The sequence below is a fragment of the Zonotrichia leucophrys genome, chromosome 4 (assembly GCF_028769735.1).
Source record: "Zonotrichia leucophrys gambelii isolate GWCS_2022_RI chromosome 4, RI_Zleu_2.0, whole genome shotgun sequence".
NCBI lineage: Eukaryota > Metazoa > Chordata > Aves > Passeriformes > Passerellidae > Zonotrichia > Zonotrichia leucophrys.
This window is the reverse complement of record NC_088173.1, coordinates 25,479,421-25,534,780: the sequence shown is the minus strand read 5'-3', so window position 1 is coordinate 25,534,780 and position 55,360 is coordinate 25,479,421. Positions and strand designations below refer to the sequence as shown.

The window sequence follows — 55,360 nt, the reverse complement described above, 5'->3', positions numbered from 1 at the left end:
CTTTAGGCCTTTGACTCTTGACAGTGAGGTTTTCCAGCAACTGTGTTGGGAATATGGCTCTACCTTTTACTGCAGGATGCCTTGGAAGATGACAAGTACCTTGCTGTATGCACATGGCAGCTGCTCCCTTGCTCCAAACTACATGTATTAGGACTTGCCAGCCCTGAAATATTTTTGTCCTGCGGCTGCTTATCTTGTACCCCCACATCTATATGTCCTGAATCTGGCCAGGAGCTGGAAGAAACCAGGTGTTTTGTCAAGACTACAACATTGTGCAGAGTCCCTTGATTCCTGAGGACCTAGGAGAGGTCTTTTCCCCTAGGAGGGCAGTGCAGCCCTGAGACAGGGCTCAGAGATGTGGTGGCATCTCCAACATTGAGTTCATCCACATGAATAAGGCCTTGAGTGACCACAGTTAGCTGTGAGAGTGATTTGCTTGGAGCAGACATCCCAGAGACCTCCTCCACTTGAGCTTGTCAAGGATTCGCTAGGTAGAAGGCATCACCATGGTCACAACAAAATCCCCACACCAGAAATAGTGGAAGCTATAAAAGCATTTATGCATGTTTCACCCTCTTCTTATGCCTTTTAAACATATTTCTCCTGAGTTATGGAGTTGGAGCCTTCCCTCCTCCTGAGACTGCATAGCAGCATCAGAGGGGAGAAGAGATCAGTGACTAATGAATCAGCTGGAAGGGCTTGCCCAAAACCCATTCCAGGAGCCAAAGTACTTAAACTGGTGACTGGTCTGACTTATCTGTGCCAAAGGAACAGGCCAGCTGCAGTTATTTTTCCACAAAGACACCTTTTTTCTTTCTTTAAGCCTTGTGTAAATGTCAATAACCAGTCTTTAGAAACAGCTAACTGTTTGGCAGGGCACCCCTCCAAGGGGGAGGATAAAGACAGGCTGGGCAGCTTCTCTGGCTGCAGAGCAGCAGAATCTTGCTGGGCCAGAGAAGCTGGTTTGGAGCTTAGTTCCATCAAAAAAACCCCAAGGACATAAATATGGTTTATTGTAATAATTTAAAGCCAGCTGAACTGCCCAGTAGGAACAAGTCTGTGGAAACACCAGGGGAGTTTGGGAGCATCACAACCCAGCCCCATGCTGCCAGCTTTTTGGCAAAGCTCTGTGCTGTTCCCAGGAGTACAGAGTGCTCTTGGTGCTGCTGAGAGCAGTGTCCTCAGCACAGCCTCCTCCCACCACACACAAGTGCCCTTCCTGCCCCTGTGACCACACAAGCTTGTGGAAGACATTGTGAAATCAAGCTGATGCTTCAGTCTGGTGATGGCTACACTGGAAACAGCATCATGGTGTGTAAGAGAGACAAGGGCAGTGCCCAAGCAAGGAAGACACTACAAAGCAGCAGGGAACTCCATGGGCCATGCTGAAACATGCTGGTCCTGTTTACCCCTTGCCTTGTGGTCAAGAGACTTTCCCCCAAAGACCCAGTCTTAGAGAGTCTCATTTGCTGCTGCTTTGTGGAGAGAAACCTGAAGAACAGCTGACTGCTGTTGGGAAATAACCTGCTCTGTGCTGCTCACTGGTTGCAAGGCAGACACGTCTTCCACACATCACTCTCCGCTGCAAGTGCCTCTAAGAGCTACATTTAAAACCAAGGAAAAGTTTGGTCCAGCAGCAAAGTACTGCCTGGACACATTACACTCCCTTGATTTGGAAGAGACATGTTCCTCTGCATATTCTCTCATTCTGGGCAGTTTTCCCTAGAGCATTCCCACATGGGTCCTCCTGGCAAACATCTGAAGCAAGAATGTGGGGTGCTCATAAATTGACATTTACACAACATTTGGGACTCTGCTTTGCCAGGATGCAGGTGCAGGGAGCCCACATCCTGCCTTTGTCACTGTAGCCAGGCCCTGCAATCAACCCAGTGTGCTCTAGAGGCTGCTGTGACAGCAGTGGCACAGCAGAGCTGCCCCCCTGTAGGACAGCATCCCCAGGCCAATGGAAGGTGGACATGAGGGCAAATACTCCCCTGCTCCCTCTCCCTAACCAAACTGTCCCTGGAACACAAACTCTGGAAAGCAGAACCTCCAAACACATCCAAGATCAACATGATACCGCAGCTTAGTTATCTCTACCCAGGGTGGCATCAAAATCCCTCAGGATACAGACAGAAAAGTGGTTGGGGGAGGGGGTGCAATGGCATGAGCATTCTAAGAAATCTTTGTATATTAACCAGCAAGTACACAATCACACCTGCCACCAAGGGCTTTATAAATGCAGCAATTGCAATATCTGTATCATCTAGCATATAACACACCTGGGCATTAGGGAGAAACCCCAGAGCTGAGCTCTCTTGGCCCTTCTAATGTTACACCATCTCCTCAGCTACCCTAGATGGCTTGGACTTCCCTTATGTCCTAAACTGAAACTGTCCTCAGATGGGGTTTTCAGCCACAAAGCTGTTACAGGAAATGTCTGGCTGCAGTTGTCTCATTCATGAGCTTGGGCCAGCATTCAGATGTGAAAACAGCCCTGGCCAAGCCACCCCAAGCACCTGAGGCAGGGACACGAATACCTTTTAATTTTTTTTTCTTTTATGCCGCCAGAAAAACCATCCCATTACCTTTTAAAAGAGCCCTGTGTTGTATGCTTGATTAAAAGAACCACAGTGGTTAAAAAAGTACTTTTATGACAGCAAGGGACTTGGGCAAAGCCACAGACAGGAGGTGCTCAGTTTTATCACTGTATAGAGCAAAGGCCAAGCTCACTCTGCAAGGCTCTGCAGTAAGATGGGAAGCACAGCCTAGAGCTGCTCAAACCAGCACACACCAAGGCAAACACACCTCCCTCCCCTTCCCCCACCGCTTTCCATCTTACCTTATCTGCAAGCAGCAAATCCCACCCAGCTCAGGAGCCGACTGAAATACAACACCTTCAGAGCATCACCGAGGCTCAGTCTTTGTGGTGAGAGCCAGGCCGAATGCCAAAGCTGGCCCTGGCTGGCATTTACACCAGCTGTTCCCTTTCTGCAAAGGGGCACGATTGCTCCTCGTGCTTCTTATTGTAGTGACAACAGGGATAATGACTCAGACATAAGGAAGGGCTAACTTTCACTTGATCCTGGTATTAGAAAAGAGCCTGCCCCCCTTCTGCAACACCTCTCCGAGCATCCATCAGAGCCCAGCACACAGAGCAAAGCCCTGATCCCAGATCAAGCCGAGGTGGGGGAAGGGGAGAAGAGGGAGATTGACTCAAAACAAAAGCAGAGAAACCCGAAAAGGCTGTTCCTGGCACTGCAAGCAGGGGAAGAGTGAAGAGCACATCGGGACCACAGTGATTAGTGGGGAAACCTGGGAGCAGAGAGAAGGCTCAGGGCTCCTCCCATCCCCGGGCTGCAGAGGCAAGGGAAGCATTCGTGTTGGCAGGAAGGCAGCAGGAATAGGCAGCTCTTTCCTGTAGCAGAATTCAGGGCGGATGTGCGCTCCTCCCTGCCAATGGCCACTTGCAGGAAGCTGGACCCGTGTCCAAACTGCCTCCCCAGCCCCATGGGTGCTTAAATAAGGTACACAGCCAAGATTTTGTTCCACCTTTATTTTAACAATCAGATAAAAACAGCCATATTTTTAAAAGAGTCATTACATGGCAATTATAAAGTGCATTTTCCACTTGAATGTTGTGTACAAAAATATCTTTTAAAAACAAACATGCAAAACATCCTACAAGGCACTTCCAGGCATAGAGCAAGGAGAGCAACCTCCTCACTTCTATGTTCACATTGGCAATGGAAAAAGGGAAAAGGGGAAAGGCCACAAGTAGCATTTTTAAACTGCTATTGATCAGATAGTCAGTTCCCAACCTAGCTTTTACTTATGGCACTGCTCTTCTAGCTTATCTTCCATGTTCCTCCCTAAGCACACCCAAGGCACAGCCTGAAAACAAGCCCATGAGGGGACACCACCATCCACAGCACCCCAGACCCACATGCCTTGTTCAGGCTCACAAACAGCTCTCCATGGGCACAAGAAGGTGCCAGGAGAACATAACTTTTCTACAGCCAAGTGTCTTACAACATCAACACCATACACTAAATAAATAAAAACTATCACTGTCACACAAACTTGCCTCAAGTTTAAAACCAAGCCAAGCTAGGCAACAGTCCCCTCCAGAGAGATGAGATGCAGGCTCTAAGGGCTGACCTGGGGAGCTGTTTGAACAGAGGAACCAAACCTGATGAGTTCTAGGCTAGCAAGGAGATTCACCACCTCAGCTAAGTGATCAGGCACACTGAGGACACATACTGATTCTGTATTTTGAAAAAGCAGCAGTTGAAGGCCAGCTATTCTTCCTGCAAGCTCCTGTCCCTTTTGATATCCAACAGTGATCCAAATATCCCTTCTAGGTTAGAGTAAAACAGCTTCTATGTATTTGTACAGTAGTCTCCAGAATTAAAAGCTATGTTAACAAAGTTAAGTAGTCTAGCCTGTTGCTTCTCTCCAGCACATCCACAGGCTACTAGAGGCACCCAAAATTATGTAAAGCTTATGCACTAGAAAAAGCAGCATTTCCTTGACCTTTATTTGTAAGACTCTTCAGCACTCTCTCTCTCTGAGCTGAAGGATTAAGTTATTCTGCTAGGTTAGCACCCAAGAAGCTCTGTGAGGCTGCTTGGCACTGCTGAGCTCACCAGCCCAACACACAGCCAGAAGCCAAGCCACCTCTTTAATGACAGAGATGGCTCACATCTGTGATTTGTCTCACATGCAGGGGTGCTGTCAGGATAACCCCACATATCTCACTCTCCTCATGGCTAGTTCTTTGCATAGCTGGGGTGAGCCACTTTTATGGCCAGCGATGCAGTCTGGGCATTTGCAGGTTAAACTGGCAGATACTGCTTCAGCAGAGAGGGAAGCCCAGCACGTTCATCCAGGACAGCCACAGCACCCTGACATATGAGCAGTGCTGTGCCTGTATCTGCCAAGCAGTCCATGGCACAGAGTAACACCATTACCAGATCTTAAAAGCAACACCAGCTCCAAAGCCTGCTCATCCCAAAGTGTTGCTGGGATTGCACATACCACCCCTTTCTCATCCAAGGCACTTCCATGACACAGCAGGTACCCAACAGTCACCTTCCTTTACAGGACATAGCATAGACAGCCACAGGCTCCAGCTGTGTTTGGCTCCTATAGCACCTGAGCAGAGCCTCCTGCACAGGACCCTGGGCCCCAGCTGGACAAAACTCTGGTTTACAGTCCACAGGAGGAAGAAATGCATTTTCAGGGTCCAGCACAGCCAATTTCAGATGTCCATCAAGGGGAAAAAGCATCATTGGTCACTTGTGATTAAACCAACAAGAAGGTTTTGAAGAAGGTAGTCAAGGATGTCAACCCTTGTTGTGGCTGTGTCACAAGCACCACACAGCCACAGCTAATCTCTATTTTTGGTAACACCAACGGTATGAGAGATTTTCAAGATCATCTGATATAACAACCAGTGACTAAGCATATCAGATCCTCTGCCACAGGCACATCTCCTAATACGGCAGGCTGTAGGGCTACACTTCTTGTCATCACATTGCATTTTCACTTCCAAAACATGCTTTCTGCCTCCAGTAGGATGGGCCTCACTACAAGGATATGTGCAAAGAGAGGACTCCATTCCTAGCAATCCAACCACACTATTTCCTGACAGGCACAGGCTGGCTTTGCAAAGAGAACCCAGCAGCTGTAGTAGAGCCCACTAACAATGTAATAAAAGGATATATTTTGAAAGAGCCTTTTAATACTAGACAGGCAGTACAAAGCAGCCACTACTACACAGCTTGAACAGAAAATATAAGCACGGTAGTGTTTCCCTGGACACTGGCATCTTTACTGAAGAGGAAGAAGAAGTGCTGAAGAGACATGAGCAGTCCTTGGTCCTCTGATCATCTGGAGAGCCAGATTTGCTGCTCTGGCTATAAGCCCCCTTCTAGCAGAGCACCGCACATCCGGTTTTGCTGGGAGGCTTATGCTAATCTACACAGAGCCATACTTCTTCCACCTATTCATACACCTGTGTTCAGGCCAGCCCCAAGGCCTGCAGACACACCAGCAGCAGTCAGTCAGCCTGGCCTTTGTCCTCGGGTCAGTAGTAGGGCCCGAGCTTCTCGTAGCCTGAATAACTGGGCCACTCAGGAAAGAGGCCATAGGAGCACCGAGGGCTCCCAAACCGGTCAAATGCACTGCTGAAGTCAGGAGCCTGTGGGGGACGGACAGCTTCCTGGGCAGACTTCAGTTCTGACCGGATGACCCTGTAATTTGTGCCCCTGTTGTTGTCCCAGTACACCTTCCCATCACACTCAAAGGAAATGGCAAACTCAACTCTTTCGTGCGACTGAATCCCCTCAGGCAAGCTGATGTCAAAGGAAAACGTGTCCTGGTCCGACCCTCCGTATGTATCCTTGACATACTGGCACGGGTGATCTACAAAGCTTTTCCACGTGTCAAATGTCATCCGGATCTTCACTGTCTTCTCAAAAGCGAGGTTCTTCACCTTCACTGTTCCCACAATAGATTTCTCCTTTAGCATGCAGTTTTCCAGACAGACACAATCTGCCTGGAGGCGGTTTCTGAAGTCCAGGTAGTCTACGGAGGGCTGAACAAAATCCAGGACGAAGCTGTCCTTCTCCACGGTTGTCAGGCCCACAATGTTGTCTATCAGCTCTGTGATGTTGAAAGGAATATCTAGCGGATCCTCAAACTCTGAGAACACCTTCACCATGGTCAGAGCGAAGCCTCTGCTATCTGCAAAGGACACCCTCTTCTTCGCCTTGCTGTGTGGGAAGGAGTTTGCTGCCTCTCCTGGGCCCTTCAGGGCAGCCTTGCTGCTCAGCTGGATGCAGGGCCGCAGCGGCTTGCTGGCCTTTGGAGCAATTTTGCAGGCGCACTTCTCTCTGCGCAAGGGTGAGGAGCACAGGTACAGCTGCATGGCCACGTCCACAGCCATTGCTTGCTTGTGAGGGAAATAGTCTAACACTCTGGAAGATGAGAAGAAGGGTCAGTTGATGCCAGAAAAGCACTTTAATACAAATTTTGTCGGACAGTTGATATATCACTTCCTCCCCCAAGCCATCCCAAATAAGCTTGCTTCTTAATTAAAGGCAAGTATCTGCATGGTGTGATTTACCGACACTGTGACAAAAACACTACAGAAGTGGCAGGACCAGAGCCTGTTGTGCCCTTGAACAGCTCTTCCAACTGCTACAGGGACAAAGTCACCCTTTGAAGGCACACACACAGGCACTGTCCTACTAGGCTAGCAATAGCAGGCTCCAGAGCATTTGCAACCCAAAGCAAAGCCCGTGGTTCAGTCCTGCCAATGCTCACAAAATCCCCAGATTATCAAATTTCAGCACTACTCCTGCTGTGCTTGCCTCCCTTCGGGAGAGATTCTCTCCAGGGCTTCACAAGCTTTTGTAGGAGTAGGAATTCAGTTTGTCACAACTGACTTCACCTCTCATAAAACCCCAGATGTCAGCCAAAAGCACTCATTTCAGCTGAGCTACACACTCTGCTCATCACTGTCCCCCAGAACTGCTCCATCCAAAGTGCCTCCAAGTAGTGTTGCAAAGATAGCAACAGTCTGACACAGCAGCAGGGCACAGGCTTGGCCAACACTGCTCTGGAGCTTTCTTCCCTCTATCCATTTTAAAATAACATCAGCTCAGAAGGCACATCAGCCAGTTTTACCTCCAGCACAGAGTCTGCACCTCAAGCCTCCACGGGGATTGTGCTAAACCCCTGGGAAACATCCATACAGCCACAGGGTTCTGCCAAACACAACTCACCTACTCGAGGCTCACCAAAGCTTTGGAAGCAATTCCTTCTCCCAGAAGGCACAGGCCATGTACCCCTCCACTAGAGCCTCCCCCCAGCACCCAGCCTCTTCCCCCAGGGAGGCAGCACCCTCTCTCTCTCTCCCCATGCACCCACAGAAGGGCAATTTGCCAGATGTACCCTGGAGATGCCTCTGCAGCCAGGCAGCTCCCAGAACACTGCATCCATCGCTCCTGCCCTTACACTGACATTCTGATGGATGCTTTTGGCAGACTCTCTCTTTGGCCTGGCTCTGGATAAACTGCTGGATTCATTTATCACACACATCCCCCTTAAGTCAACTGTATTAGAGTTGACTTTAAACACAGAGTATTCCTTTAATAAAATTCCCGCTTGGCAGCAGGCCAGGTTCCAAAGCTGCTCCCACCACACAGAGAGGGATGAGGCAGCAACAGTAGCAGTGACCACTGGCCTTGTGATGCAGCAGAGTTCTGGCTGCCAAAGCCACGCACAGCCAGCTCTAGTACTTGATTGCTGCTCCCGTGCCAAGAAAAAGAAGAGCCACACTCTCCAATTCAGTGCTTTAAGTCCCCACCCTGTAACACCAACACCGCAGCTATGAGCAGGCTTTCACAGCATCCACTCCGCAAGGGTATCTGTTTATTCAGAGCACATGTGCCAAGGTTTGCATCCCAACACACCCACCAGCCAACTCCTTCTGCAGTGCCTCCTTTCAGCTGCACAAAACAGACACCTCAGATCCACCTGTCTGCTAGCCCTACTCTGCTCATCTCTACCTGGTTTTGCCAAGTTTTTGTTCACACATGCTTTATATAGGTCATTTCCTCCTTGAAATTAATGCAGCTCCCAATCCTTCTTCTCTTGGGTCAGTTTCATCTGCATTGCATCTTTTCCCAGGGAAATTTATTCAGCTGAATTCCTGTAACTTCTGAGAAGCCAGGTTTCTTAGGAAGCCTTGGTTATTCACAGTTTTAGAATGACAAGGCAAAGAATGCCCAGCTGCATAACCTGGAGCTTTTTTCCAAGCCAAAAACTATAGTAAGAGCCTGTCATAACCAACTATGAGCATGAGCTCTGTGCTTTTATGAAGCACATTTGTAGGAGCAGGAATGAACTCCGAGTTCATTTGATAATCCAGACAACTACTTCTGCTCTGGAGAGTCTACTAGTGCCCAGCTCTCAGCCAGACGCAGGTTTCCCCTTTGGGGCTGAGGAGGCTTGTCTTGAACTCCAGATGCTTTGGAGGTGGGCACAGGAATATAGTTTTGAGAGCTCGAAATTTTTCAGGAACTAAAGCTCCAGGAAGCAAAAAGTGCAGGCAGGGAGCCCAATGCAGGTACAGGGACCAAATCCTTTCCATAGCCCATCAAAAGGAGAGCAAACTTGACTGTGCCCGAGACTTCTTCCTGTAGCTTTACCCTCTCCAGAGAAGAATATCTGTCACCACTCATTCTTCCCTCCTGCCATTCTACGAAGGAGAATTAAGCCAGAGCCAAGGAATTACTTACACCTCCCTTATCGAGCCCCTCCGATTGCCTCCCACCTGCTACCTGGGGACAGGTGAGCCCTCGCCCAGGGCTGGTCGTGCAGCACTTGCAGAGCCAAAGTTCGCAGCCGTGGCAGGGCCGAAGCAGCGCTCGGTGGCTCCGCACCCCCTCCTCCTCCCTGATCCGTGGGGCCGGACCACCCCCGGGGCACAGCCCGCTTCCCGCAGGCGTCTGCCCGGCGGCGCTCCCTCGCTACAGCCCGCCCCCTCCGCGACAGCAGCCAAGCCAAGCCGCCCAGAGCCGGGAGAGGCGGCAGCAGCAGCAGCGGAGCCCCGCGGAGGGGCAGCCCCGGGGCTCCGCTCCCGCCTCAGCCGGGGGGCTGCAGGAGCCAAGCCGCAGGATCCCGCTTTCCCCCCGGAGCAGCAGCGCCGCGGCGGGGAGCGCCAGAGCCGCTCCCGCACACACGAGGAGGCTGCGGAGCCGAGCAGGCGGGGAAGGCAGAGGGGAGGATGAGGGGCAGAGCAGCGCCGGGGGAGTGGCGGTGCGCCCGTACCTGGTGCAGTGCATGGAGCCGCTCCGACACCACCGCCTCGCGCCGCGCCCGCTAGCGCGACGGCCTCTTAAGGGCGCCCGGCCCCGCCCCACTGGGCGGCAGCCAATCAGCGCACTCCGAGAGCAAGAGCCCGGCACGCGAGGGGGCGGGGTCGAGCCGGTGGGCGGGGCCGCGGCGGGCCCTGAGGGGCCGCGCAGGGATGGCTGCCTGCCCGTCGGGGGAGCTCCCGGGGCAGCGGCGGGGCTGCCGGGCGGGGGGAGCTCGCCGAGCAGCCCCGATGCTCCCCCCGCGGCACGGCAAGCTCCTTGTGGTAAAGTGACAAGCTCTATGTCCAGCGTCGGCTGCCCCCAGTCCCTCACTCTCCGTTGGTTCTTGCGCCAGGTTGCTGTCCCTGCGTGTGCATAATCACAGAATCAGTTTGGCTGGAAAATCATCTGAGATGATTGAGTCCAACCTATGACCGAACACCAGAATGTCGACTAAACCGCAGGACTAAGTACTAGGTCCAGTATTTCCTTAAACACCTCGGGAAGGGTGACTCCACCAAATCCCTGGGCAGCCCATTCCAATGTCTAACCACCTTTTTTCTGTGAAGAAATTCCTCCTAATGTCCAACCTAAAGCTCTCCTGCTGCAGCTTAAGACGATGTGCGCTTGTACTGTCACGGGTTACCTGCGAGGAGAGGCTCCTTTCAGGTACTTGTAGACAGTGATTAAGATCTCTCCTGAGCCTGCTTTTGTCCGGATTAAACACTCCCAGCTCCCTCAGGTGCTCCTCTAAGAATTTATGTTCCAGACCCATCACCTTCTTGTTGCCCTTCTCTGGACCTGCTCCAGCATCTCAGTGTCCTTCCTGAACTGAGGAGCCAAAACTGGGGAGAGCAGAGTAGGCTTTCCAGGTGCCACAGGTAAGCAGCTAAACCCTCGGGAATGTGCTCTTGAGACAGCAGAGCCTTTTGGGGGCACCAGTCTTCGGTCTGAGCCGGCCCAGGGTGTTTGGGTGCTCAGGGCCAGCTGGGGAGGAGGGTGACTCTCACACTCCTGTCTTGCAGCCACAGCGCCGGAGCAAAAACACCAACAGGGCCTGGCTGGCAAGGAGATCAGCTCCATGGGAGTCCCTATCCAGCCCATGTGCAGAGCTGGAAGCATCTGCCAGGTGAGTCAATGCTCTGTCATAGACTGGTTTGCAGGGCCAGCTGGGCCAAGGGGTCTTCCCAATTGTCCTCCTGCCTCCAGTTCCCATTTCTGCTCCTTTCTTTGGGCTGCTCCCAAGTCCATGTCAGCACAGAGCCCAGTGTCCTCAATAATTTGGAAAGCATGCATGGAGCTGGCCTCCCTGTCAGGGGAGTGGTTCTGTGGACAAATGCCACCCCCACTGGGAGGCCTGCTGGGAGGTAGGGATGGTGCATTTGCCTTCTCCCCATGGTAGCAGTGAGGATACTTTTTGTGCCACATCAGGCCTCTAACTGCACAGCTGCAAGCAATTCTCTCTCTCACCTTCCTTACAGAGCAGAAAGAAGGACTGAAGTGTCAACATTTGTTTTCCATTAACTTGTGGAAACATAGACAGCTATTGTTAAAGCTGGAGACTTCCTGCTGTAAGTTGCCATTTAAAAAACTTATTACTCTGCAAGGCAAAAGGGTTTTGTTGGGGAAAAAAACCCACACTTTTTTGTTTCATAAATTCTTTTTTGATAAAACCAATGGTAGGATTTAAAGCTGGGGAGAGAGAGCTGAAAGATGTACCCATTGCAGGAGTTCTGCAGATTTACAGTAATATTTCACGTGCTGAGGGTATGGTGGGGTTTTAGCATGTGTTACTTAATGACAGGGTTTACAGCAGAGATGAAGGGACCCATGTTCAGATTTCCCCAGGAGACAGACATGGGATAAGGTGAACATGTCCTGTGGAACCCCTGCAGTGCTACCTCCCCTTCTCCAGGCAGAGCCACTACACCCTGGCTCGGCGTCACTGGTGCAGAGAGGTTTGGCTGGAAGTGCTGGACTTAATGGGATGAGCCCCAAAAGAGGTGGAAGTTCCAGCCTGACTGACACTTGTCACAGTGGTCCAGCACAAGTTTCTCCTGCACATTGCTGGCAGCTGGGCACCATTGAGGTGATGAGGGAGATGCAGGATTGCTCTGGGCTGTGCAGGCTTTGCCCAGCCAGCCCACAGTGCCAGGCACAGAATGCACATGAGCTGGCTCAGGTGCATTTCTGCCCCTGTTTGCTGTGATCAGGCAGGGTGTTGCACAACTGTGGCTGTGTTTGCCCCTGAAGCAAAGGTAGGTGGATGTCTGGGCAGGGCAATGTGGCAGACTGTGGACACAGGCTCTTATCTCTGGGAAGCGAAGATAGTGGCTATATTTAGCTGGGTGCTAGGGCCTTGGGCAGTGATCTTTGTGATTTCCCCACAGCTTTCCCCACACCCCTCCTGCTTTGCAGGGGGGTGAGACAAGCTTGTTCCCTGGCATGAGGAATAGGCTGCACGTTGCTTTTCTTTGGGGGAGTGTTGTAAGAACTAGTCCCATCCATGACAGACAGCTCTGGAAGGAGGGTCCCACTTTCCCATCACGTCTCCCTTGGCTTTTCTTCCTCATTCAACGGATATTTACCCCAGCACATCCTGGTCTCCTGCACCGGACTCCTGCACCTCTTGGATGCAGCCCTGCTGGTTTGCTGCCTGAGGGGAGGCTGAGCTTCTCCAACCCTCCAGAGGGGCCCTCCTTCCCTTGCCATGCTCCCTTAAGAGCTACTCTACCAGCAGGCTTGAACAGGTCCTCAGGGACCCTTCCTGATCCTGCCACCTCCTCAGTGCTCTGCTGGAGACATGGGTGCATGGAGCATCTTCTCCTCCATGTTGGGAATCTGCAGGCTGCAGCAACAGCTCAACTTCCCAGCAGCCGGCCTGTGCACAGCCCCTGCAGGAAAGGGGCTTTGCCACTCATTGCCAAGAGTGTTGTGCAATGTGTCCACACCACATCAGGCTGCAGGGCCAAGGCTCAAGGGCAAGGGCTGTAAACCAGCGGAGTGCTTGATGAAATAGGGAACTGTGAAGGGGCTGCTGCCATGGGGCACCCCTTCCCATATCTCATGCTGTCTCCCAAGTCAGCAGTCCCCTCCCACCCCTTTTAGGTTTCCTGAGACTCAAAAGCTGATGAGTAGAGATGCAGTGAGCATCCTTGCTGGCCAAAAGCAGAGCAGGGCTTGGCTGCAGAGGCCAGCTGGCCAGCAGCCACTGATCAATGTGTGTGCTTGCTGGCCAGCCAGCACTGACAGCCCCTTGGCCAGCTATGGCTAACGTGACAGAAAGCTGTAGGAAACATGGGTTCCCATCAGCTTGGTAACTGCAGTCAACTTGGTGACTCTCACCATCATCTGTGTGTGCTGAAGCCTGATGTATTGCTTGGGAGCTCCTTCCCAGTCCGGCTTCTCTAGTGTCATAGAAAACACACCTTCACCAAAGGACAGACCTGGGAAGGCCTGTTGGGTGATGGGATTTCCCCTTTTTTTTACCATAGGTCTCCAACTCCTGTGTCTGTCCCAGGCAATTAAGCAAAAAGCATTCAATGTGCCCCATTGAATCAAAGGCAGTATCAAAGGAAGCCCCAGTCTTGGCTAAGGCTCTTGACTGTGCTTTGGGGAGCTGTGCTCCAGGGCAGAGGCCCCACTGCTTCTCCTATCCAGAAATGAGGAGTTGCTTCAATATATTCTGGCTGCAGGCCTGAGGAGGGGTATTTATCTTGGCATGGCTCCCTTTGGATCTCGTGTGCACCCATGGTCAAACACGCCGAGGAATGTGCACTCTGCCCACTGAAGACCATGGCACTTGCCCTTGCAGGCCAACATGCACAGCAGAAATGGTTTGGGGCCAGATACAAAGCCTGGCCTGGTATCAGTGTGTGTGATGGAGAAAGACTGGGTATTACAAAACTGTGGTTCTTAATATCAAAAATGCCCAACAAAAGAGACCTTTAAAATTGTTGCAAAGAAAGGGAAAATATGGGGGAATGAATGAAGGCAAATTAGCCACAACAAAGGCTGCTACTTAGAGAGAAAAAGGGGAATGGGCTTTCAGCAAAGGAAGAGCTCAAAGGACAGCACAAGGAGACAGATGACAGTACAGAAACCAAATGACAGGCAGACAGGAACAACAAAGAGAGGAGTCCTTGGCCTGACATAAAATGTGCTTGTTGAAAATGTTGTATCAGTGCTAAGGTGGGGATGGGTACCAAGTTAAAAAAATCTTTTCTCCAGAGACTGGGACCCAAGAGGGGTGAGTCCCTGCAGGAAGAGAAAGGTGCTGCTTTTTCAACACATCTAATATTCTTTTCAGAAAGCTGCTCAAGGACATTGCCTCCCTGCAGTCTACAGAATTCATTCTCGTCAGCGTCGCTCTGGAAAAATCATAGCAATAGAAAGGAGGTTGGTTGTCTGTCCCAAGATTGCATAAAGCAGTGCAGCAACTTTTTTTTTTTCTTGAGAGCCTCCCTTCCTCTATGAGCATGCACTGTGGAAATGTCTGGTTTGACCTCCCAGAAAGTTTTCTTTGTTATGCTTCAGCTGTTTTAGAGAAACATGGTGGTTTCCCATCCCTTCTGCTGTTTGTTTGAACCCAGGAGTACCTGGTTGGGCAGATATTATGTGTAAAAAACCCACAAAAGCTGTAAACAGGAAGGAAGAAAGAAAGGAGCATAAAGACACAGCTTGGACTAAACCTCAAATCCTCCAAATTCCCCATGTGCAGGAGATAGACAGCAAGGGCTGGGCTGGAGTGGCAAGAGTATGAAAAGGAATTTGGGCTGTTTCAGTGGATACACTGGTGTGATTGCAAATCCAGAGAGATGCTCAGCTCCTCTCAGGCAGGCTGAATCAGCCCAGCTGCATTGACAGCTTGCCTTTTTTATACCATACAGGTATCCAACTGGCTGAACTTGAACCTGTCCTAGATGCATAACTTACGGTGAAGCAATATATATTTTAACTTTGGTGCCCTGCAAAGTTTGCAAACCTTATTTGGTGGAGCAGTTGTCTTGGGAACTTGTATGTATCCAGGCTTGGGGACTCAGAGGGCTTATCTTTGTGCAAGAGGCTGAGCTTTGCCTGAAAGCCACTTGTATGCAGAGGAAGGCTGGGGAGAAAAAGCCAGACTGACGAGTGCATGTAGTTCTTGATGATAAATATGATCCTAAGCTCCTTTCAGGGGTTCATGCCCTTCAGCTGAGCCTCTCTGAAGATCCAGGCTCTCTGCTGGTCCATCTCTCCATGAAGCATTTTGTCTCATCTGAAGATTAGTGTCAATGAAAGATGGGATCTGTTGCTTTCTGGACCTGCCTGCCTTTGTGCATTCACTATAGAGAGTCTGAAAATCAACAGGGACAAGATGCCTGACTTTTAAACAGTATCCTGAGCAAGTGCCAAAGGCGATGTCTGCGATAAAAGCTTACGGTACTGGGAAATGTCAGCTGAAGCTACTCCAGTTATCACCCTTTGCATTTTTTGAAAATGTTTTTCAAGTGTAACCTGCCTTTTTATTTGGAAGTTTTAATTTAATCCCGTGTGGGCAAGACTTATTCAAGGATTTTTATCCAATTAACCAGAATCTTGAAGTTTCTTTCTTGCAGAAACTTACTCCTAGCAAAAATTACCCCTATCTGGGGATCATGTACTTCTGAAATTGCACAATAAATGCTACTCAGTAGGTCACTTGAGATCCCAGTTTTGGAGCATACAAATGCCTCCAGTGTCTGCAGGTGCCCTGGCATTGCCTTGTCTCCTGAGAACTTAGGGTCCTGCAGAGACAGCTCTCTCCCTGCCTGATCTTACATGATCCAGCTAATCTCATCTGCACCTCACAGTGACTTTGCACCACAGACAGGGCTTCTAAACTTGGATTGGATGAAGCAGAATTTAGGAAATTTGCCTGCAAACAAGAGGCACACCCAGGGCAGGAATAACTCTAATGGGCTCTGGAAAGCAGGCCTGCTGTTCATAGGAAGGCTGCCTCTGTCTCTGGCTGGGTAGCAGGGAGTCAGGCCATTGAATGGTACAGTAAGCATTGTCCCAGTGCTGATGGCTGGGAATAGCTCATGTCCCAAGCCCACGGAGCCTGTGAGCATTTTTATCTGTCTCTTTCAGCTCTCCTCCTCCTCTAGTCTTTGCTCATCTCATGTTACTGATCTACTCAGCTTCCCTTCATCAGCAGCTACTGGGACCCTGCTGTGGCTGAAAACCCGAGTAAAGAAAGTGCAACCTCCTCCCAAAAGTAAGACAAACAGCGTGGTGTCCCTCAAGTTTCCCTGAATGCTACTGATTCCTGAGCAGAAGTTAAAGTGTTGGAAAGCAAGTCAAGATGGTGCAGACACAGCAGTTGGTGAAAAAGAAGGTCTTTGGCTTGTAAATAGAAGACCAGCTTATAGTGGTTTGAATCCAGTGGCACCAGCAAAACTGTAAAAAACCAGCAATAGCTGGGGGCTGCAGGAAAATCACCAAGTTGAAATAAATATTATGGTTCTGAAAGTCACCACAAATAGCCTAGGAATTGAATTTGCAGACTTATCTACTCCTAATGGAGGAGAAAGAAATCTAGAAGAGGTGAAGCAGTAGCAGCTAAACACTTTGGGTTTTGGTTTTTTTACCTCCAGAACTGCCATGATAACTTTAGTGTTTTTGCCCAAAAGCTAAGGGCCACAATAGGCCATTTTGAGTAGTACTACTCCATCAAAACTCATAGTGCAGTGCTGAAAAACTGCAGACACTACCAAATACTCTGGTCTAATTATTTCCATTCATCTAAGGGTTACTTCAGAACATACTCTTCTGTGATATTCAGGCTCCCAGTGAGGCAACAACCCAGAAAAGACCAAACACTTTTCTGAGGCTGGTTGCTGCAACCTTATCATCTGAGACTCACAGAGCACTTTGGATCTCCTCAAGTGCACGTCCCAGAGACAGGAAGTTGCTGTCACATCCTGGAGATGGGCTGTATAGCTAAGCTGGCTGACCCACAGAGCAATGATTGCTTAGTCTTGAAATTACTCAAGTCCAGTCTTCTGACTGCCTCCTACAAGGTCTGGTTGGTTCCCCTCCCTCTGCTGGGTGGATTTTCCTTGTGAGTCTTTACAATGCCTAATGAACCTCAGGTTGTGACTGATGTGAGCTGGTTTTGAGCTGTTTGACAGCTTTGGAACAGCCTTTAAAGCCCTTGGTCCCACAGCTTCTAGGTTGTGCCTGTAGTGGGGTTTGCTCCATTAAGGAGTTTGCTTAGGTCCTCCAAGAGGTAGGCAGAGTCAGCTCAATCAAATTAAATAACCAAGTACTGTTTGATTAACAGCTTAACCCAAGCTGCTTGTGGCTTCCCTGGCGGCCAGGGCTGACCCAGCCTGTGCAACAGCACGGCTGGGGCTTTGCACCGTTCCTGTCCAGGGAACCATGTGCAGGACACAGTTACCCTGGCACTCAACCGCCTCCAAGATTTTTCAAGCCTCTGCTTAAACGTGAGCTAGAGCAGCTATAAATAGCAACCAGTGGCCCCTGGTTAACCCAGGGGCTTTGATGTGGAACTGGCTCAATGTGAGTCACTGGCAGCTCACAACCTCAGCTCTCACATTGACTGGGGGCCAAGTTCATCACTACTCCTGGATTATTGCTGCCTTGTAGTCTGGGTAATGGAGGGGTGGGAATATGTTCCATTTGACACCTCCAAATATGAAAATACTTATTTATCTATTATATGGCAATAAAAATGCTTGTACGTAATTACAATGCACAATTCATAATTGAAAATATAAAGCATAAATTTCAAATTAGGACTTAAGTGCAAAGCAATCTGTAATATCGAAAGTTGAATAATATAATTACAACAAATGTCTTGATAAAGGGTTGGAAGCAGCTGCCTCGGGGAAGGGAGGACATTTGACACCAACTTTGCAAAGGCAGCAATGTCCCCATCTGGTATGGATGCTGCAGTGCATAGTCTGTCACGGGTTTGACCACTGCCTACCACAGTGCTGCTGGCCCCCAGCATTTCTTATCTGCATGAGCACACATCCTATTTATTGAGTGGACTTCCTTTGTTTTGCATCTCACTCTCCCTTAAGGGTGTGTTATTGTCTTATGATCAGACATTGTGGTTGCAATATGCACAGCACTCCTGGTTTAATTGCTTTCTCCATGTCATTCCAAAGTGTGAGTCTCTTAAATCATTGTCAGGGCTGTGTTCCTTGCTGCCAGGCACTGCCAAGGCTGTATGTGGAGCACTGTGCCCAGTTTGTGTCCCCAGTGTGAGATAAATGGTGACAGGCTTCAGCCCAGGGGCTGCCACCAGACCAGAGCATGTGGCGTGTAAGGAGACACCAAGGGAGATGGGCTTCTTCAGCCCAGAGGAGAAACAACAAAGAGTACCCCACTCTGTGTGAGAGACAGACAGTGAACGCAGAGCCAAACCTTCTCAGAGGTGCCCAGTGAAAGGACAAGAGCCAACAGGCACTTCTGCAACACAGGGAACTCTGATGAGACAGATGGAAACCACTGCTCCAGAACAATGGGATGGCAGTACATGGCCCAGAGAGGGGGTCACACCTGCATCCTTGGGAACCAAGCCTTCCTTGGCCCAAACATCCTGAGCTGACTGTGAGTGTCCCTCACACAAGGAGTGAGGATGGGACACACACCTCCAGAGCACCGTTCTGCACGGATCCATCCATGATTGTGTGATTATATTTCCCCGTTTGAAACTGTTGCCCCCTGAAAGCATTGATGGCTACTGAGGCCCCTGATGCAGTCTGTGGTAGTTCACAGACCTCTCTCAGTGGAGCAATGCTCTCACAGGAGCAGGCAAACCCCACACTGCTTAAAATTAAGATTATTTACTACAGTGAGCAAATACAGAATGATGAGAGGCAGACAAGACATGGAGAACTCATGTATCAGCGTGGCGTTTAGTGTAACATTTAATATCCGGCAAGATATCCTAGTCTAGGTAAACACATGCATCCCTCACTAATACAGAGAAATCTTATTCTGCATGAAGCAATTAAGCCTCTTTGCAGGCTGTGCACAAGGGAAGTGGCTCACAGACCTTTGCCCACAGTGTGACTCTTGCACCTCTGGAGATTCCTGCCTGCCTTAGCTCCTGCTGCAGACCAGATGGGCTCCTGCTGGGCACCAATGTTCCCCATAACATGCTCATCTGCTATCTGCACTGCAGTCTTAAGTAAGCTTGGCTGGTTTGTTTCACTACTCACTCTGAATGAAGTGAATTCTACATGAATGAAGATCATATCAGGGATCCTGTCAACCCATCAGCTGCTATCAAGAGGCCACTCTTATTTTTTCCACTTGTAAAGGAGGTGTACATAAAATATGCCACTACCTGTCACAGGACTTTGTGGATACTAAAAACTGATGTGATTCAAAAAGGGACCAGATATATTCACAGAATCAAAAATGCCACTGTTGTCTGCAAAGACACTCCCACCTTTCCAGGAAATCCTTGATCTGCAAATCAACCTGGCTGGGAAAGTAATCAGAAGAGAAACTACTACAGGCTTGCCCAGCCTTTCTTTTCAAGTATCTGCCATAGCTCTCTCCCAGACAGGGTGAGGGGAGAGATGGACAACACTTGAGCTTAAGGTTTCACAAACCATCTTACTCAGTGTCACGAGTGTATTGGAATTTCTCCCTAAAAATCTTCACAGAAGGCAAAACTCTATGGGGAGAGAGGATCAGATACAGAGCAGAGAGCAAGACAGCCCAACTCCTCCCTACCTGAGGGCTCCTGTGTAGAATCACAGAATTGTAGAGGTTGGAAAAGATCTTTAAGATTGTCAAGTCCACCCCTTAAGCCAGCAGTGCCAAATCCAGGACTACACCATGTCCCTAAGCACCACATCTATGTGTCTTTTAATACCCTCTAAATGTTACACTCAGCAGGTGAAAGCCATATTCTCTGATTTTGGTGATCAGGCAATCACAAACAAGAATATTTGGTGTTAAAAGTACCAAGGCTGCTAGGGAGCCAAAAAATTAACAGCACCACTCTGGTAAGTCTGGCCATAAGCTGAACTGGCAGTTTTTTGGGGGTTTCCAAATAGCTTGAAATCACCTGTGGAGACAAGTAGTGACAGCCATCCTGATGCTTCCCCACCTACATGCTTTAGTTGGGGAACCCAGGAAGCTCTGGTAACTCCAACCATGCTGTACTGGAAGCGCTGGGACCAGCAGCCAATGCACTGGTGATCAGCAATGACATAAAACTCAAAGATGCCTACCCTGTGGCAGGTGAAATGATAATACACAGGACCATGAGAAGACACAGCCTAAGAGTCTGTGATTTCTGTGATTCTCTGAGCAAAAAACCAAATTATCATCCAAAAGCTTCCCTTTTGTCAACACTGGCACCCCAGCTTCTGTGCAGCTGGCTCAGTGCCTGGACAGGGAAGGGCCCAGATGTGGGCTAGTGGCATTTGAGCTCGGGGGCTCACGTGTCTAGAAAAAGCCTGATAAGAGCCAGGAATGCAAGTGGTCCTGAAATAGGAATAAGGGCAGCTGGGAAAGCCTCATATGGATACATGGGCTGGGGCAGTGGGGCTTGGTATGCAAGGAGATGACACCTGCCCAGCACACTCAGTGTCACATTTCACTCCCAAGGAGACTCACATGGGGCAAGTGACATGTGCTGTGTCTCAAAGGCATTGTGGAGACTGCCCTTGGCCTGTCCTACACAGAGCTGCAGGAGCAGGGGGTCATTTTCCCCAGCAGTTCCCAGAGCTTGAGCAGGCTCCATGGAACTTCGAGTGATGAAGAGTGGCCCTGCCTGCCCAGCCATGCACACCACACAGCCCTTTGAATTGTGTGGCATATGCCCCATGTGTCAAATGCAAACACATTGCTGTCAGTGTCATCTAAGAGGTCTCCAAGCCTGGCCACCTTGATAGGCCCCCAGAAGGTGCACAGCCCTCCCTGGCCTCCCTCTGGGATGTCCCAGGACTCTGATGAGGCACAGCCCACCCTGCTGCCCTTCCAAGTTCCCCAGCCTCAGTCTTTGCCTCCTTGGGTGAGGTGTTGGAGATACAGCCAGCCATAGCATTCTCATCATGAGTTGCTATTCTGTTGGCCTAGTTTGGGGATCATCACAGGGAGAGGGAAAAGATGGTTTTTTCTACATTTCCGTGTCTCACAGGTCTCTGTGGTGCTGTTTATAGTCGTCCTGTCCACAGGCAATTTGGAATTTGGGCAGAAGTGTCTGACCCAAAGCCAGTCCAGACATTGCCATCAGAGCAAGGTGTAAATTCAGGGGCAGATCAAAGTCAGATTTTAGCTCCAAAGCATAGAGCAGTGCCTGGAGGCTCCCTCATGGTTTGCCTTTCCTATGCTGGATGGGGTTTTGCTTTTACCAAAGGTTGTGACCCAGTTTCTGTTTCAGTGACCGGGTCTGACAGTGACCAAAGATCATCCAGAAGAAGCTCCTGAGCTTTCCTGAGTTCTTTTATTTGCTTGTCTGAGATATCACAGCACAAGGTAAGGCAAACTCCTTTCTTGAGCACGCTAGAGACTGCAAGAGACAGGCATGGGCTGGCATCTGGGAGCAGCGTGTTAGATAAGGCCAGCACCAAGCAATGTGGCAGCCAGCCACTGTGCCATATCAGTATTGGAGACTATTATTTAACCTATAAGTAAACATTGGCCTTATCTTGCTCCTCCTTTCATCTTATGAAAAAGGATATTCAAACTCTCTCTTTTTTTTTTTCTAGATTTGGCTTGGAGGAAAAAGCAAGTGGGTGCTCATGCTGAGCAGTTGTAGCCAACAAAGTTGTGCTCCATGGACATTGTTGCCAAGTCCCCTGTGCTGGTGGTGGGTGCTCTTTCGAGTGCACAGGGCTCATATCTTATTAGTTCAGTCTTAGCTCCAGGCTTCAAACAAACATGGTGATCAGATGCCTTCCAGAAGGTGCCTCCAGCAAGCAGCACTGTGGCCTGCCTGTCGTCCCTCTGGGCACTGCAAGATTTCCTTTTCCTTGGCTGTCTGGATTTCCTGGGAGGTCTCTGCTGATCCGCCTGAGGCACAAGCAGCTGTACCTTAAGCAAGTGCCTCTGTGCAGCCCTTTCCTCAGGCCCTCTGTCACCACAGAGTTTAATCTAATGCAGACTTTTCCTCTAGGCAGGCCAGGAGGATAGCAGCAGAAACCCAAATTTCCCTTCTTGCAAATGCAAGAGGAATGTGGGAGCCCCAGCTCGGCGGAGGCTGAAAGGCTGGCTAAGATCCAATTGAGTAAAGTGCCCATTTCATATCCAGTGGAGATGCAATGTAAACATGCTGAAAATTCTCGGCCATCAATCCTATCCACAAACTCAAATTTTTGGGAAACCAACTGCAAACAGTATCCCAGCATATATATCTGCTCTTGGCCTGCTTTGCTTCCATTCTCTCTTCCCCATGTAGTGGTGTCCAAGAGCAAAGTGAAACAAGGGCTGAATGAAGCAGTAGAAAGCTTTGCTATCTCCACAGAGTGCAGGAAAGGAGTGTGGCCAAAAGCCAGAAATGAAGCATTCAGGAATTTCTGACTAAATCACCTTAACTCTGCCCAGTGCTGAGCTGATGGGAGAAGTCCCTCTGCTTTGCCCAGAGGTAGGATTGAGACAGTGAAACAGAGGATCTACAGAAGGGTCTTGAGGCTCCCCTGGGGTGGGTGGTACAGGACCCAGTGGGGCCTTTCCCTGCCTGGTTTGGAGCATCCCCTTCCCTCATTGCATGGGGAGCAGGAAGTTTGTGCTGGCTGCTGATCACATAGAAATGGTGAGTATGTGACTGTGCTCTTTAGCAGCTCTGGCCCTACGTGACTCATATTCCTTTCCAGAACTTAGTATTTTCTTGTATTCTATAATGTTCAATGATAATTTTCACATGATTTTAAAGTACTGAATTGTTAGGCAGTGCATTAAACTTCTAATAAATTCCACTAATTCCAACACTCACAGAAATACCATATATTACAATGTTTTAATCCAGTCCATACTGCACTAATAAGTTATTTGCCAATGTTTTGAAGTCAGGCAGAGTGATTGGGAAGAGCCTCTACACTTTCCAAATTTATATCTAGGCCTCAGATGGAAACAAGTACCAGATTTATGCTGAGCAGGGCTGCTGAAGAGTGTGGTGAGCTCTGTACCTGTTCAGCCCTGGAGCACAAAGTAAGCACAGACCCCTACCAGACCTTCAGCTGCAGCTGGAGAGAGGAGGCACTGGGATCCCATGTCCCTCTTGGGTGGCTGAGGTCAGACACCCCTCTGTGAAGAAGGTTTTCCCTGGCATCCTGCTGGGATCCAGGCCTTGGCTGGTGCTTGATTGTCTCTCAGGTACCATCAGTGAAATGTTTGTGCCCTGCTGGGCTGGTATGGCTCAGCAGCAGCTAGGTAACACCAACCCCCGAGTGTCTGAGCTGAGACTGAGCATCTTGCTTCATCCCTTCCTCCAGAGGCAGGCAGATACACCCAAGGAAACACCTGGCAACTGGTTTCATGGTAGTGCTGCAAGACCAAAGTCTCACTCCTGCTGCTTTACTCTTTGCTGCCAGGCTGGGGCTGTTTTAATAAGGCACAGTTATTTACCATGGCCTCTGGAATGCCTGCTGGGCTGTGCTGTGCTCTGCTCTGCTCTGCTCTGCTCTGGAGGCTGCCTGGCTTTGGGGCTTCCACTGAGGCTGGGAGGTGCTGGCAGCCTCAAACAGACTGAGCTCCTGAGTGTGTAACCCCAGGGTTATCTCTGAAAGACCAAAAAGCCTGGCAGGTTGTATTCAAGTGCAGCTAATAGGGGGGAGGTTTTACAGCCCTTGAGCTTTTCCCAATTATTTTCTACCTCCTTTATTGCTTTTATCATCTGGGAATGCCTTAATTTGAGATGGGGGCCCTGATGGTGGGTGCAAAGTTAAATATGTGGTTTTTCTTCATGAATAAGGCAATTTATATTCTGGCATAAAATCACAGAGTCATAGAATATACTGAGTTGGACGGCAATGACAAAGGATTATCCAGTCTATCTCCTTGCCCTGCATGGGACAGAATCACACCCTGTGCCTGAGAGTGTTGTCCAAATGCTTCCTGAACTCCATCAGGCTTGGTGCTGTGACCACTTCACTGGGAAGCCCGTTCCAGTGCCCAGCCACCCTGTGGGTGAAGAACCTTTTCCTGATATCCAACCTAAACCTCCCCTCAGATACTGTTCCCTCAGATTCTGTCCATTGGTCACCACAGAGAAGAGATCAGTGCCAGCTCCTCCTCTTCCACATGTAAGGAAGCTGTAGACTGTGGTGAGGCATACATTAGATGTGTGGACAGCTCACACATGCTGAAATTTTGGGCTGCCCTCTCTTTATCCTGGTACATCCATACCACAGCCTACTCAGGACAGATTCTCACCCCAGCCATGAGGGATGCAATGACAATCACAGCCAGCATCTCCTGTATGACAGCATCCCATGTGCTATCTCCATCTCCCTCCCAGCCACCTCAGGAAGTGCTGTTTGCTCGTGGTGGTGTCATCTGCCCCTTGGTAGTTGCCAAAAAGCCACAAGGCCACAGGGAACATATTTAGCTGGATCAGCACAGCTACACCCCTATGAAGCTACAGCCTGATAGTAATAGTCCTAAGGCTCACACATCTTTGTTTCCCAGAAAAGAAATGTAGCTGGGCCATGTATTTGTGCTAGGTGCTGCAATCTGTGGCTGCCCAGAGCTCTAGTTTGCAGTAGATACATTGCTGCAGCCAACCCCAGGGCTTTCCAAAGGGACTGGCAGCATCCACTGACTGCAGGAGAGGCGTGCTGAAGGTCTCAATCCTACTGTTCCCTGCAAAGCTCTTCCTTTGCTAAGGTAAGAGCACATCCCAGGGGTGCTCAGGGCAAGAGAAAAGCAAGTGGTCCCGTGGAAAGCAGAGCCAGTAGCCCATTGCCTTGATGCTCCAGGCTTTGTTTGATAGCACTACAGAGATGGGGTGAGGTGCTGCCAGGCGGTCTGCTTGCTCTGCTGGGCTTGATCTTCCTGGAACCAGGATATTTTGGAGACCCTGAGCTTGGGTCTAACTCTGGCTTGTGGCTGGCTCTTGACCTGTGGGTTTAAAAGGTTTTGAGAAAGGGACTTAGACTGACTGACCAGTATCAAACACCCTGTGCTTGTAGGAAAAGGGGTTAAACCAGAGTGAGCTGGACAGGGTAGAAAATGGTGCCACCCTGAAAGGAGAAAATGAGCAAAGTGCTTTATGTGCCAGGATTTAGCAGCACAGTCCCTGAAAGGAACAAACAAATGTTCAATGCTGACACTCCTACATTGCTCTGAAGGAAAAATGCAGAGACAGACTGCTTCCAGAAAGGTGGCTGTGCCCTAGAGTGTGGATGTCAGCACTTCCCCATGCATTTGGGCACCTCCTGGGAGACTGCCAGTCTCTGAGAAAAGCCTTGCACACTTTAAAAATCAGGACCTTGGTAGCTTCTGGGCATCCCACTGGAAAAGACAGATTACAGGAGATTTAAAAATCTTCCCTCAGGTTTTCCTGGGAGAGCTGGTGGGGCATCTTACCAACAGCCACCCGCGACAAGGTAAAGTTACAGTGAGCAGTAGTGTAGGCAAAATCATTTGCATTTATTCATTAGAAGTTGATTAAATTGAAAATCTGGCAGTTAAATGAAAGAAAGCCTACGTCTTGGAAATGAAAACCCTGCCCTGGGATGGGAATTAGCCTCTAAAGCAGAAAGCCCGTTTGAATACTTCTTATGAGAAATTGAGGCAGTGTCAGAGTCATGGCTACAGGGCTCTCTCCTCCACTTGTTTTCCAGTCTCATCCCAGTGAGTTTGACATGGCAGTGGCAGAGTTGTCCCAGATGTTAAGCTCTGGAGACTTTAGGATTGTTTTAAATAATGTGGGCTGCTTGCTTAGCTGAACCAGTCTCTCTGCCAACATACTTGCTATGTATGGAAAACACACTGCATTTTTTGGCTTCAAAGACATTTTCCATGTCATCAATGCAAAAAATTAAGTGGGCACAGTATGTCATAAAGGTAAGAAGATAATCCAAACCTCCTACCTCACCAAAACACAAAAGAAGTCCCTTATTTATTTAACATTACAGGAAAGAAACAATTTGCCAGCCACGAAGATAATACTAATTTAACTTGGTTGCTGCGAGCACTAGGAACTTGATACAGCAAGCTCCTCTATGAGATGGCAATTGTTTCTATTTTTGTAGGGACTGGTATTCATGAGATTAAGCCAGATGCTCTGCATGCAGCCCCAGCCCCCTGGTGCCTGATTTTGGACAGTACTGCAGCAGCAGTGTTTTCCATGGGGCTAAAAGCTGAGTCAGTGTGAAGCTCTGTGTGGTGCAGTTTGATCTGGCAAAGAGCAAAGCTGCTGTGAATCAGGAAATAAAGCCAAAGTGCCTGTCCTGCATAAGGCTTTTGGAATCTTGTTAGAAGGATTTATGCAGTGTTTTTCCAGGGAGGAATACAAACCCTGTCTATTTATGTCTCTCGCTCCCATCAAATTTTAATGGAGTGCTCCTCCCCTTTGCTTGAACATTGGGATTTCTCTGCTGGTTCCAGGCTCAAGGCAGACACTCAACAATAAAGACTAAATGCAGCACATACCAAAGCCCATGACAAAATGTCAACCCTTCAGCAGCTAACAGCTGCAGTTGCCTGAGCTGGTGCTCTTCTTTCTCCAACTGCCCACCTTCCTGCCATCCGCAGGCAAGGAACACACAGGTAGGGATGTAAGGAGTACTCCTACACACAAAATCCTGCATCTGGGATTTGCATTGGGCTTGGGCTCAGACCCAGGCTGATGGTGCAAGGTGGGAAGCACCACTTCTGGCTGAAGAGTGAGGGTTGGCCACACCATGCCCCAGCAGGACGCCCAGAGGAAGCTGTGCAAGCACATGCCAGCTGCAGCAGGGCTGCCCTATTTCACAAACTCCTGGCTGCTGGCTGCAGCTCTCGGGGTGTCAAGGCATGGAATAACCCCTGTCCTGTCTGAGATGGGACTTTGGAATGTCTAGGAAAGGGACAAAATGGAAATGCTGCAGTTTATCTGCAGTCAGTATGTGCCCATGTCTCAGATGCTCTGCACAGCAAGGGTCTCCCCACAGCCAGAGAGCACCAAGGATTTTTAAAGGTCTGGGATGGTTTCTACACCGTGAACAGGGTAGGTATATTGAGCCTTGAGAGGGCAGATGTGAGAGGGAAAGGAGGAACTGTCTTTCACCCAGTTAAGCTCCTGGGTGTCCTGTTATAAGGAAGCAGGGGGAGCTGGTTTCTTTCCACAGTGCAGAACTGAGAGGAGGAAGTCTCCACTGCAGGATATTGAAGTTTGCAAGAGTTCAAAAAGGAATACCTTGAAGAAAAAGCCATCAAGGGCTATTAGATGGAGACACCATGTCTGGCTCAAGAAATGCTGATCACTGAAACTTGGGTGAGGTTTCAGAGAGAACTGCACCTTTTCCCAGTTCTCTCTTCCTTAAGCATAATTTCTTCTTCATTGTGGCTTTATTTTTTTCCCTTAATTTTGTTCAAAGCTTCTCAGGAAACAAGAAAGGGGATAATATGTGGAGCACAGGCTGTCCCTGGGTTATAATGCTTCACTGGCAGTAAGTGAGACCATTGGTGATAGCCTGAGAGGAGGGCAGATTGGCCTGGTTTATAGCCTCCTTTGTCTCCCTGCAGCTCTCAGTACTGCTCAGTCATTAAAGAAGTGACCCTGAAAAGTGCTGGCTGAAGATGAGATTTGCTGTTGCTTCCTTCAAGAGTGGATTCAGCATGTGCTTCACATCACAGTGGGCTGCACTGTCACCCCAGGCCTGGAGCAACCAAAGTAGGTGAGGCTTTAGTGCGAACACTGAGAGCAGGAATCAGTGGCTCCAGGGCAATGTTGTGAGACAAGGGGGACATCCTGGTCCATGACACCAACTGGGAGTGAGAACCAATGCACCTAGATCCCAACCTGCACCATGATGTTCACGGAGGGAGCACACATGGGTGGGTTGAAGAAGCCAAGATGTACCTGCTGCCTGCTCCAGCTGAGCCTCATGTTAGTGGCCAAGTGCTGATGCAGCCTTCATTATACAGAGAATGAGGAAATATCTGCAGGCAAGTGGAAATCAGAAAGCCAAACTCCCTTCTAAAAAAAGTGAAATAATCTGATCAAAGGTGGGTGGGAAGGAACTGTTCTGGGGGTATGTTAAAGCCAGGCTAGTTTTCCAAGCAATGATGAATCAGATGTTTTCTTGTGAAGTTAAATGCATCTAGAGAGAGATGACAAAAACAATTCTTTTTCTTGGTATGCCTTACTAAGCAGCTAAAAACAGTGATGTGATGCTAACAGGGATGTGTGATGACAGACCAATTTTGGCTTGGCTGCTTCTGGAAGACAAAGGCCTTTTCTCATTATTTGAGTTTTTACTCTGCTAGACAATGAGGTCAGCCAGGGGATACAGTGAGAAAGCATCTTTACCTGGGCTGTTCATCTTGTGTTGAAGGGATGTGTGCAGCACCAGAGGCAGGCTATGGACAAGGAAAAACTTGGACTTATGAAATAGAGGATGGAAAACAGAACAGGAAGGAAAAGTGCTGCTTTTTGTTTTGTTTTGTTTTTCCTTTTGTTTCTGAAGAGTTTTACTTTCTTTCAAATAGCGCAAGATGTGTCCAGCTGTTTGTTTCCTTGGAAAAAGGAAAAAACTGCCAGACCCTGGTCACAAAAGTTAGAAACATGTCGGTCCAAAGTGGCATCTTGACTGAAAGCAGGACTGGCTGGAGGGGTGAGCAAGAAATGTGTGACACTGTGACTGCTTTAAAGAGTGGAGGCACTGCCAGAAAGCAGGGTGGGACACAGAGGTGAGCCCAGAGGAGACAGTGAAGGGTCAGCCACTGCTCAGGATAGCTGACAAGGCTTCCATAATGATGACTTGAATCTCAGTCCTTATAAGCAGCAGTGAATGCTGCCCTTTTTCCAGTCACAGGCTCAATCTTCGCAGGCAATCTCCCCACTCTGTGCAGGGGACACTCAGCTGCTCAGGGATGAGTTGTTCACCTTCCCACTCTCTTGGCCAAGCCCTGCAGCAATGGGGAACAGCAGCACTTTACACTGCTCTAAATATCATGTCCAGGATACACTGACCTCATGGACCTGCCTGGCAGGAGACACCTCAGTGAAGCAGGGTATCAAAGGACTGGAAACTATACTTCAACATCCATGTAAAATGTGTGAATCTGTACAGGCATCTGCCTAAATATGTATGTGTGCATACAAAGAGATGAATGTGTGTGTCACCAGGTGGCATAGCCCTCATGTCCTCTTAGCACAGCTATCTCACCAGGTGGCATATCCCTCATGTCCTCTTAGCACAGCTATCTCACAGAGCCCTGGATGCCTGCAGTCCTGGAGACATGCTTCTGCCTTGTTGGTGCAGGCTGGCAGTGATTTTCCCTTCCTGCTCCTGGTGTGGAAGGATCAGAACCCCAGAGCCAGGCAAGGAGACTTGCTCCTCACCATCCTGTCCTCAGCTAAACCTGGGCTTGGCCTTCTTGCAGCAACCTTGTCCCAGGTTTTGGTGACAAGCTGTGAGGCTGAAAGTTGGCATGTGCGACAGGGCTGCTGTGAGGCTGAGTATGGGCTATGGCATCTGCAGGTGGGGAGGTCCCGAATTCCTTCTCCGTTGCCTCCAGAACTCATGGATAACTCGCAGAGCCTGGGAGAGCAGCACAAGGCAGGACCTTCCTGCAGCCTTCTGCTGCTCCCCAGTGGCGGCGCGGAGAGGCGCCACAGGCGGATCCTGGACGGGAGACGGGGAGGGAGCTGCGGCATCTCGAAGTGGAGGCCGTGATTTCTTTCTCCATCTTCCCCAGATCTCACAGTTGATTCTCAGCGGGCTGGGGAACAGTAGGGTGACAAGGATGTGGGGGAGATACAATCACAAGCCTAGAGTTTTTTGCAAATAAGCAAACACTTTTGGAACCTTTCAGGGCAGTAGACAGTACCTTGTGCATTTATTTCCCCAAATCAATGAAAGCTCAAAATGGTCTCATTTTCCTTATCCTGATAATTCACTTGCTTCTTAAAAAGATCTTCCTACCTGGTTGTGTTCTGAAATAAAAAGCATGATGGCAAACACATCAAATTTCCAACCTGCCTAGGGTGTTGAAAGCAGTGTAGCAGAGAACAAGAAATTGTTTCCTCAGTGTATTCATAAAATTGGTCCTCCAAATTGCCTGAATGTTGTTCCTTTCAAACACCTTGTAATTAAGGGAAATAATACTGTGGTAAACAACACTATTTCTTAAGCATCTTGCCAGACTGTATCACAGCAGGTGCTAAACTTGTTTGTAAACTTGAATTTTTCAAGGCTGTTTGGCCTTTGGGACGTTGGAGCACTTACCCACACACAGATCTCAGTGTTGTGCTCCTCCTGCCTGTGCTGAGGCTCTTGGAGGCTGGAGGTGCCACTTGTGAGACTACTCTGTAGCTCATTAAATGCCCCTGAGGCAGGTGCTGCCATCATCCCTGTTTGCTTTTGCTGGGCACTAAGCTGGCCATGAGGGTGTATGTTGGAGGGACATTTAAGCAAAAAAAAGGACAATGCTGCTAAGAGAGCAAAGTAGGAAAATGGCAAATGAAAGACAATGTCTGCAGCCATTTCCTACCCCTCTAGCAGAGCATCTGTAATTCACTTTGCAAGGCTGTCTGGGACAGAGTTACTGAGATTGCCTGATTTGTCAGGGAGTCTGGGCACCAGACCAGGCACCACTCTGCAAGTCTCATGGAAGTGTTGCTATCAGTGTGGCTGTGGGCCAGACCCTGAAATAGGAGTTGTAGTTCTTGGAGGCACAGGGTTGAAAAAGGGTTTTTTTTTTTACCTGGAAAAAGCTTCAGCATTTGAAAAATAGTTTGTAATGCTCTCATTTTTTTTTTTAATTTAAGCACTTAATAAGATTATTTCCTAGGAAGAAACAGGTATTTAATGAAATCCAGTTTTCCCACTGGCATAAATTTTAGTCAACAGACTGCAGGCAGTTTAATTTTGAGCAGAGTCAGGCCACACAGCACAGAGGCAAGTAGAGCTGTCCTTTCTTAATGGAAACAAGATTGCAGAAGCTTGATAACTGATATGAGGCAGAGTGTCCCACAGAATTTTTGTTGTCTATTTTTTTTAACAGCACAGTGTCCCTTATCTTTAGGAAAAGAATGCTTAAAAGTGACTGCAAAGGAACAGGAATACAGCAATAACAGACAAGGATGTGATCAATCATACAGCAGAAAAGATACATGTAATTTTCTATTAACAATATAAAATCAATAATACTCTTTAATGTGAAACTGCCTTTGAATGTTTGAAAAAAAATGTTGCTGCACTTGGAATAGTTAAAGGTGTTATTGGGACATGGTGCTGGACTTTTTAATAGCATATTTCATCCTCTGTTCATGTCAGCACAGATTTGCTCCCTCTCATTTTGGTCCCAGCATTCTCCAATCATCAACATCCCCTTAGATTTGGAAGCAAGGAAGGGAGAATCTAAATGTCAGTGAGAAAAGGAAACTTCTCTACTAATGCAACTGTAAAGAAAAAAACAGAAAATATTAAAAAAATTTCTCCTGAAGTCCAGGAAAATAATAACCAGTACATCATAGAGAAGAAGTCACTGTAGGTACATATAAATATAGTTATGTACAGTGGGCTATTGTCTCTACGTACATATAACCTGTATGCTCTTTTATCCATACACGTGTTTAAAATACTTGGACTTTAAATCATGCTTCTAAAAAAGTCTCCTGCATTTCAAGAGGCTGGCCACACCATGTGTCCTTTCCCTCACTGCTGCTCCCCAAGCTGATGCCCAGGTGCACTGGGCATTTCTACTGTACCCGCTAACTTCTGGACCCTTTTTCACAGTCCCTCTGCTGCCACTTGCCCTTCCCTGCCAGCCAGTGTGAGGAGTTACTGCTTTGGGGGTGTGGGTACACTGTGGGGTGGCAGAGCTGGGGTACAGGGCAGCTCCCCATGGTCCTAACACAAATCTCAGCATTGTCCTACAGGTGTGAGGAGGGCACGGGTGCTTTCTGGGTAGTCTTAGTGTTGCCTGGATACTGCTCTGTCCTTTCTACTCTCTCCCCTGACCACTACGAACCACTTTGCCTGGTGTTCCTGCCACAAGGATGCTTATGGTCCCTGGGATGTGCACACTTGTGTTTCCCAGGGAAGTCAGTTGCCCAGAGCTACTGGGATGCTGCCCAGAGAGACAGCTGGGTGTAGGTACCACACCTTGGGACAAATGTCATGTCACTGGCCTGGGGAATCTCTCTTGTGCCAGTGCACTGGCCCTCCTGACCCAGAGCTGTGCAACACCCTGGTCTTTCCATCTGCCTGAGGGTGTGTCTGCCCTGAGCTTCCAACTGACTTGGCTGTGTCAGAGCCCCTCCTGGGCCAGCCCTGTGGCTGGTTCCATCTCTTCCCCATCACACAGGAGATCATCCTGGAGCTTTCCTTTTCTGAGCAAGCCAGAAAACGTGCACATGCCAGAAGGTCTCACAGAAAGACAGTGGTGTCAGTAAGTGTGCACCTACTGCAGCAGCTTTCTAGGCTCAGCTCTCACGCAGGGAGGTTTGATGGGAAGGCTGGAAAGGATGAGTGCACAGCACCCACAGACCATGGATGTGCTTGGAGTACAGACCAGTCTTGGGGATGGATGGACACTCATGCCACCACCCGCAGCTGGCCGGGAGACAAGCCAACAGGGCAGCACAGCGGCAGTTTCCCCCGGGTGTGTAGCGAGAAGTCCGCGAGCTCCCGTGCCCCGGGGCCATCTCCGCGGCTTGGGCGATCCCCCCGCTTTGCCTGGTGATTGGGACTCCTTTCCCAGGCAGTGGCAGGTGCCTTATCCTCTGGCCGGGCAGTTTTCCTCCCCCAGCTGCTGCTCTCGCTCTCCTTGTTGTGCTCCAGCGGCTCTTTCACAGCGCTCAAGGTCGAGGCCGGCGGGCTGGGGGGTGCGCGCATCCCCCTGTTTTCGGGGGGTGCCCCCGCGTTCAAGGCTATCGCTGCCTTCCCACGGCCGCCGTAGGTGCTGCGGGCCCGGTTCTCACGGCCGGCTCTCACAACAACCCCCACCCGGCGGGACGAGGCGGGGCGGGGAACGGGGGTCCCCCGTGCCCCTCGGCTCTCGGCGGGCGGTGGGTCCCAAGAGCGCCCGGCCCGGACCGCAGCTGCCCCGCCCGAGGCCGGCGACCCCCGTGTCCCGGCCGGGGCTCGCCGGGGCAGCGCGGCGCAGCCCCCGCGGCGGCGGGGCGGGCGGGGGTCTCGGCGGGCGGTGCCCGCGGTGCCCAATGGCCGCCCGCGCCCGGACATAAAAGCGGCGGCCGCGGCTCCGCGCTCCCTCCGCCGGCCGGGCCCCCCGGAGCCGCCCCTCCCCGCCGCCTCCGCCGCCGCCATGGGCCGCCCCCCGCCGCCGCTCCGCCGGGCGCTCGTCTTCCTCAGCATCCTCCTGCCGCCGCTGCTGCCGCTGGCCGGGAGCGCCGCTGGCGCCGGGACACGCCGCGCCCGTGAGCCAGGACCGAGGGGGGCGGGCCGGTGGGGGAAAAATCCCTGCCCCATTCCCGGGGGCTGCGGTGGGCGCTCGCCGCATCAGGGAAGCTTGCTCATCTTCCCGTGATGGGCAGTGGGGGGTCCCCTGCCACTGAGGATAACCCCGTTTTACTCATCTCCCGCTGGTGTGTCCTTGACGCCTGTGCATACTTGTCACCCTGACAGTATGGGGACCTCTGCGTCCCGAGGGGCCCTGTGCTGCTGCCTAAAAGGCTTGGGGGGGTCCCTGCCTTCCCTGAGCGGGGACGAGAGGTGCAGTTCTCCTTCCAGCCCCAGAGGAGATCCAGAGGTGCCCTGGATGGGACTGGTCCCTCCCCGTACTGGGCTATGCCGGGACCCCCAGGCGGGGAGCCGCAGAGGGGCTGTGCAGGTGGATGCCCGCTGCGGCCGCCCCGCCTGATCCCGGGCCCGACTCCCTCTCGCCCGCAGCGGCTGCCAGCCCCACGTGTGCAGCCTCACGCCAGGCCGCCTGCGTTTCCGGCTGCATCCCCGTTCCCTGGCTCTGCGATGGCGAGCACCAGTGTCCTGACGGCACGGACGAGCAATGCGGTGAGTGGCACCCATCCGGTGTCATGGGGCGGCCTGGGGAGCTGTGCTGCACAGACATCTAGGGGCCCTGGTGCTCTGGGAAGTGGTGGGGAAGGACAGGACAGAGGCACCTCAGTCTTTGCCGGCTCTGCCTGTGTAGCTTCCTGCAGGGACATATGTGCTCCAGAGATCCATAGGAATATCTGTGGCATGAGAACACATCCTGGAACTGTGTGCTCCTTGGGCACTGCCTGCGCCTGTCCCGTGCCAGGATGAAGCAGACCCTTGTTGTTCTGCCACAGCAGCAGGTCCCAGTGACTGCGTGCTGTCCCTGCAGATGTTGCCTGCGGCGGGGACCCCCATGTGTGGCAGTGTGACGATGGCCGGTGTGTCTCTAGCAGCTGGCGCTGCGATGGTGCTGCTGACTGCCTGGATGGCTCTGATGAGCGGGACTGTGGTGTGTACTCTCTGCTGGGGCTGAGTGGGGGTGGCTGGGGGTGCAGGGCAGGCTGGTGAGTGCTGTGCTGTTTCCTCAGTGTGCGGGTCAAAGAAGGTGCAGTGTCCTGGCACCCACCACTGCATCCCGCACTGGGAGCTGTGCGATCGGCACCAAGACTGTGAGGATGGCTGGGATGAGGAGGGGTGTCCCCAGCAGCCCTGCCTGCCTGGGCAGTGGCAGTGCAGGAACAGGGTGTGCATCATGGCTGAGTGGAAGTGCAATGGGATCGACGACTGTGGTGATTCCTCGGATGAAGATGTCTGCGGTAAGCAAGAACACTGGATGCTCCTCCATAGGGTGAGACCTGTCTGGGCCATGTGTGAATTAGGGAGTGTTTTGTTCTCCTGGGCCCCAGCTTCCCTTGGGATGGTGGCAAGCTTGCCAGGAAGCTGCTGATGCTTTGCAGGGCCTCCCCATGAGGCTGGGACCCAGGGTATTGGTGTGCCCTGCTGACATGAGCTGTGTGTGCCATAGCTCCCTGCACGCCTGGCATGGTGCGGTGCGATGAGGGCAAGTGTATCCTGGAGTCCCTGATGTGCGATGACAAGGATGACTGCCTGGATGGCACGGATGAGCCCAGCACATGTGGTAAGTTACACACAGCTGCTGGCTGATGCCCATCTGGGAGGGGAGCCACAGAGCTGTCCTACCTCATGTCACCCTTTGCTGCATCCCCACAGGTCGGAGCTGCTTTGTACGCAACGGGGGCTGTGCAGAGACGTGTACTGACACACACTGGGGAGTGCAGTGCTCCTGTGGGGCTGGCTGGGTGCTGCAGGCAGATGGGCAAAGCTGTGCTGGTAAGGGGAGGTCAGGGTGCGTGTGCTTCCATGACATGTGGCCTTGGCCACTGACAGCAGTGTCTCCACAGAGCCCGTGCTTCTGGGGAAGCACCTGCCTCTGCCCTGCTCCTGCCTGTGTGTCCTGTAAAGATTGAATCTAGATAATGTCCCAGCAGCAGCTGGTGCATTTTGGGGCTGAGGCCCATGTTCTGGTATCTAGGCAGCTTGCCTGTAGTCCCAGGGAAGCAGTGGCAATGCTGTCTGGGGCAGCTCTGTGGCAGACTGCTGATCTCACCTATCTGTGCAGATGTGGATGAGTGCTCCCTGGAGTATGGACCCTGTAGCCAGCTGTGCACCAACACCCCGGGCACTTTCAGCTGTGCCTGTCTCCAAGGCTACACCCTGCGGCATGGCACCGCCTGCGAAGTGACAGGTAGGGAGAGGAGGGGAGCCCAGGCTGTACTCCCCAGCCATGTCCCTGGTCAATGAGTGACCTTCCTCTCACTCTGGCAGACAATTCAACACAGATCCTGGTGGCCGTGGGGCAGGACCTGGCCGTTCTGGATGTACGGACCCAAGCCTACCGGCCCCTGCTCTCCACTGAGACAGAACCCCGCGCCCTGGTGTACGACCTGCTCCGAGAAACCTACTACTGGCTGACAGAGGATGGAGAGCTCCGTGTCCACCACCCGGGGAAAGACACACAGCCTCTCTATGCAGGTGAGCAGGACCAAGCGTGCTGGGTGCTGTAGCAGGGCTGAGATGGGTGCTGAGAGCTGGCCTGCCACCCCAGTACTGCTCTTCCTGTATAGAGGAAGGGGCAGCCTGAGTTGTCACACAGTCTGGAGCAGGTGTGCCTTAAAACTGCTCTGTCTCTACAGATGCCGGAGAGGTGAACAGCATCTCTGTGGACTGGTTCACAGGGCAGCTGTACTGGGCCAGCAGCCATCCTCCAGCCATCTGTGCAGGGCTGGGTGATGGCCGTGGTTACGTGACAGTGCTGGGGAAGGACATTGCACCGGAGCAGCTGACAGTGCATCCAGCTGCAAGGTGAGCAATGTATGAGCCAGGGTTGTCCCAGGCTTCTGGGATTGCAATGCTGGTTGTGCCTGCTGTGGGGCCATGGCAGCACTGGTGTTATCCTGTGAAGTGGGTGCTGAGTGCCTGCTCCCAGGTCCCTGTACTGGGTCAACCGTGGACAGAGGGGCCGGACAGTCATTGCTGCAGCTGGCATGGATGGCTCAAACCGGCGGGAGCTCACAGTTGTGTCCATGGAGGAGCCTGTGGGGCTGAGCCTGGACCATGTGGCTGGCAGGCTGTACTGGATCAGCGAGTACAAGGAGGTAGGGATGAGGGGCAGCAGGGCTCTCTCGCACCCAGGGAGATGATGAGGTGGGAGTTGGGAGGGTGGCCTGGCCCTTGTTCCCTTGTGTCCATGGCCAAAGCATGGGAGGGAGCAGGGAGCGGTGCCTAGGTCTGGCATACATCCCTGGGCTGGGAGGAGAATGGCCAAGGTGTGGGGATGCTACATAGCTACCATGCCGTGCCTTGTCCCCAGTCCATCGAGACCCTGCGGGTGGATGGCAGCGGGCGCCACTCCTTCCACGCTGTTTTGCGGAGCCACACGGAGCCGGTGGGCCTGGCTGTGTTTGAGAGCCGATTCTTCTGGACCGATGGCACAGAGCTGGTGTCAGCCACCTGGGCCTCTCCCCAGGAGCATGCAGTGCTGCTCCGTGCCTCTATCTCAGCTTTCACTGTGCTGCATGCCCTGCAGCAGCTTCCCAGTGAGTACCTGCAGGTGCTGCACTGCTGCAGGGCTGGCAGCATGGCAGCAACCCCTGCTACATCCCTGGGTTCTAGGGAAGGCTCACTGAGTCCTGGAGCTCACCAGGTCCTGCCCAGTGGTTTGCCTGATGCTGTGATGAAGGGTTTGGGGGGTTTGTACAGAGGGGACCTATAAAACTGTAGGAAAGGCCCATGGCTTTGGGTAGACCTGAGTCCCCTTAACTCACATGACATTGCTACCCTGCCTCCAGCCCTTATCCAGTCCCAGGACAGCCTGTGGTTTTTGGAGACTGGGAGAGATACTGGGGTCATGACTACCTGAGCTTTTAACATCCTCTTGCTCCCAGGGGACACTGCTGCATGTGCTCTGGGCCTGTGCAGTCACCTTTGCCTCCTATCCCCTGTGCACCCTCGGGGCTACAAGTGTGCATGTCCAGAGGGCCTCTTCCTCCTGCCTTCGGGGAAGTGTGCAGGTGAGCAGGGTCTGGCTCTCTGGGGTGGTATACATCCATGCGGGAGTTGGAGAAGGGGCCATAACGGGCTGTGGCTTTGGTGGGATGAGGTTCCCAGCACACACCAGTGCTGTGACATTTCTGTCTTGGTTCATTCTGGTGAGCCCATCCAGTATCCCTGGGGCTGTGCTCACATACTGCCCTTATGCTCTGCAGAGCTGTCCATCGTGTATGCATCAGGAAAGGCCATCTCCCTGGTGCATGTGGGCCCTGGAGCACACACCAAACTGGTGCAGGAGTGGCAGGGGCCCCTCCACCTGCAAGATGTGGACTGGCAGAGGTCAGTGCTCTATGGGACAGATGACCGTGGGACTCTCCTGCGTGTTGTGGGCTACCCTGGTTGGAGAGAGGCCATTGTGACTGGGATGCCAGGTGAGACTCTATAGATAGAGATAGAGGGCACATTTCCTTTCCTGATACTTCCTGATGCCTGAGGATCTCCTGGGTGCAGAGCATAGTGGTCTGAGCAGTCTGAGTGGTCTGTGCAGAGCGCAGTGAGGCCACGTCGAGGCAGTGGGCAGCTGTACCCTGGGTTTAGGGTCTAGGGGCACCCAGGCAGAGGTGCAGGGTCATGGGACAGCCTCATAACTGCTTGCCTGCTCTTGCCAAGTCTGCTCTGCCCGTGTGGACATCCGCTCGGGGGACCTGTACTGGCTCGCATGTAACCGGAGGGACATCGGGGTGATCCGGACGTCTGACAAGGCCCCGCGCATCCTGCACCGGGCTCGCAGCAGCATCCAGCACCTCTTCTTGGACTGGCAGCGTGACACTCTGTACTGGCTGGCCCGCGGGCAACCCCTGCAGGCGCTGAGCCTGGCGGGGGGTGCTCCGTGGGATGCCTGGAATGAGACATGGCCTGGAGACCTGCCTGCAGCCATGGACAGCAGAGCCTTCAGTGTGCTCTGGAGCTCAGCCCTCGGTGAGCCCTGCTGGTGTCTGAAGCAGGGAGGGGAAGTGGTGGATGTAGGAGGGGTGATCAGCCATGCCCCACATGCAGCAGTTCCCTGCCTGGGCAGTGGGATGCTCGTGGGGCAGACTCGGGACCCTGGCCTCAGCCATGAGGTCCCTGCCATAGCTGTGGGCTGTGGGGTGCAGGGTGAGCCATGGGGGGTGTGGGCAGGCACAGGTCCTGCCATGCCTCTGCCTCACAGGCCTGCAGGCGCTGAGTCTGACCAAGCGGCAAGCAGTCACCCTGGCACCCAGCTGGTCCCATGGCCTCGTGGCCGCTTTTGAGCCATACCTGGTGTCAGCAAATGGGACAGCTCTGCTGCTGTGGGACCGGAGGACGCTGGCACTCGTGCTGTCCCTGCCGGCAGCAGGTGTGCAAGGAGTGGTGGCCTTCGTGGGCTCAGAGCTGCTGGCTGGTAAGAGTGGCCATGGCTTTGTGCCTGATGCTGCTGCTGTACCTGATGGGGCTGGGTGGCCCATGCTGCTCTGAGCTGTGGCAGGGTGCTGGTTATGTGGGGTGCTCTGGGAGGTGTCTGGAGTGCGGGGAGGGTATGGTCCCAACAAATCCCAAATCCTCTGCCAGTGCCACCAAGCAAAGAGTCTGCCGTGCCACTCCTTCCACCTGTGACCACCACTGTGAGGACAACCACAAGCACCACTGCTGCTCGGCTTACCACCCCCACAACACCACCGCCAAGCCAGACCAGCACTGCACTCAGCACTACTCCTGCACCAACCAGCAAGGCTACTACATCACAAACTACCACCAGACAGTCCACCACCAGACAGTCCACCACCTCTGCATCAACAACTGTCCGGACCACACTGACCAAGACTACCACTGTGCAGCCAGTCACCAGCACCACTCAATCTTTTACAACTAAGATCACTGCCCCACAGCCAACCACAACCACGCCACGCTCAAACAGTTCTGCACGGGTGGTGACACCTACCCCACCCCTCCAGTCCAGCACTGCACACCCCCTGACCCCCATTCTCCATCTGTCCTGTTCTCGCACGCATGTGCCCTGCCGTGATGGCACTGGGTGTGTGGCCCAGGAGTACCTGTGTGATGGGGAGAAGGACTGTGCAGATGGCTCTGATGAGGATGGGTGTGCCCAGCTCTGCAACACCCCAGGTAGGAGCCATTCTTCTGTCCCCTGTGCAAAAGGGTTCTGGGTCACCCTGTGCCAGGCCTTCTGGCTGCTTCCTAGTGGGTTTTTGGGACAGGGTCCTGGTAAAGTCTGATGCTTGTGATGTGACATACTGGTTCCTTCTGAGCTTGGCACTGGGCTTGAGGTGCTGTTGGAAAAGGATAGAGTTGATCTCACTGCTCATAGTGACCTAGATGTGGCTGAGTTGAGACTGTCACAATCACCTTGCTGAGGACCTAGGTTCCTGGAGATGCACTGTCCAGGAGGGACCAAGCCTTGTCCCTTGTGGGGCCTTTCTAGGTCACTGGAGGGCTAGCAGAGGGTCTGGGCACCTTGGCTGCCTTCTGCAGGCAGTGCAAAGCCCCTTGTCTCCCCAGGGGCCTTCCACTGTGCGAGCGGAGCCGTGTGCGTCGGGACGGGAGAGCGCTGTGACGGGGTGCCGCAGTGTCCCGACGGCTCGGATGAGACGGGCTGCTGGACCCCCACGCAGGAGTGTGCCCTGCGCTGCGACGCTGCCACCCGCTGCATCCCCAGGAGCTGGCTGTGTGACGGCCATGCCGACTGCCTGGACAGCACGGATGAGCAGGGCTGTGGTAAGGCCCTGGGGCTGAATGGGATGGACTCGGGGCTGCCTGCGCCACAGGTGGATGCACTAGGTTTCTTGTGGGTCCTGGAGCAGACACTGCCCAGGGCTGCCTGCTGAGAGGATGGGGACAGTGCCCCTGCTCAGCCCTGGCCTTTGCCCACAGTGCTGAAGGAGTGCAGTCCCGCTGAGTTTTCCTGTCGGAGCGGGCAGTGCGTGGCCCTGGCCCTGCACTGCGATGGTGACCGCGACTGCCAGGACGGCTCGGATGAGGAGGGCTGTGCTGTGCCCCGGCCGCTGCTCTGCCGTGAGGGTGAGGTGACGTGTTCCCACAGTGGGGAGTGTGTGCCAGAGGCCTGGCGCTGTGATGGTGCTGCTGACTGTAGGGATGGCTCAGATGAGCAGGTGAGTGGAGCAGTGTGGACACAGCCTGTCCCCACTCAGGCCTGGGAGGGCAGGTAGCCTTTTTCACCCTCTGCCTTGCAGGGCTGCCCTTGGGAGGAAGAGCTGTGTGAGGACCAGCAGTGGGGCTGCTCCCGTGGCCGTGAGTGCATCCCCGATGTCTGGCGCTGTGATGGAGAGACTGACTGCACTGATGGCAGTGATGAGGCTGGCTGTGAGCAACACCTTTATTTTATTCCCTGTCTCACCCAGGGGTGGCTGGTGGGTGCCCAGCATGGAGGGAAATGGGTATGTGTCTGTGCTGAGATGAAGGGCCCATGTGCTGGCTGCCTATTCCAAGCAGCTGTTGTGGCTCCAGGTCCTGAGTAGCTGTTCTCCCTGCAGGGACCAGTGGCCTTTGGATTAATATAGCCTGAAGCCAGGCTACTGGCACAGCTCTGGATGTGGCTGCAAGTGAGCTCTAAGCAGCCTCTGGGAGCAGCTAAATCTGCCCCAAATGAGCAGAAGGAGCTGGTGGATGAGGCTTAGGGCAGCCTTCCCCCCATGTCCCCGCAGGCCACCCTGCTCCTTGCCAGAGTAATGAGTACCCCTGTGGGCTGGGGTCCTGCCTGAATGCATCCCTGGTGTGCAACGGCCGGCAGGACTGCGCGGATGGCTCAGACGAGGGCGGGAACTGCTCTGTGCCCTGCCAGCGGTCCTGCACTCATCTCTGCTACCACTCACCCCAGGGCCCTGTGAGTGCCAGCAGCCCTGGGGCAGGGGCTTGTCATAGCATGATGCCCTGCTCCAGCTGCAGAAGGGAGCTTTATGTCCCCAGGGTGAGCAGCTGATGGTTCCTTTCCCCCCAGCGGTGCCGGTGTGGCCCAGGTTATCGCCTTGCTGCGGATGGTCTGTCCTGCATGGACATAGACGAGTGCACGGAGTGGGGCAAGGGAGCCTGCAGCCAGACATGCCTCAATGCTCCGGGGTCCTACAGCTGTGGCTGTCTCCCTGGCTACCTGCTGGAGCCCGATGGCCAGTCCTGCAAACTCACTGGTAAGTCCTGGGGTGGCCAAGCAGTGCTGAGGCTGGCCCTGGCCCTCTAAGATACACTGGGGGCTGGTGGATACTTGTCCTGTGTCTGCTGCCCATGGGAAACCTCGTAGTCCTGTGGATGGGCTGAGTCCCAGCAAGCTCCAATGCCTGTGAGTGGTGTGTCCCTTGCCTGCATGTACTGGGACCGTGGGACCATTAGTGCTGAGCAGGGTCCGTGTGGCTCTGTGTTACCCCAGGACCAGAGCCCAAGCTGCTGGTGGCTGTGCAGTCCGAGGTGCTGTCCTATGGCCTGCGGAGTGGCCATGAGGAGGTGGTGCTGGCCACTGACAAGGATCGTGTTGTCTTCTCACTCGACTATGACTTGGTGGAGAGGAAAGTCTTCTGGATGGACCTGGCCACAGAGAGTATCCGCTGGCAGGACCTCAGCTCGGGAAAGAAGGGCACATTGGTGAAAGGTAGGCTGTGACAACATGGGGTTAGCAGGGCTGGCCTCCCCCACTGTGCGGTCTCCAGGTTGCAGAGGGGTGCCAAGCTGTGATCCCTTATGTGGAGAAGCACTAGTGGGAGCAAGGCTGGGAGGAGCCAGAGCTTCTGGGATGGAGGGATCTGGGCTGGGAGCATTATGCCAAAGGGCTGTGCAGTTGTCACCCCATACAGGTGCTGCCTCTTGAATGCATTTCAGGTGTGAGATCAGACTGTATAGCAGTGGACTGGCTTGGGAGAAACCTGTACTGGACAGATGGGGTAGCAGGGCAGGTTCTGGCTACACGCTTGGGGGCTGCCTGGCAAGGGATACCAGAGTACACTGTGGTGTTGGATGGAGACCTGGACCAGCCCCACTCCCTGGTGCTCCAGCCTCTGGCAGGGTAAGTCTGGGACAAGAAGACACGAGGACCTCCTTACCATCCCTGCCCTGCCCCATTTTACTCTGTGGAGGCAGATGAGAGGCTGGGGAAGAGGGAGGAGGGCCTCACCTTGGTGCTACAGGGACTGCATGACAGGAGAAGAAAGAGCCCAGATACCTGCCCCTGCCCTGCATGGAGCTCTCAATGCACCCATGATGAGATGGGAAGCTCCAGGCTGCTTTTCTGGGCTGCCTTGGTGCTGGGTCGATGCTGTGTCGGGTCCATAGTCTCATACCTGCCTTCCCACCAGGCTGATGTACTGGTCAGAGGTGGGGAGCCACTCACGGCTGATGGAGGCCAGCATGGATGGGAGTTGGCGGCACGTGCTGCTGGCCCAGGGACTGGGCTGGCCCACAGCACTGGCCCTCGACCTCCCCACCCAGAGGATCTTCTGGCTGGATGAGAAGCTGGGCAGTGTCGGTTCTGCACGTCTGGATGGCAGCGGTGTGAAGGTGTGGTGGGGCACTGGTGATGGGCTCTGATGGGGACCAGGATGGGCACTGACAGCCTCTCTGACAGGTCCTGAAGCTGCACTGGGTCCGGAGCCCCTTTGCAGCGGCTGTGTGTGAGGGGCAGCTCTACTGGTCGGAGAGGAAGACATGGTCTGTGCAGCAGGTGGACAAGGCCAGCGGCAAGAACAGGACCGTGCTGCTCAAACGGCACGGGCAGCCCCATGGCCTCCAGGTACCTTCTTGGGGAGACCCAAGCCCTGCTGTGGCAGCTCTGCTGATCTCCCGTCCTGCACAGTACTGCTGTCTCTGAGCGAAGAGGCACTGGGAGCTGTACCCCCATCCCAGTGGTCTTTGAGCAGCAGTCTCTGTGGTCAAGTGTCTCTGGTCCCTGGGACCATCTCTGCCTCACCATCCTGCCCTGAGCTGGGCTGTGTGTGCGCCCTGGGAGCACAGTGTGCTGTCAGTCGTGCTCAGCTCTGCCAGTGCGTGCTGATGGAGCTGAGGCTGAGCCCGCTGTCCCACAGGTGATGCACCCAGCCCTGCGCCCCGCGGCCCCCAACCCGTGTGAGGCGCGCGGCTGCTCCCACCTGTGCCTGCTGAGCGCCAGGCACACGGGGCAGTGCCGCTGCCCTGCCGGGCTGATGCTGGCCGCCAACGAGACCACCTGCCTGCCCATCCGTGATTCGGCCTTTGCCCTCCTGGTGTCACCAGCAGCTGTGGCACAGGTACCGCCCTCTGGAGCCAGCCCTGGGGGCTGTTGTTCTTGCTACTGTCAGGGAAGAGGGGTCCACATCCTAGTGCTGCCTCCTTCCTCTAGGTCTACCTGAAGGACCTGCCCACATCAGCTGGATCCCAAGGGCTTCCCCCACACCGGGCCCTGCCTTTGGCCAAGGTGAGCCGCCTGACAGCAGTTGACTACGCAGTGAAAGACAAGAGTTTGTACTTTGCAGAAGTGGGAGGCAATTCCATTGGACTGCTGCGCCTGAAGGACTGGGGACGGCTGTCCTGGAAGAAGGCAGTAGCTGTGGAGGGCACGGTGACATCCCTGGCCTTGGACTGGCTGAGTGGGAACCTTTACTGGATTGGGGGGCAGCCACCCACCATCCATGTGGCAGCTCCCAGGGGGCGGTGGGTCCTGGCACTACTCAGCGAGGGGCTGCAGGGTGCTGCCTGGCTGGCACTGTGTCCTCGTGCTTCCACCATGTGCTTTGTCACAGCAGCTGGCAGCCGTGGGCATGGCGCCGTAGTGGAGTGTGCGGCCATGGACGGCACTGGCCGCAGAGCGGTCTGGAGGAGAGCCCGGGCTCCCACTGGCCTTGCCTTTGGGGGTGCTGGCACCAGGCTGTACTGGGCAGACCAGGGTGAGTGAGGATGGAGCCGGGGCACTGCGGGGCGGTTGCAGTGGTGCAGGCACTCAGTCTGCAAAGCACAGCCTGGCACAGCTCTGACGGGCAGCCTGGAGCCCTCTCTGTCACCACACTGAAGCCTCTCCCACCTGTGCCTTGTAGAGCGAGGAACCATCAGCAGTGTTGAGCTGGATGGATCCCGCTTCCAGCTGGTGCGGGAAGGGCTGCATGGTCTCTCACTCTTTGCGGTAGGAGAAGGCTTTCTGCTCTGGAGCACAACCTCAACCAATGGTAGGTCTGTCTGCTGTGCTTTGCCCAGCTCCTCCTACTGCACTAGGATATGGGTTCTGCCAGTCCCCATGGGGTGCAGGCTTGCCCCTCTGTGGGGTCAAGGGCAAGTTAGGGGACCCCCCCACCTCCCAGCTCAGGCACCCTTGTGGGAGGAGGTGGAGCAGTGCTGACCCCATGTGTCTCCAGGCTCCAGCAAGATCTGGCACAGCCGGCTGGAGCAGGCTGAGAACTGGTGGTTCCCGATGGAGCAGGAGCTGGTAGCCATGAGGATTTACAGCCAGTTCTCACAGGAAGGTGGGTCTGGGACTGCCCCAGCCCAGGGCATCTGTGGGGTTCAGCTGTGCCTTGCGGTGGCTGTGCTAACCAGCGCTGTTTTGGCAGGCACCAATGGCTGTGCAAAGAGCAATGGGGGCTGTGCCCAGCTCTGCCTGCCCAACCCTGCAGGGCGGCAGTGCCGCTGCTCTCCTGGGTACCACCTGGTGCACGGGGCAGCGTGTGCGCTGGCACCGCCTTGCCCCGCCCCGCTGCAGGCCTGCCCCGACCTCCAGAGCTGCATCTCCAGAGAGCAGGTCTGTGATGGGCGCCCCGACTGTGCCGATGGCTCCGATGAGTCTGACTGTGAGTGCCCACCCACAGCCTGGCGTGCCAGGGTCCTGGGCATGGGACAGCCTGCCCAGGCTCGCCCACTTTGGCAAGGGGTCTTACCTGAGCCTCTGCTGATCCATGCCCATCCCTCCAGGCACCTCAGTGACAGTGGGGACGCAGGTCCCTGCAGTGGCACCATCAGGAATGTCCCACGTAGAACAGGAACCATCCATAGCTGCACCCCAGCCTCGGCAGCCTCACCCCAGCCTATCTGCAGCCCCTGGCCCCCAGGAGCATGGAGAGCCCTTCGTGGTGCCCCCCAGCACGGAGGAGGTGCTGGGGGCTGTGCCCTGCAGCAGCGAGACGTGCAACCTGCGCGGGGACTGTGCCATCGAGGCTGGCCGAGTGACGTGCCACTGCGCCCTGGGCTATCGTGGCAACTACTGCGAGGAGGCCGAGGTGCAGCCTCTGGCAGGACCCATTGTGCTGGGGGTGGCCGTGCTCCTGCTGCTGGCTGCTGCTGCTGTGGGGGCCCTGGCCTACATGCGGAGGCGGGACAGGCGGAGGAGGTGAGCGCTGGGGCTGCACTGGGCCGGGTACAGCTGGAAATAGAGAGGGACAGTGTGGAGTTCTGATGCACTCCTGGGTTATATGGGAAGCTGCAATCACCCCAGCAGGCTGTTAGCAGGGGTTGTGGTAGGACTTTGGGATCTGCCCCATCTCTAGGAGTTGGCCATGCCATTCTCGGTGTGCATTTTTCCCTCTCCAGGACCTCGAGCACTGCTTCCACTCGGGTGCTGACCCTGTACCACCGTGAAAGTGATCCAGAGGAAGAGGATGAGGAGGAGGAAGAGCTTCCCCCCAAGAATGATACATTTGTGAATGAAGCTTATGAAGGGAAAGAGGTGAGTAGCATCTGGAGCAGGCCCTGCTAAGGACCCCACTGCCACCCTGCAGTGTCCCAGGGCCCAGTGCTGGCATGGTGCCCACTCCCGAAGCAAGCTCTGCCCTCCTGCTGAAGGAGAGGGGCAAGACCAATGGTGCTTGGAGTCTGACAGGGCTGTCCCACTCTGCCTGTGGCAGAGTCCCATACCCTGTGCTAAGGTGTGGGGTGGGCTTAGAGAGGTTGGGTCAGACTCACCCCTGATACACCCATCTGTGATTTCTGCAGGAGCTGCCAGCCCTGCTGAGGAAAGGACCATCTCACATCAACACCGTAATTTCATAAAGCAACATTGTGCAGCATCTCTTGTGCCTTTGTGGTTTGTGTGTGGGCTGGGGAGGGGAGATTGGTTTGCTCTTTCTAGGTGTCTAAGACCTAGGGAACGAACGTAACAATGCAGACAAAAAACGTTTGGGAGGTTTATCAGGAAGTCTCCAAGTCCAACACACTCTCTGAGACTGTCCCTTGAGTACTGTCCCTCTGCAGCAAGGTTTAGCTTGCTGACCAGGGTGCCTTGGGCTCATCTGGTATAAGAATCTGGCCAAATAACTCTGCAAGGAAGCTGGCTAGGCTCTTACCTTGTTATGCAGGGGGCTGAGAAGGATTTTATAGTGGAGTTCTGACCTCCTGAGTGTCCCTTACAAACCAGTGAGACCAGTTTTACCACCTCACACCAAGCTAATTTTGAAAGGGGAAATAAAATGCTATTTTTTCCTCTGTGATCTTCCTCCCCCCACCCTCCCCACTCCACCCTGAAGTGGCTGTGCTCCAGGAGGGAGAAATCTCTTCAAGAGCTGATTTTGACCATGGGGGGAAAGTCCTTTGGGAAAGTGCTATAAAAGCTAGCTGTTGCCTTTTACAGACCTTTTCTCCCTGCTTCAGGCAAAACACAGGGAAGCTGGGTGCGCCATGCCTGCTGGCTCTCAGCCCAGCCTGCCTGGCAAAAAGCCCATAACCATCCCACAGCACAAACCCATTGCTTTGAATTTATTTTGCTTTTTGCACAGTCCTGAGCTGGGCAGAGATGTGAGACAGGTGCTCCCCTCCCCTACTGCCCGCTCTAAAGGTTACACACTTCTGACCTGTATGTTGTTTACATGGGAACACCAAAGCTGTCTCTGCCCAAGCTGCTGTGCATGGTACAGGAAGATGAGGTAAAAGCAGCACAAAGGGACTGGAGCTACCTCTGGTTCCCAATCCAGCATGGCTTTGGCACAGTTGTAGATCCTGGAGCACAGCAGACTTTTGAGGAAGTTGCAAATATTCAAAACAGGTCCTTGGTCTCGTTTCCAGCAAGAGAGAACCCAGAGGGGTTTAGAGGGGCCCCAGGAGAAGGGCATGGCTTGTAGGGGCAGGGGCCAGCACTGCTCTTGATGCCAGGGAGCTGACTGCTGTCTGAGTGCTGGGGCTACAAGTCAGAGTCACAAGGTGGGCTTCTCCCCCAGCGCTGTCCATCTTTCTCATCCTCCAGCACGTCCCAGGGATTGTTGTAAGCTCTACTGAAGCCCGAGCCAGCCTCTGTCACAGGGGTGGGGGGCAATTTGGGAGCTCTGCGCTTCTTGCAGCAGTGATGGAAGCTGAGGGCGAGGGCCAGCCCCCCCAGGATTTCCAGACAGCTTCCCAAATAGCTCAGCACCAAGCTGTAGCCTACGGTCAGCGTGCTGCCAGGCGGGGCAGGCAGTGCCCACAGCTCCTGGGTGTACCAGGAGCTGGGCACGAGGCTCATCAGCCCGGAGAGGAGCAGCACCAGCCCTGCCACGCCGGCCACCAGGTGCCGGGGCTCGGGCTGCCAGCAGCGAACACCCAGGGCAGCCACCACCAAGCCCACCAGGGTGACCACGAGCGAGGAGGGCATCAACCCTTGGGCCACCCGCACGGGCACCTGCTCAAAGTAGCCCAGCTCGTCGGCCTGCCCGCAGAGGCGGTCGTGGGTGCTCTGCCGCTCCCTGCATATGTCCCAGATGCCCTGCTCCCAAATGACGTCCATGGGCTGGTCAGGTATGAGGCTCACCTGCCTCCAGCTGGGTGCCAGCGTGCCCGTGAGTGTCAGCAGGAGCCCGCAGGGGCACAGCACCAGCCCCACGATCATCTCCGCCGGCGTCCGCATGCTGGGGACGGGGGTGAAGCGGGATCCGGAGGGCTTCTGCTCGCCCGAGGTCCGCGGGAGCGCCGGGGCTCGCTGGACAGGAGCTGTGGCACCGGTGCGGGCAGGGCGGGGGTCCCGCGGCCGTGCCGGAGCCCCTCAGGCCGTGCCGGAGCCCTGAGGCGGGCAGCCCGCGGAGCCGCCCCAGCCCTGCCCTGCCCGGGCCTGGGGAGGTGCGGACAGGAGGCGGTGCCGGCGGGCGGGGCCCGGCCTGGGCAGGGCTGGCCGGCACCTGCGGCGGGGACAGCGCCCTGCAGGGCTGCGGAGCCCGCGGGGAGCGCCGCAGCTCCGGCCCCGCTGTCCCCTCGCAGGTGGCGGGATGGGGGCCGTGCTCGGGCCGCTGGGGCGGCGTAGGACCCTGTTACAGCTCCCTCCGTTAGCTGCATGCCAGCTTATTTACCTATCAAATTAGCTAACTAATTAATTAAAATAATTCGGATGAAATGCTGGCAGATCTCACATTTGGTAACTGGCCCAATAGACCTCCCCATCTCCCTGTCGTTCAGGGAGAGCTCCTGAGCTTGGCCCTGCTCCTCCCGTCCCTCGCTGCTTTCAGAGGGCACCCGCAGCAGCCTGGCTCTGGGCAGGAAGAGTCTCTGGGATGTCCACTGAGACTGGTACGGGAAATCACCACATTTGAGAAAGCCAGCGTGGGATTTTGAGCCCCAAAAAGCACTCGTCTTGGGCCTCGCCAAATGTCCCTGAGTTTCTGCCGGTCACACTGAGCCCAGGAGAGGGCAGCATGCTCTGTGGATGGATTTGGGATGAGCAACGCCGGCTGAGCTGGAAGGCTGGCTCTGTGTGTGCACCTTTGCGCTGCTGGTCGCTGGCCTCGGAGGGAGGAAGGAAGGAAAGCCTTCCGTCCGGAGGGCTGCGTGGGGCTGTGCTGGACCAGCTGCCCCCGTCTCCCTTCCCCACTCCTCCACCCCACAGCTATTTCCCGAAGTCCTGAAGCCCTTCAGCTCTCTGGGTGCCAGATCATTTTGAGGAGGGATTTTGAAGTTGCTGAACTCTGGATCTTAGTCCAGCTGGAAGGCAGGGGTGGGTTGGACTCAGGCAAAGGCTCATGTCTCCAGCCACGTCTACAGAGCAGCCAGATGAGCATAGCTCCAGAACAGGAACACCTGGCTTTGTGGTATGTAGCCAGTAGCTTGCTAAAACTTGGCACTCCTCATCTGGGAAACTAAGCTAGGGGTTGCTGATTCCTTTCCTGTCCAATTAACTTCTGTAACTCTTACCCTACTCCAGCCACTGACTCTGTGCCAAGGCACTCACTACTGCCCTGGGAGCTGTGGGTCCAACCAACACACCAAATGCTGCTGGCCTGATATGTTTCCCGAGTCTGCCTTCTGCCATGGGATCCCCACACAGGAACAGGTGCTGCAAGCCTGAAACCTTATAGTCCTGACTCTCTCGTGAGCTGTATCTGGACACCTTTTCATCTGGACACCAAGTGGAGGTTGGCTGTGAAATGTAGTGCTCCTGGAGGAGAGGGGGGCAGAGGGAAAGGGCTGGTAGCAAGCTGGGTGGCACAGTGCCATGGATGAGTGCCTATCAGTGCCCTTTGCCTCCTGCCCGCTCAGGATGCTTTTACCGAGGTGACAAATCACAGCTTGGTGGCAGTGCTGTCAGGTGTAGCAGTGGTTGCCCATGGACCATCCAAGCCAAGCTGTGAGCAGGTGATAGCAAGCCCTGAGTCCTGCATGGCTGACCAGGACTTTTCTACCCATCCCAGAAGTGTGGGTAGGCATGTGCCAACCCTGATGGAAAGGCAGGAATTCTCCATTTTGTTTGATTTGCCCACATTTTACCCAAAAAGGCTAAGAAAACTAGAGGGTAATACCCACCCTAGGCTTTGCAATGCCTGCCCTAGGATCTCTCTCTTGCAGCACCTTTCTTTTTCTCTTATCTGTTCCTCCAGTAGTGCTGTGCCCCTCTTGCCCTTGCTCATGCAGGCTGGAGTCTGGGAGGTGGCCAGTCCTTGAATCTGCATCTGCCGCAGAAGCTGGATCCCAGGAGTATCACAATTATGCACCAGGGCAGGTTTAAAAACCTGGGCCTTTCCAATTTATTAATAATGCCCAGGAGGGTACATTCTGCCCTTTGGGCTGATGCCCAGGCTCCTGGCTGTGGGACAATGATAAGCAGATTAGGTGATGTGGCCCTGATGCTGGATGGCTTGCCCTGAGTAAGCCTGGGGAAGGAAATGGGATTAACAGAGCTGTTTCCCGTTGCCACAAAGTTATAGATTGTTCATTTCTTCTCTTTTACTTTCTAATGAGGTGGTATGAAAAGAAATTCAAAGAAGTGCCTGGCCCTTTCCAAGCTCTGGGGAAGCATTTAAAGCCATCTGGCTTCAGAGATAAAATGGTCTGGCTGAAACTGCTTTCCTTCCCACATTGCCCTAGCTACTGAGTGGGAAAAGCCACCTTACTTGGTGTTTCCTACTTCTCCAAGCCTGTGACTTAGTTTTTTCCTATGCTGTCACAGTCATCTCTTTAAGAACATGATGGAAACTTTATCCAGTCCTGGTTGACTTGGCTTGCATTTTATTACTATTTTTTAATACCCCGTTGTAAATTGGAAGAGAAGCAGAAGGCCTTGAGCTAATTGGACCTGGAAAAGTTCTAGGGCAGGATAGTCAGAACTTGATTCCAAGGAAGAAATATTTTTTTTAAAATTCCATGATGAGGTATTTAGTGTTGAGTTGCTTCTTCCAGCCTCAGATAGCCTGCATCACTGAAGGCTGGGAATGAATTCAGGGCAATATTCCTGTGTTCAGCTTCTTCCCTGCCTCTCTAGCTATCTGCTTCCAGCCACTGGTGGTGATGGCACCCCAGACTGGAAAGTACTGGTGTCTCTTAGGTGACAGTGTGAGGTCATTGTGGATAGGACCAGTAGATTTTGGGTTACCCCATTGTCACACCAGCTGAGCAGGATTTGCCTGATGTCAGAAACGGCCAAAGAGCACATGCACACAACAATCTCCACAGCTTCCTCTGTGATTCGTAGTCTGATCAGACTTCTAGGCCCAACTGAGCTTTCAAAATGTGGCTCTGGAGAGAAGAGCTTTCCTGCACAAAGTTAGCACTGCCCCTCCATTGTTGGCACTGAGACTTGGGGACAGGGGGGTCATTTTCAAGGTTACTCTGACTCCCGTCCTCAGCAGCAGCAGGATCTCTCAGCATCCTGTTTGCTGTGTGGGGAACAGTTGGGGCCAGGGCTGTTTAGCAGGAGCCTGCAGCTGGTAATTCCTGTTTACAATCCACTGACCCTGGGGCTTTGCCTGTGTCACATATGGCAAGATGCCCCACACCACCACAGATCCTGCGTGTCCTGCAAGTTACACTGTACCTGATTCCTTCTTGGGCTCAAAGTGGGCTTGGCCCATGCTGGACACCAAGCCACGAGGCTGCCAGGTCTGTGGACATGCGCTGTGCCACCCTGGGTTGCTCTGTGATGGCAGGTAGCCAGCAGGCACAATAGCTGCCCCTGGCTGTGTATCATTTATCCTCTCTCTCACCTGAGGAGGATTTGCTTTGCAGAGTGTGGCAGTCGCCTGTGTCTTGCCTGATGTAGGAGATGGGAACTGGTGCCCGTGCAGGCAGGACCTGCACTTAGGGGGCTGCAATTTCCTCTGGTCTACACACTTGTATAGCTCCACTATCCATCTGTGTTTACCTTTCAATTTAAACCCTAAATCCCTGCAGGCTGGGATCAAAGCACGATGGCTCAAACAGTCCATGCTGCGCTTTTTAGCATTAGACCTGGTTGTCTAAGCCTCTCCTCAGTCTCCATCCCAAAGCAAAATTTCCTTAGCCAGGTGTCCAGGTTGAATTATTTTGTTCTTTTTTTGCTACTTTCAATTTTGCTACATTATATAGCAAATACATTCAATTTTGCTACTTTTTCCTCTAGCATTTCACATGGGGCCATTTCTAGGAGCGCAAACTGAAGATTCTCCTTGCTCTCAAGCCATGGCCCCTGCAGCATGTGATTGCAACTGGAACACGCTCTGCATTGTGCTAACAGCTGCAGTTGCAATGGGCTTCTCCCAGCCCAGCTCCCAGCTTCCTCCCTGGACACACACACTGCTGTCTTTGTGCCTGCTGGGAGGCCAAGGATGAGCCCCAAGCAGGACAAGCTCTGTGATCCCCTGGCTGGTTGAATGTGGAAGAGAGATCTGTGTGTGCTCCCCAGAGCTCCCAGCAGGCAGCTCCATGCCCCAGCTATCCAGCCTTTGTGGTGGCACTTCCATGAGCAGATTTATCAGCCTTCCACTTGCCCATTGACCTGCCCCCCTTCCAGGCTGGCCATAGTGGTAGCAGCAGCCCTGAGGATGCACTCCAGAGAGGTAATCTGAGAGCAGGGATGTGTTGGGCATTGAAGGGCTTGCAAACACCCATACTGGCGGGTCTCACCCAGCAGTGGCTTAACATATCCAGCCCTGTGGCTATTGCAGTTTTGGCTGTTCCCCCTGCTCAAAATTTGGTGTGAGAGAGCTGCAGTTTGGGGTGAGCATCCTGTACCGCCTGCAGGGAACAGTAAATCCATCAGTGAGCACTGAGGCTGTTCCTGCTCTCTTTCTGCAGCCCAGCTGCGAGTCTGAGCACTATTCAGCCTGGATGCTGGGAATGAGCTGTTGAAAGCCTTATTAGATGCCCCCCAGGTATTCACTCATCCGTTAACCTTGCTCACTTTCTAAACTGTTGCACTTGGACTTGCCAGATTGCCCAGTGCTGCTTTCAGTTCCGAGAATGATACAAAAAGCATTTTTGCAGCTATATCTATTTTTGTCTGACTCAGTCCTGAAGTGGTTGGGAGTAGTTTAGACACGAAGCTCTTGTGCTGGGTTTTGGAGGTGCAGCCCTTTTCAGACAGGAGTAAGAGAGCAGTTAAACCTGTGTCTGGCTGCAGAAACTGCATGTTTGTCCGGTTCCTGGGCCACAGATCTTGCAAGCTAAAGGGCAAAGCTAATGCTCGTGGGTGCACAGCATGTTGCAACTGGCAAGGCAAAATCAGTGCTCCATGATGGAGGTTCATCCCATTACACTGTAAATGTGACTCATCTGCAGGGACTTTGATCTCCCATTGGGCTGAAACACCTGAAACCAAAGGGCAGATGGCTTATACATGTGCCTTGACGTATTTGCTGGGAGTTTGGTCAGCTTTGTGGGCCAAACCACTGGACATGTGGCCAAGGCCACAGTGGAAAAGACCTGCTAAAACCTTTCCCCTTGAGAAAGCCCTGGGTGGGAGACAGCTGTGCCCTGTGCCTGTTCTGGAGGCTGAGAAATTGTGCAACTTCTAGTATATGGGAATTTGTTCTAATAGTTCTGCATTGAGAGATAGCTGCATCTTGCTCCTGTGTTATTTCGTTGAGTTATGGAATGTTTTGGGTTGGAAGAAACCTTCAAGATCATCTACTTGCAACCTCCCCCACCATGGGAAGGGACCTCTTACCCTAGACCAGGTTGCACAAAACCCCATCTAATCTAGCCTTCAACACTTTCAGGGATGAAGCATTCACAAATTCTCTGGGCAAACTGCTCCAGTGACTCACCCCCCTCACAGTACAGAATCATAGAATATCCTGAGTTGAAAGGCAACCACAAGGACTATCCAGTTCAGCTACTGCCCCTGCACAAGACAACCTCAAGAATCACACCATGTGCCTGAGAGCATTGTCCAAACACTTCTTGAACACTGGCAGGCTTGGTGCTGTGACCTCTTCCCTGTAAAGAATTTCTTCCTAATATCTAATCTAAACCTACACTCTTTCAGTGTAAAATCATTAACCCTTGTTCTACCACTACATTCTCCCATAAAATACTCCTCTCCAGCTCTCTTGTAGGCTCGTTTAGGTACTGGAAGCTGCTGTAAGCTCTCCCCAGAGTTTTCTCTTCTCCAGGCTGAGCAACCCCAGCTCTCTTACCCTGTCTTTGTAAGAGAGATGCTCCAGCCCTCCTCTAGACCTCCTTTGGACTTGCTCCAACAGGTCTATGTCCCTCTCATGCTGGAGGTCCCATAGCAGGATGCAGCACTCCAGGTATGTCAGAACTCAGTACATCCCTCTGGATGTCCAGAGTTGCCAAGGACCCCGCTGGGGGGCTCAGAGACCCTGGCATGCAGCCCAAAACACCTGGGGATTTCATTATGACCCCTGGAGCAAGTTACCAGCTTTGTATGAGGACCTGAAAGTCACAGAACTTTGAATAGTATAATAATAAAATTACCACAGGGTGAAAATGTAGATTTTAGGATTTTTGGTATGGGGGTTATGGGGACAAGATGGAGGAACTTGGACGTGTCTAGCCTTTCTTCTTCTTCTTCTTCTTCTTCTTCTTCTTCTTCTTCTTCTTCTTCTCGATTTTCTGCAGTGATGTTAGCACTTTGGGATTGGTTTAGAGTAGAAGTACACTGTCTAACATAGGTGATAGGTATTGGGAATTAAGTGTAAATATGTTATACGTAGTTTGTAGTATAAAGGGACAACACTGCCTAGAGGGGGGGTCAGAGTGCCTGTGGCTGCCCAGCTGAGCAGATCTCAGCTGGGTAGAAAGAAAATTTAATAGATAAGAATTAATAAACAACCTCAAGACCGAAAAGTGAAGAGTCCAGACTCATTCTTCAGCCGCACGGGCCAAAACAGAGACATCCCACGCATCTCGGGGCAGCAATTAACAACAGCAACCCAAGACAGGTAGGGTCTCACTAAAGTGGAGTAGAGGCACAGAATCCCCTCCCTTGCCCTGCTGCCCACGCTGCTTCGAATGCAGCCCGGGGCAAGTTGGCTTTCTGGGCTGCAAGGGCACATTGAAGATCATGTTCAGCTTTTGGTCCACCAAAATCCTTAAACTTTTCTCCTCTGTGCTGCTCTCAATCTATTCTCTACCCAGCCTGTATTTGTGGTTGTGATTGCCCCAACCCAACTGCAGGATCTTGCACTTAGCCTTGTTGAACATCTCAAGCCTGCCCAGATCTCTCTGGATGGCATCCCTGCCCTG

General features: G+C 53.0%; 3 protein-coding genes and 1 long non-coding RNA gene across 4 annotated transcripts; 2 read left to right on the top strand and 2 right to left on the bottom strand.

Annotated features, from left to right (window-relative positions):
* Positions 1–3,541: 3,541 nt before the first annotated feature.
* Positions 3,542–9,915, bottom strand: PPP1R3B (protein phosphatase 1 regulatory subunit 3B). Its single transcript, XM_064710876.1, has 2 exons — positions 9,844–9,915; positions 3,542–6,983 (listed from the first exon to the last, which is right to left on the bottom strand). The coding sequence occupies exons 1-2, from the start codon at positions 9,855–9,857 to the stop codon at positions 6,092–6,094; spliced, it is 906 nt and encodes a 301-aa protein (XP_064566946.1). The 5' UTR covers positions 9,858–9,915; the 3' UTR covers positions 3,542–6,091.
* Positions 9,916–10,087: 172 nt separating this feature from the next.
* Positions 10,088–11,379, top strand: LOC135447333 (uncharacterized). The gene is made up of 4 exons (XR_010440074.1): positions 10,088–10,538; positions 10,639–10,750; positions 10,895–10,998; positions 11,351–11,379. It is a non-coding gene; the product is annotated as an uncharacterized LOC135447333 (long non-coding RNA).
* A 21,895-nt stretch (positions 11,380–33,274) lies between these two features.
* LOC135446686 (low-density lipoprotein receptor-related protein 2-like) lies at positions 33,275–46,512 on the top strand. Its single transcript, XM_064710874.1, has 33 exons — positions 33,275–33,417; positions 33,890–34,009; positions 34,326–34,445; positions 34,525–34,752; positions 34,962–35,075; positions 35,168–35,287; positions 35,577–35,702; positions 35,783–35,989; positions 36,151–36,319; positions 36,444–36,612; positions 36,828–37,053; positions 37,402–37,527; positions 37,723–37,938; positions 38,177–38,485; positions 38,718–38,930; positions 39,098–39,652; positions 40,046–40,261; positions 40,418–40,656; positions 40,738–40,867; positions 41,209–41,387; positions 41,502–41,688; positions 41,925–42,143; positions 42,371–42,554; positions 42,844–43,045; positions 43,113–43,277; positions 43,570–43,770; positions 43,863–44,406; positions 44,554–44,682; positions 44,869–44,976; positions 45,064–45,300; positions 45,422–45,836; positions 46,037–46,172; positions 46,439–46,512. The coding sequence occupies exons 1-33, from the start codon at positions 33,306–33,308 to the stop codon at positions 46,493–46,495; spliced, it is 6,678 nt and encodes a 2,225-aa protein (XP_064566944.1). The 5' UTR covers positions 33,275–33,305; the 3' UTR covers positions 46,496–46,512.
* Positions 46,513–47,183: 671 nt separating this feature from the next.
* On the bottom strand, positions 47,184–48,508 carry CLDN23 (claudin 23). The gene has a single exon (XM_064712264.1). It carries the CDS (start codon positions 48,315–48,317, stop codon positions 47,619–47,621), a length of 699 nt encoding a protein of 232 aa, XP_064568334.1. The 5' UTR covers positions 48,318–48,508; the 3' UTR covers positions 47,184–47,618.
* Between the last annotated feature and the right edge of the window lie 6,852 nt (positions 48,509–55,360).

What these genes read in the sequence shown, in the direction of transcription:
- CLDN23 (XM_064712264.1), bottom strand. Translation starts at nt 48,317, where the DNA reads ATGCGGACGCCGGCGGAGATGATCGTGGGGCTGGTGCTGTGCCCCTGC.
- LOC135446686 (XM_064710874.1), top strand. Translation starts at nt 33,306, where the DNA reads ATGGGCCGCCCCCCGCCGCCGCTCCGCCGGGCGCTCGTCTTCCTCAGC. An exon ending in CCAGTCCTGCAAACTCACTG is followed by an intron (nt 41,689 to 41,924) that starts GTAAGTCCTGGG and finishes GTGTTACCCCAG; the next exon opens with GACCAGAGCCCAAGCTGCTG. An exon ending in GAAGGGCACATTGGTGAAAG is followed by an intron (nt 42,144 to 42,370) that starts GTAGGCTGTGAC and finishes AATGCATTTCAG; the next exon opens with GTGTGAGATCAGACTGTATA.